Genomic DNA, 72,089 nt, shown 5'->3' on the forward strand with positions numbered 1-72,089 from the left:
GGGGGGGGGGGGGGGGGGGGGGGGGGGTAGTATTAATATCATTATTTCTTCAATGGGGAATTTGGCAATTTGGATAAATAGAATGTACTGTGGAAGCTTGTGCTGTGTTAAGTATTTGTTATAATTTTGTTAACTCAATGATAAAATTTCTGTGTTGCACTGTGGATAAAATGCTTTTAAAATGTTTTTCTTTAAAGTCATCTTTTTATCAGCAAACATGTCAACAATTTCTATTTTAGAGATAATTGAATATTGATGTATTTTGTAACCCATGCTTAACACACTGACCACACAGTGATTATCAATACACATGTAACACATAATCCAACACACACATACCGCACACTAAGTCAACCCACCTTCAGCCAATAGAACTCTGTACAAACTTTAGCATACCATTTGATTTCAACATTCAACAGATTTATGACCGTTTCAAGCCCTAATGACATAGTAATTCATACATGTATGCTTCACAAAACCACACAGAGACATGGACAGTGTCCTCAAATTGGACAGTGGAAAAGAGGAAATCTGATTGGCCAGCAAAAATGGCCAATGAATGAATAAGATATCTGGAACTGGCTGGTTGGTTGTTCCATTGGAGTTTAATGTCAATGTCCACCAGGGGTGATCCAACTGACAGGAGCAACCACCCCAGAATGGTCACCTTCTTCTTCTGTGTTTGTGGGCTGAAACTCCCATGTTCACGTATAAATGGCCTCCAGGTGTAGGAGTATTTTCATCCCAACATACTCCATTGTTTGGGGTGGGCATGCTGGGTATTTGAGTGTTTTCCATAGCCCGCCAACGCTGACAAGAATTACATGGTCTTTAACATGTACACTGGATTTTCTGCATGGATATACACTTCAAGGGGGTTCAGGCATTCGAAGGTATGCATACCTGTTGACCTGTTGACCCATGACCCACCCGGCGACATCATTGGAATCTGAACACAGAACTCGCAGACTGTAAGTCCAACGCTTCATTCAGCTGTTGTGCCCGTCAAGACACTAGCCTGATGCTGCACTGATGTTACCTGAATGACATGTTAAGGTGGGCAGACAGACTGGTGCCTTGGAATCAAACTCACAACCCTCTGAATGGAAGCTTGGTGTTCAACAGACTGAACTTTCAAATTAAAGGCGCCAACAGAAAACAGATGTGCGTTTACTGAGTCAATTGGTTGAGCCAGATCAGAAAAGTAGTGTATCTTTGCATCACACTTCCTCACAAATTTTATCATTTGAAACAAACCAAGCATGGTCTGCTGCAGTCCATACCAACAGGTATGAACCTAAAAATTCAGAAAAAGAATGACAAAATGTCATGCACACAGCTGGCAAAAATAAATTGAATGTGCAAAGAAAACAGATTCTACTTCTATACTGAATATTTGAGGTGCGTTTTATGATTTTCAGCTATCAATAAACCGTGAAGTACCCGTTTGAACAGTGGTCTTTCTTTTGCATACAAAAACAAATAATTCCCTCAAATTATTTTGAGTGCAAACATGCATATATCTATGTGTGCACATGAAAATTATCTGCGGATATGATGTGAAATGAGTGCATGTGTGTGAATACTGGAGAGTGAGTGAGTGTGTGTGTGTGTGTGTGTGTGTGTGTGTGTGTGTGTGTGTGTGTCTGTGTGTGTGTTTGTGACTGAAATCAAGAGACAGCAACAGCATACAAAAAAAAGGCAGCAAGTGTTTTGTGCATAGTATGTGCAAGTGCCTGCCCCCCCCCAAACCCCCTCCCCAAAACACACACAAAATATTATCACCAATCTGAAAAAAGTAGGACATTTATACTGTTGGCCTACAAAACACTACCTTCAAGCACCACCCACACAACAGATAAAATCACATGACAAATCTAACCCATCACTAACAACCCTACACATCATGATCCACAAAACATTTCTGAACGCTAAGAAGACAACTTACTTCCTGAACAAAACACAACCGTTAGGGCACACAACTGTTAGGGCATCTGCTGAGGTGCTGCCGGTAAATCTTTATGACGATTATTTCTGTAGATTGTTTAAAGATCTAACAGAACACAAGATGGACATCTCAGAGTTTAAAAAAAAAAAAAAAGGATGCAAAAAAAAAAGGGGGGGGGGAGGGAAGGAACAAAAAGATCCCTACTGACCGTCACATCATTAATACAATAAAACAAAAACAAAACAAGAGGGATGGATGGGGGATAGGGTGGAGGTCAAACTGATGCTAACAGTGTGTGGAACCCAGATGTCCTGATCACATCGGTCCAAGTGTGGGGGGTCAGAGGGGGGCGGAGGTGTTCCTCTGAAAGTGTAAATGGCTGACAACCAACCTTGGTGGGGAAGAAAAAAAAACAACATAGATGGACAGACAACACTGCAGAATGAACAGAAAAACCCTTGGCAGAGACCCAGGCCTTGACACACATCCAACAGACATGGAGGAATCTGGTGAACTGTTCTCCTCTGCAGTGCCCCATGACTCTCCGCAGAGTTGTTGGAGAAGAAGAAGAAGCCTTCATGCCCAGTGCTTCAAAAATGTTACCAACCTGAGTGGAAAAGCTACTGGCCAAAGTAGCACTAATTACCAGCTGCATAACATTGTACTTGCAGAAAATGGTATGGTGAGGGAGTGGGTAAGAAAAACCAGTGCCTACTTTTACTGTTTTCAGCTGATGACATGAACATCTTAGTGTAACTTTTTTCACAGGCCACAAGACCTTAGTACACTGGGGAACTATTTAATCAAACCTATAATTGATCAAGAAAGTAAAAATACTTTTCCTGCATATGTTCAATCAGAACAGGAACTACTGAACATCACAATAGTGACTTCACAGCAGTGAAGGGTCTACTCTGGTGAGTGGCTCAATGGTGAACTAACACTGACATCCCGCTGTGGAACTGGCAGGATTAGGACAGCGACAGATGAGTCAGATTGTGGCTGTGTGTAGGAGATCTGCAGTGAAATACACAGCAACAGCACAACACAAACAAGGTGGATGATTGGGGCAACCTCCCCCCCTCGCCCCCCACAACACAAACAAGGTGGATGATTGGGGCAACCTCCCCCCCTCGCCCCCCACAACACAAACAAGGTGGATGATTGGGGCAACCTCCCCCCCTCGCCCCCCACAACACAAACAAGGTGGATGATTGGGTTAACCTCCAACCCTCGCCCCCCACAACACAAACAAGGTGGATGATTGGGGCAACCTCCCCCCCTTGCCTCCCAAAAGGTAAACTATCTTTAAATAAAACCACTGTTCAGTCTAATAACTGAGCCAATCTTGAATCAAAACACCAACACAAAGCACTGGTGTGATCAAGTGTACTCATAGGAACACACACACACACACACACACACACACACACACACAAATAAACATACACACACACACACATATGCATGCACACTCAAACTAATACCACAGATACGACCCTTATTAGCTGCAGTGTCCTTTAAAAACATGATTAAAAATGATGGCATTAAGGCATACAGACAAACAAACAAGAGACAGAGAGAAAAAGAAGAAAATAACAATGAAAAAAAGGCAAAAAAAAAACAAAAACAAAAAAACCCCAAACAAACAAACCACACACACACAACAACATCAAAGCTTCAAGAAAAGGAACAGATGGTGGAACTTGTGAGCGATGTGCAGTGTTTGGTGAAAAGCTTTTCCACTGGAGAAAAAAAACCCAACAACATCAATTTCACATATTTAAAACATGTAAAAATTCACTCTGACATTAAAAACATACCATGCTTTCTCTAGTCAATCACAATGAGGTTTCAAAGATAAAGTTTAGTCAGTTGTTTTGGGTTTTTTTAAACTTTTCTTTTCCCACCCCCAACCCCCTTTTTTTGTTTTGTGCATTCATCTTTTAGTTTCCCAATTTGCTTTTGTGTGACTTCCATTGATCACTGTTTTTTTTGTTTGTTTGTTTTGTTTTTTTTTTGGGGGGGGGGGAAGGGGGAGAGTGTTGGGGGTGGAGAGAAGGTGGGGGAGATGTGGGGGTGGGGTGTGGAAGAAGACAAAAGGGGAGCATAATATCTTTTTTCTTTTTTCTTTCCCTTTTAAGCTGCTGTCTAGCTAAACATGCACAGTACTGGTTCCTTCAGAATCAGAGAGGGGTAGGCAGGGGACAGAGACAGTCTGCCATTTCATTCAGTTCTGGTTTTTCTCCCTCCTTTTTTCTTTGATTTTATTTTTCTGCACTTCTTCTTATCATGTTGCTCCATCATGTTCTCTGTTGTCATATCATTCAGTTTTTCCGGTCTTTTTTTTTCTCCACATCTTATTTCTTTGTTTATTCATTTCTTTGTTGTTTTTCTTTACTTCTTCCTGTAGTGTGCTATAGCATGCTGTCGTTTCTCCCTTGTGTGTGTGTTTACCAGTCACTGTTTTACTGAACTACTGTTGTACTTCTCTCTTTTGCCTTCTGGCTGCCTTACTACTTACATGTTGCAAGCTCTGCATTTGAAATTTAAAAACTTGAAACGGCAACAACCGCACATAAAAAATATGATATGATGATAACTACCATCATCATCAAATGATGGTCGAAAACTATCATCGTCAAAAAAGTGATGACATTCAATGATCACAATATTCATGAAGATGTTGAAGATAAAAATCAGAAATGGTTTCAGTTCATGGCTTGCCCCAGTTATCAGTCTCAATGCTGAAGTCAAACCTCAACACAGCACAGCAACAGACAGACAGACAGACTGGCAGACAGACTGGCAGACGCCTCACCAGATATCCCTACCCAATGTGCTTGTATATTCAAAAGTAATCAACTGATACTGAATAAGCAAATTAAAATTATACAAAACAAAAAGAAAACAAAAAGACAAATAAATAACACCTTAATACAGAAACAAAAAAGAAAAAAAAAAGAAAGAACTATCATTAAAACAAGATTTGAAAGAATGGGTTGATACTGAATAAGCAACTAAACAGAAAAGAAGATGATCATTAAAAAAAAAAAAAACCCAAACAAAACAAACCAACAACAAAAAACAAAACAAAAAAAACCTTCTAAATAAACAAACAAAAAAGAAAAAGAGAAAATAATCAAAGAAAGGAAAAATCAGTCACACTACAACAGAGAACATCCACCAGAACGCTAACTCGCACCCTGAATCAGAACCTCACAGACAGTAGTAGCACACGTTCAAGCCCACTACCCATCAGATCAGTATATACGCTCGTAGAACAACAAGTAGGCCTGAGCACTGAGAACTCTGGACTCTGGCACTGCCGACACAGAGCTGTCCGACACATGGAACCAGCGACCCTCTGGGGGCATGGGTTGTGCTGCGGGGCTGTCGTTGTTGGCGTCGTCCTCCGAACTGGCTGTGCCGTTGGAGAGCTGTTCCACGTACCTGACACACACACAGAGTCCAACACTGCTTCATCGCACATCACATCATTCCCTAATGCTGTTTGGATACCACACACACACATGCGCACGCGCGCGCGCACACACACACACACACACACACACACACGCACACACAAACCAGAAGAAGTGTTTGATTTGCAGTTTGTTCTATCTAATCAGCAAATATTTTACTATTTCTACCCATAAATTGTAATTTTCTTCTTTTTTTCCTCATTATAAATATTTTGTGCTTTTTTCCCCCTAAAAATATTGGTTATCTGCCCAAGATTGGGAGCTATCTCATTCTGTCAGCATTTAACAGATTACTATATTCCCCATTCATTCTCCTTCAAATTAAAAAAAAAAAAAAAAAAAAAAAAAACACCACCAAAAAACAACTAATCTATCATATGAATTTGAGATTTATTTCAATTTTTATGGTTTTTTGTGAGGTTGGCCATTTTGTTGTTGTTAAAATCAAGAACAGTTCCAGGGTTACCAGACTTTCACACACACTTCTGGACAAAATCAGGCTTTGAAGGGGTCAACTGCAAGAAATGACTTTCTAACTTGTGCTCTTTCACACCGACTCACTTTGGATGAAATAATGACACTTTGAAAGATGTGACTTTCGAACACACTTACTCATGCTCAAGTTTTCACTTGTGGATAAGTCATGACACTTGACAGATGTGGTTTTTCAAACACACTTACCCATGCTCTTTGACACAGAACTCACTTGTAGATGAAGTTATTTCACTTCAACTGGTGTGACTTTATTAATAATAATTATAACTGATACTTGAAAACCACACTATCCAGAGATCTGCACTAGGTGCTTTACAAAACACTTTTGCGCTCAACACATACACATACATAAACACACACATGCACAAGCAGACACAGCCACACAGACGTGCATGCACGCACGCACGCACACACACACACACACACACACACACACACACATGCAAACACACACACACACACACATACAAACACACACAAATACACAATCATACACATGCATGTGTAAGTGTACACAAACACATGTATACACACAGTCAAACACACCACACGCAAAGAAGTGGACCTGCCACAACTAACTTATTGCTGAGGGAAGAGGTGAGTTTCAAGACCAGAAATGAAAGAGGCGAGGGAGTCAGAAGGACAGAGGTTATCAGGGAGCTTGTTCCATGTCTTTGGCGATTGAAAAAAGAAAAAGATCTATGTCCGTAGGTCTTACTTCATGAGGTATCCTGAGAAATTTAGTATCAGAGGAGGAATGGAGCTGGCGAGTATAGATATGGAGGAGTTCAGAAAGCTACTTTGGGCCAGTTCCGTTGATTGCAGTAAAAGTCAGAGTGGATAGCTTTTAGTCTATTCGATCAGAAACTCATGCTCTGTCACACAACAGACTCACTTGTGAATGAAAACAACTGACTCACTTGTGGGTGAAATCAGGAGGGAAAAAACGACTTTCTAACACACTAACTGATGCTCTGTCACACAACTGACTCACTTGTGGATGAAGTCATGAGGCTTGGAGGGCTGTGACTGCAGGAAGTGGTTGGTGGGCCCCACCCCCGGCCGCACCTTGACGAAGGCGGTGTAATGGCCGCCGTGCAGTCGGCCGCTGTGCTCCACCACGCCGTACAGCGAGTACAGCACCTGCCGCTGACCCCGCCGCAACCCCTGGCAGAGGGCGCTGCAGTAGGGGGCCAGGTCCAGCAGGAGGGGGAACTCCACGTGACGGTTCACCTTGCGACACCCAAAGCCCACCTGGAACCACATGTCAAACATCATGTTGTTTACAGCCAGTAGGGGGAAATACGCATAACGGTTCACCTTCCCACACCCAAAGCCCACCTGGAACTACACGTCACACATCAAATCATGCTGTTTACAGCCAGAAGCAGGTACATGTGACGGTTCACCTTCTGACACCCAAAACCCACCTGGAACCATACGTCACACATCAAATCATGTTGTTTACAGCCAGGAGCGGGAACTCCACACGACAGTTCACCTTGCGACACCCAAAGCCCACCTGGAACCACACATCACACATCAAATCATGCTGTTTACAGCCAGGAGCGGGAACACGTGGCGGTTCACCTTCTGACACCCAAAACCCACCTGGAACCATACGTCACACATCAAATCATGCTGTTTACAGCCAGGAGCGGGAACTCCACACGACAGTTCACCTTGCGACACCCAAAGCCCACCTGGAACTACACGTCACACACCAAGCCACATTGTTTACAGCCCAGCTGTTCCCATTTCACAGCTGACTACCCATCAGTTTTTTTTCAAACCAGTCCAAGAGAACACAAAGTAAAGTTAAATCAATAAAAGGCCAGTTAAAACAACATTACAAAGGCCAATTCATCCATGTCTCACTCAGTCCAGGTAAAATTTAAATTCTTTTATCAATTCTTCTTCTTCTTCTTCTGCGCTCGTGGGCTGCAATTCCCATGTTCACTCGTATGTACACGAGTGGGCTTTTACGTGTATGACCGTTTTTAACCGCCATGTAGGCAGCCATACTCCGTTTTCGGGGGTGTGCATGCTGGGTATGTTCTTGTTTCCATAACCCACCAAATGCTGATATGGATTACAGGATCTTTAACGTGTGTATTTGATCTTCTGCTTGCGTATACACACGAAGGGGGTTCAGGCACCAGCAGGTCTGCACATATGTTGATCAGAAAAATCTCCACCCTTTACCCACCAGACGCCGTCATCGTGATTCGAACCCGGGACTCTCAGATTGAAAGTCCATCACTTTAACCATTCAGCTATTGCATCTGTCTTTTATCAATTTAAAAAAAAAATATATTTAATATTGATTTTCCTCAGGAAATGAAAAAGAATGTCCATGGGGGGACATCCCAGAAAAAGAGCTTCATGGAGCAAGCAGATGTCAGGCATACACAGATAACAGTTCTTTGCAGATACTTCTTGTGTGTTTATGGACGCACACACATGACCAAACAAAAACAAAACAACAAAAAAACAAGCAAACAAAATGACAGCATATATAACTAAATAATGAATTTCACATAAGCATTCACAAGCAGAACTTTATATCATTCTGATTTGATTACTGGAAAAATGAGTCAGTCCCAGTTTGGGAATTTCACGGAGTACTTGCATTCACCTTGCTGCCTTCCCAAAATCATTTCCAAGAAAATATCATCTCTGAAATTAGTTACCCCCCTCCCCCTCCACACCACTGGAGACCCTGCACTGCTGTTACAAACACTTTCTCAAACGTCAACAGAAATGATGCGTCATTTCATAAACCACATGGCAGTTTGTCAGTACGTTTTCTCACCTGCTCGAATCGTTTGAGGTGCAAAGTGAGAGCAGCGGGAGGAATAAGAATCAGATACTGCTTGGAAGCATTGCAGTAAACTGGTTCTTTCTCTTTCTCTGAAACAGAAAAAATTACCATGACACACACACAGACCTCTCTCTAAAGTTATCATCCATCGCACACATGCACATTTACACACATACAGCAACACAAGCGTCTGAAACTTGACACAGTTTGATCTCATCCTGCTACTTTCCCAACAGTGTTGAATTGTCATGAATACTTGCTGCCAACACGTGCTCCACACCCAACCCTATGCAGGCACTGTTACCTATATTAGTATATGTATATAAACTGTATCATATGTTCTGCCTTCAAATCTTTACCAGTGCTGCCTACCCCCCTTTTCAAGTTCCAGGGACACACATCTTAAAAACCAGGGACAAAGCCTGATTTCCAGGGACACCTCTTATGACGTCAGATTTTACCACCTCAAAGAAAATTTTGGTGTGTTTTTTATGCTTCTCGGTCGACACATGGCGAGTGATTTCGTCCCGTCCTCCTGAACCGATGGAAAACTCGCAGGCACAAATTTCACAACAAGCGTAAGTGTCTGTCTTGCCGCGCTTAATAAATGGCCATGTCTCGGTGTACTTCGCAATGAAAGTTTGATGCCGTTTTGCTATCTTCTTCGATGTAGATTCGCACTCCTTGCTGCTTCGCTTCGACGCCATTATTTCAATCTCTCTCGAAAGTTCCACATCGGCCTATACGCATGCGCGCTGGTCACACTTTTGGCGGTGTGGCCATAGTCAGTCGATGTGTATTCGCCTAAAGACTTTTTCCCGGGACACAAAACCGAAAAGTGGATTCCCGGGACGGACTGTCCGTTTTCACTGTTTTCCGGGACAAATACCCGTACCCCGGGACGGTAGGCAGCCCTGCTTTACACTTTCTCTGACTTGTAGCTGCTATTGTAATGTGTACAATGCCAACGAACACTTCTATGTTTAGAGCACAGCACAAACCCATTCATTGAGCTCAGTCTTGGCTCTTACTTCCCTTCCTCCCAATTCAATTCAATTCATGTTGTTTAGAGCCCAGCCGACCGTTTTGGCCATCTCAGGGCTGTTACCACGTTTCAACAAAAAAATCTTCTCAAAACTGTAAATAAAATATCTTATTTAAAATTTTTATGTTTACAGCCCAGCCAGCCACTTAGGCCATCTCAGGGCTGTGACCACAACAAATCTTTACAGTATGCCAAAATATTTCCAGCGTCACATGCGCTCATCAAAATGTATGACCTATTTAAAATGTATAAGCAGCATTTAATAAACCCATTTTGATTTACAGCATTACTATTGACTGTTGTAATGTGTTTACATGAAAGTTTAAGATTTGAGAAATAAAGTACTTACAGGAAAGGGATCAATGTTAGCATGTGTTATGACAGAATAGTGTCAAACATGTCCTAATGCACACAAACTGTCTTTGATATATACCATTATGTCTGTGTTCATTACCTTGTTCATTTGCTGTAAAGCCCCTTGGGCAGGATCATCATAATCATTAAAATTTTGTGAGGTTTCTATGACACCACCTTCACCTATCCCCTAACCCAGTGGAGGGTCGTCAGGGCACTGCAGATGATTCCCAGACCAGTTCTCTCCATCAGTTCTTGTCTCTCCCAGCTCTCTGTTAATCTGGGAAATTCAGGTCTGTCCATTCTTTGGTGTCCTGCCACATCTTCCTGCTGCCTGGTGCAGTGCCCTGCAGAGGAGTCTTTGAAAGCCTGTCAGATCTTGTGATGTGTCCATACCATTTGAGCTCCCTCCTCATGATGATGGTTAGGAGGTGATCATGGGGTCCAATGGCTTGGTGATCTGTCAGACCTCAGTGTTTGTGATGTGCTCAGTGTAGGAGATGCCTAGTAGCTTTCAGAAGCATCTCATTTCCATGGCTTGGATCTTCTTCTGAAGGTCGGCCGTGAGAGTCCACTTTTCGCAGGCACAGAGAAGCATTGATTGAACCAGTGAGCACATAAGTTTCACTTTCGATCTCAATGTGATGTTTTTGTCTCTCCAAATGGGCTTCAGTCAAGTCAGCTGCTGTAGTCTGCGCTATTCTAGACATGACTTCTGGTTTGGAGCCTTCATCTGTGAGAATTACACCCTGGTACTTGAGCACAGATACAGATTCCGAAGACTGCCTGTTGGCTTTGACATCAGTGCTAATGCCCTTGGTGTTCATCGTCATAGTCATGGTCTTTGTTTTTATGAGAATACTTCTCAATTTTTTTTTCAACAGTGGATGAAGTTTCTTTTTGTGGTGATAAGGGACAATTTTCCCCTCTTGACTACACATAACTGGGAACCCTGAGACAGAACTTAGAAGATCCTGAAAATTCTGTGTCGGCTGAAATGATGCAATGACTACTGACATATCAATAAAACTCAGTCTGTCAATGGTTTGTACCTAATGCCAGATGTTGTCCAGTGTGTCATGACAGGTGGTACAACTGTCTCTGTGTGCATGACTGAGACAAGTGCTTGTATCACACCACACACACACACACACACTCTTTGAATTTCAAAAATATTCTCATCAATATCAAATCTCAGATTCCCAATATCCAGCAAAAGAACAGAGAGGTAGATCTGAGCACAAAATACAGTGATGTTCAAGAAATTTTATCATATTCTCAGCAATCTGGAACATACAGCTGAAGTCAGACTATTCTGTAAAAGGCAGCTACTTGTAAACATAATCCATTGTATTGGTAATATGACGATGACTCCTCCACCCAACACCCCACTGTTGGTTTCCTTTGTTGTTTTTCCTCAGTTCCCCCTGCACACATCCCACCCACTCTGCACAGGAGAAAGAGTGAGAGAGAGAGTGCATGTGTGTGTGTGTGTGTGTGTGTGTGCGCACACACACGCGTGCGCGCATGCTGAAATGAATGAATAAGCACATGTCCATGAGAAGAAGAACCCAATGTGAGAACAGGGAGAAAGAGGTGCCAGACATACCTGTGGAGGGAGCTGCCTTGCTGCAGGCTTTGCACTTCACCTTGTTGGGACCGGTCAGCAGCTCTGGTGACGTGAACTGGTTCAGACACGACAGCACTGAACACTCCTTCAATGATGCCTGATACCGCGCAGCCAGTGTGCTCTTCGATTTGTGTCTGGCCTCCTTGTAAAAATTGGTCCATGCATCTTCCAACTGGTTGTGTTCACTGATGGAGCTTTTACTGACCATGGGCGATGTGTGCACTGCCGAACTGTCATTGCCATTGATGTGCAGTCTTTGTAAATCATTCTCAAGACCAGTGGTGGCGTTCTCCGTCGTTAAAACATGATCTACACACTCTCCACCTTGTGTTCTAACTGAATCTGATACACAGTTCTTAGAAGCGTGGTCCATGTCTCTTGTCACAGACTGAGAGTCAGGGCTGCTCAAACTGGCTTCCCCACTGTCACCCACGTTGCCCTGATCCTGGGCTGATGGCTCCTCTGACACTGCCTCTGTCCTGCTCAGACCCCTGTCACTCAGCGCCAGGCTGCTGACATCACTGGCCAGCTTTTCCACCCCACATAACTTCCCTTCTTTGATGCCGTCAGCCTCCGGGACGGAGGAGACAGGGTGGGGGTGGGAGGAGTGGCGGTAGGCGTTGGGGAGGATGTGGGTTTCTTTCTGTGTGCCTGACTTGATGTCTAGGTCCACAGCGGGCAGCTCCCCCTCGCTGTCTGCAAGGTTGCTGTCCTGGGTCAGGTTGCTGCCCTGGGTCAGGTTGCTGCTCTGGGTCAGGTTGCTGCTCTGGTCACCCTCTGTGTCCCCCGCCGCCATCTGCAGTGTGGATACCTGTCTGCCTCCTCTGTCTGCATGGTCCTTAGTGTCCGCATCTGTCAACCAACAGATCATCGCATCACTAAACATCACTGCACTGCTTCAGCATGCCCACAGATCCCTACATCCCTTCAGCAGGCCCACAGATCCCTACATCCCTTCAGCAGGCCCACAGATCCCTATATCACTGCACTGCTTCAGCAGGCCCACAGATCCCTATATCACTGCACTGCTTCAGCAGGCCCACAGATCCCTACATCGCTTCAGCAGGCCCACAGATCCCTATATCACTGCACTGCTTCAACAGGCCAACAGATCCCTACATCACTTCAGCAGGCCCACAGATCCCTACATCTCTGCACTATTTCAGCAGGCCAACAAATCCCTACATCACTTCAGCAGGCCAACAAATCCCTACATCACTTCAGCAGGCCAATAGATCCCTACATCACTTCAGAAAGCCAAAAGATCCCTACATCACTGCTTCAGCAGGCCAACAGATCCCTACATCACTACTTCAGCAGGCCAACAGATCCCTACATCACTGCTTCAGCAGGCCAACAGATCCCTACATCACTGCTTCAGCAGGCCAACAGATCCCTACATCACTACTTCAGCAGGCCAACAGATCCATACATCACTTCAGAAAGCCAAAAGATCCCTACATCACTGCTTCAGCAGGCCAACAGATCCCTACATCACTGCTTCAGCAGGCCAACAGATCCCTACATCACTACTTCAGCAGGCCAACAGATCCATACATCACTTCAGAAGGCCAACAGATCCATACATCACTACTTCAGCAGGCCAACAGATCCATACATCACTTCAGAAGGCCAACAAATCCCTAAATCACTTCACTGCTTCCCAGCCCTGGACACAGTGGATAGGAATTCACAGCCCCAATGGCCGGGAAAGGCTGTGGGACCTTTAGATCTTTTTATATATACACAGAGAGGCACTTTGCTCTAAAATGGAAACCGAGGCAAAAAATATCACTTCACTCATAGTGAAAGTGAGAGTGTGTGTGTGTGTGTGTGTGTGTGTGTGTGTGTGTGTGTGTGTGTGTGTGTGTGTGTGTGTGTGTGTGTGTGTGTGTGTGTGTGTGTGTGTGTGTGTGTGTTTGTGCATGTGTGTGTGAGAGAGAGAAAGAAAGAAATATGTCAGGAAACAAAGGTACAAGAAGAAACTCTGTTACTGATACTTATATGGTGCCTATCTTTGGTCAGAGACCACACTCGAAGCATTTTTCACAGTCATTTGCACAACAGGCTGCCTTCCTGGACAGAGCCACTTGACGGCTGCATGTTCGGTGCTCATCATTTGTTTCTGAAATCATTCAGTCAGGCTTCACTTCAGTCACCGTCCACATATATGTTTTAAGAGTGTTATCTGAAGGTTGGCCCTGAGGATGCTCAATTATCAAAGTGTTTACCTGAAGGCAGTCCCTGAGGACACATATGTATAAGTGTGTTTACGTGAAGGCAGTCCATGAGGACACACAGGTATCAGTGTTTACCTGAAGGCAGTCCATGAGGACACACAGGTATCAGTGTTTACCTGAAGGCAGTCCATGAGGACACACAGGTATCAGTGTTTACCTGAAGGCAGTCCACGAGGACACACAGGTATCAGTGTTTACCTGAAGGCAGTCCATGAGGACACACAGGTATCAGTGTTTACCTGAAGGCAGTCCACGAGGACACACAGGTATCAGTGTTTACCTGAAGGCAGTCCATGAGGACACACAGATATCAGTGTTTACCTGAAGGTAGTCCCTGAGGACACACAGGTATCAGTGTTTATCTGAAGGCAGTCCATGAGGACACACAGGTATCAGTGTTTACCTGAAGGCAGTCCATGAGGACACACAGGTATCAGTGTTTTCCTGAAGGAAGTCTCTAATCAGTGTTTACCTGAAGGCAGTCCCTAGGGATACAAAGGTATCAGTGTATACCTGAAGGCAGTCCCTGAAGACACACAGGTGTCAGTATCTACCTGAAGGCAGTCCCTGAAGGCACACAGGTATCAGTGTTTACCTGGAGGCAGTCCATGAGGACACACAGGTATCAGCATCTACCTGAAGGCAATCCCTGAAGACACACAGGTATCAGTGTCTACCTGAAGGCAGTCCCTAGGGATACACAGGTATCAGTGTTTATCTGAAGGTAGTCCATTAGGACACACAGGTATCAGTGTCTACCTGAAGGCAGTCCATGAGGACACACAGGTATCAGTGTCTACCTGAAGGCAGTCCCTGAAGACAGGTATCAGTGTTTACCTGAAGGCAGTCCATGAGGACACACAGGTATCAGTGTTTACCTGAAGGCATTCCCTGAAGGCACACACAGGTATCAGTGTTTACCTGAAGGCAGTCCACGAGGACACACAGGTATCAGTGTTTACCTGAAGGCAGTCCATGAGGACACACAGGTATCAGTGTTTACCTGAAGGCAGTCCATGAGGACACACAGGTATCAGTGTCTACCTGAAGGCAGTCCATGAGGACACACAGGTATCAGTGTTTACCTGAAGGCAGTCCATGAGGACACACAGGTATCAGTGTCTACCTGAAGGCAGTCCATGAGGACACACAGGTATCAGTGTTTACCTGAAGGCAGTCCATGAGGACACACAGGTATCAGTGTCTACCTAAAGGCAGTCCCTGAGGACACACAGGTATCAGTGTTTACCTGAAGGCAGTCCATGAGGACACACAGGTATCAGTGTTTACCTGAAGGCAGTCCCTGCGGGTCCGTTGCACCGTCCTGCCTGGCCTGTTGGGGTGATGGTTCAGACTCCGTACAGCTGTCAGTCACCCCCCCATCACCCGCTCCCACCTCCCCCTCTCTGCCTTCTCCTTCCCCATCGTCTGCCACTTCTGCTTCCTCTCTTGTCGTGCTGTTTGTCTGACTCGCTGTTTGGTTCTTCATGTTCTGCATACGTCCCTTTTTCTGCAACAAGACATGTCAGGTCTTGATACAGACCTCTTGAAGGACTACACACTTCGTATAAGCAGGTGTATTTTTGATTAAATGTTTAAAAAAAACAACTGAGAGATGAATTTAATTACTCAGGTTGCATACGGTCAATTAATGGCCTCTCACTGAGCACACAAATGACTGTTCCAGGTACATGTGTGCCATGAACAGCTTGTGTTTGAAGGAACTGATGTTTCAGCAAAAAAACTGACTGTTATCAAGTGGTTTGTAAATGATAACTGTGGTTTTTCATTGTTTGAAAAAAAAAAAAAAAAAAAAGCCTATGTGCAAAAAAAGCCCATCTGGTTATGAGTGGTTCTGTGTTCATGACACTGGCTACACACACCGCTCTTTGCCATGAATACAGCATCATTTCATTACAATGGTTGCACACACCGCTCTTTGCCATGAATACAGCATCATTTCATTACAATGGTTGCACACACCGCTCTTTGCCATGAATACAGCATCATTTCATTACAATGGTTGCACACACCGCTCTTTGCCATGAATACAGCATCATTTCATTACACTGGCTGCACACACCGCTCTTTGCCATGAATACAGCATCATTTCATTACAATGGCTGCAAAGACTCTGGCTCTTGATCTGCTAACTAGAATAGAATAGAATAGAATATGTCTTTATTACCAAGTGTACCGGGGTCACAAAGAATATTGGGGGGGGATAGTACATAACAAGATGCAAACATAAATTGAAAATCATACACAAACACAGATACAGTAGAAATTAGGATACATACAAGTGCATATCAATATAAAAACTTGTGCATACTCACACATGCATGCACTACACACACACACACACACACACACACACACACACGTTTGAACAAAAGCTGCATATTACATGTGGATGGGGCTGATGACTAGATCTTTCGGTAGATGGTTGTTGGTTGCACAATTCTATTTATCACACTGGATTTGGTCAAGAGACAGGGCATTGACTGCTTTGGGGAAAAAGCTATTGGCTATTGACATTTTTGTAAAAGACTGTATTCATGCAAGAGGAAGAGGGCACCCCTCTTCCTCCCCCTCCAAGTATGTGTTCATGTGTCTGAAAATTTTGAAAACACTTTTTTTTCTTCATTTTTATAACACAGCTTCAAGAAATATATACCCCCTCCCCCCCCCCCACACACACACACACGCATACACATACACACATGCTCACCCTAATGCATGCACACACATACACTCAAGCACATACACACACACGTCCTCTTGCACTCACAAAGACATAGACACATGCACACACACAAACTGTTGATGAACATAGAAACATGTCCAGTCACATACACACATACAAAGTCTCTCTCTCTCTCTTTCTAACACACACACACACTCTCTCTCTCTCTCTCTCTTCACAAACACTCACAAAGTATGCCCCTACCTCTCTCTCTTACACATACACAACCACATACACACTCTCTCTCTCTCTCTCTCTCACAAACACTCACAAAGTATGCCCCTACCTCCCTTTCTCTTACATGCACACACACACACACACATGCACACACACACATACACAGAGTCAGTCTCTCTCTCTCTCTCTTTCACACAGTCACACACACACACACACGCACACACACACACACACACAATCTCTCTCTTTTCACAAACACACACACAGTCTGCCCCTATCTCTCTCTCACATACATAACCCCCCACCCTCACACATACACACACACACACTCACACACTCCCTCTCACCTTGGCGTCTTTCTTGGCCTGTTTGCGGTTCTTCCTCTCCTGGTACTTGCTGGGTTTGCTGCTGTGCTCGGCGAATCCGTCCACCCCCTTCAGGGGGGCACCCCTATCTTCCTCCACCACCTTCTCCACCCCCACACTCTCCTTGTGGCGTCCCCCCAGCATCTGGTTCGGTCTCTGAGGCTGTGGACAGCATGGCTGCTGGTTAACCCCTTCACCACTGACTAAATTTTAAAATGGAGGCAGTGGACTGCATGGCTGCTGGTTAACCCCTTCACCACTGACTAAATTTTAAAATGGAGGCAGTGGACTGCATGGCTGCTGGTTAACCCCTTCACCACTGACTAAATTTTAAAATGGAGGCAGTGGACTGCATGGCTGCTGGTTAACCCTTTCACCACTGACAATATCTTAAAATGGAGATTGTGAACAGCATGGCCGCTGATTAACCCATTCACCACTGACATTTTGAAACGGAGTTTGATCACTCTTTCATTGCTTACACTATGCTTTTACTATACTGTACTGACCATAGCTACTGATTAACCTGTTTAATCCTGACATTTTACTACACTGTATGCTGTGAATATCATAGCTGTGGGTTAATCCTTTTACAATTGAGAACATTTCATAATGTTGTATGCTGAGGCTGTGAATAGCTGAACTATCACTGCTGCAAGTCCACACTGTCGATGAAAATGAATTACAGTCAACAGATAACTACTTGGTGTTTTGAGTGATGGTGATTGCATACTACCTACAAGGTGCCACAGATTATACAACTCCCATTCACGTCATATTATAAAACACTTCATTCACACAAACCCTAAATCATGTGCACACCAACAAACATAGATGCACACAGATCTGTGCAGTAACTTCCATACGCTCTCTCACCCAGAATACAAACAGTCAGCAAATGCTCCTGATCATCCACAGGCAAGTCCTGAACACAGTTCTACAAATGCTAAGGTAGGCTCACAAGGTCTGACCAGTGTGATGGGTTCATGCAATGGACAGGCAACTGCTCCTGTGATGTAGTGTGTGTATATATATATATATATATCTCCATCTATATATACATCTGACTATAGATCAGTCCACACTTCGACACCAAACCTCCTTGAAATGGAAACTGAAACTAGGAAACAATACCTCTCTGCAACATACATATTTCCAAGTACTCTCAGGCAGAAGTCCATAATATAGTTATACTGTATTTCAAGCACACACAAAAGTAAACAAAACAAACAAAAACTGACACCAGCACTGACATTCAAAGATGAAGTTAGCAGGGGAAGGACTGTTACCAGCCCAAATCAAATCAAACCAAATCATTTTGTTTCTGGCCCAGCCACTTCAGTGCTTTTTACCTTTCAGTTCCCATTACCAGTTGAAGTTGAAAATAATGTCAGAAGGTCAATCAAGACAATGTTAGAAAGACCAGTTCACCCATGTCTGACTCAGTCCACATAGAAAACTGAGATCAAATTAAAAATATTTAAATAACAACCACATATTTTTCAGTCCACATAAAATTCTAACCAAGTTATAATATTGAATTCCACAAAAATATCTAAATAACACCCACATATTTTTCAGTCCACATAAAATTCTAACCAACTTATAATACTGAATTCCACAGTATAAAAAAAAAAAAGAAAAAAAAAAGATAGATAAAGGCTTGTACCTTTTCTTCAGTGACAGACAGTGACAGGTCCAGAAAGGATTCCACGATCTGTGACACCTGTGAAGAAAACAGCCAAGTCTGGTGACGTATGCAAATCACTATCATAACAGGCAACTAAAATATTTTAAATATTACATATGAGAGGCTGACTGCATTATTCATTTTTAAATAATGTGTTTTTGTGTTCTTCATTCATAATCACCTTCATCTTGTTTGAGAAAATTATCACAAATTTTGCGTTGTTTAAACTTTGCTGTTTACAATACTCTATAGACACCTCTTAAAGAATTCAGAGATAAATGGAACTGCTGAGGGGAGAAAGGTGATTATCATGTTTCATGTGATTATGCACATATATATGTTTGTTGTGTATGACTGTGAGTTCAGGACTGAGTGTGTGTCGTATGTGTGTCTGTGTGGATTGTAAAGCGCTTTGTGCAATGAGGAAAGTGCTAATAAATGTCCAGTTATTATTCATTATCATCTTTTAAACCTAAGAAACATCACTAGTGTAAACAAACATATGCAAGAAGCCGCTGTCAAGAGGGCAGTAAGATGAAGGACCAAAAAGAACTAACAGGTCAACCATCAGTCATAAGGCCTACAACACACCCAGCCATGAAGACCACATATGCCAACCCCATCGCCCGACTTTCAGTACATCAGCCTCAAAAAACCCAGAACAAACCAAAATGAACAGTAACACCACATTTATTCAATGTCATAGAATAACACACACATATATATAGACACAAAAAGCTTGTCTCCCAAATGTAGACAACACTTGTGCTGGTTCTGCCTCTGGCTGTCTTCTGCACTCATCCTCTTCAACACTGCTGAAAGTCTTGAAGTTTTTTCTGTGTAGTTCTCACTCACGTTCCTTTTCAACACCATGTTGGTTTGCTTTTTCGCTTTGCAGCCTTTCTAAATTTCCCATTCCAACAGATCTAGTGCATGGGTGTTTAAGATGCCACTGCAGCCATCTGAAGATATCAACCACACACAACTTTTTTTTTCCGGAAAGGACACATATTTTTCATTCTTTTGTAATGTGGTGACATTTCTGTTAGTTTTTCGGAACAAATATGGACAAATCCAGACAGCAGGGTTGTCTGCAAAACCATACCTGGACCCTGACAACCAGATAGTATAGAGCACGACAGGGTGTAAAAAGAGAACAGTATACTGTGTGCATGTTCATCAGAAGGCTAACACAGAACAGATGTATACACTACAGTGGTTGTGTGATCATCAGAAAGTTGCTGCATAGGTAAATACAGGCGTCAACTGACTTACATGACTGCACTGCTCACAGGTGATGGTGCTGACCAGTTGACCACCAAACAAACTGTCCATAAACGTGAATTTCACCTGCCGACCATAGTCTGAAAACACACACACCACAAAGATACACAAACATATCATATGTCCACACACACACACACACACACACCATAAGACATGTGCATGCACACACACACACACACACACACACACACACACACACACACAAGCATACCATAAGACATGTGCATGTGCATGCACACACACACACACACACACAGATACATAAACACAAAATAAGGAATGTGCATGTACAGACACACACATACAAATACATAAACATACCATAAGGCATGTGCATGTATGCATGCACACACAACGCGCACACACACACACACACAAACATACAATAACGCATGTGCATGCATACACACACACACACACACACACACACACAAATATACAAACATTCAATGAGGCATGTTCATGCACACATAAACATGTGCACACATAAAAATATATGAGCACACTCCCTCCTTCCGTAATTTCATCTTCTTTTGCCAAAGTTTGTGATGCAGAAGCTAAATGGAAATCAGAACTGAGTCACAGTTACTCTTTTTTTTTTCTTTCTTTTTGTCTCTCCTGCGATTCAAACCTGCCGAAAGCTACCCCAATCATGCCTGACAAATGAAGTCATTCTCTTTCCTACACTACATATTTTCCAAGATACCAGACATCTGGTTAAAACAACAGAAATGATCACGGGCTCCTTTCTACACTACATGCTTTTGATGATACCTGACATCAGGTTCAAAAGACAGCCCCCTCTCCCACTCCCCCCAGCCACGTTCCTGCACCCAAACTATACTACCACCCTCTCCCCATGTTCAGTAGACAAACATGTACCTCTGTCTGACGTCCACCCACACTATACTGATTGGTTGGTTGACTGATTGATTGATTGATATGGACACTTATGCAGTGCCTATCCTCGGTCAAAGACCAAACTCTAAGCACTTTACAAAAACGGGGTCATTTGTACAACTGGCTGCCTACCTGGGTAGAGCTGACTGATGGCTGCCACTAGGTGCTCATCATTCGTTTCCTGTGTCATTCAATCAGATTTCAGGCACGCAAACATTCACACTCAGACAGACATGTAACATTAATGATTATACGCGTATGACCATTTTGTTTTATTTAACCCCACCATGTAGGCAGCCATACTCTGTTTTCAGGGGTGTGCATGCTGGATATGTTCTTGTTTCCATAACCCACCAACAGATGCCCTCTCCCCATGTCCCCTAGACACATGTATGTTCTTGTTTCCATAACCCACCAACAGATGCCCTCTCCCCATGTCCCCTAGACACATGTATGTTCTTGTTTCCATAACCCACCAACAGATGCCCACTCCCCATGTCCCCTAGACACATGTATGTTCTTGTTTCCATAACCCACCAACAGATGCCCTCTCCCCATGTCCCCTAGACACATGTATGTTCTTGTTTCCATAACCAACCAACAGATGCCCTCTCCCCATGTCCCCTAGACACATGTATGTTCTTGTTTCCATAACCCACCAACAGATGCCCTCTCCCTATGTCCCCTAGACACATGCACCTCTGTCCGACGTCCACCCACACTGCAATGACACTCACTCCCTGTGTACACAATACACACAGGTACCTTTCACTTTCATCTTGCCATCATCATCCACGTCCTTTGGGTTCACTTTGAAATGCTTGAGGATTCCTCCCTTCGCTCTCTGGAACACACACACACACACACACACACAAACTGAGACCTTGTGGATTACACAGACTCATAAACCACTACATATTTTTGTTCTTAATCGCAATTAGTAACAAGTTTCTTCTTCATTGAATCATGTTTCATGTTGTGCATGTATTCGACTTCTTTTTCTCATAACACATTTTCAATTTCTATTTCTTTCTTCTTTTTGTTTTTCTCAGCATTTGGTAGACCTTCAAGGCCTGACCACCATGTTGGTGGGTCTTTGTGTGGGCCAGGAATTTGCTACTCACTGCCACCTCCACCATTTTTTATCTATATTTCCTTCAGCAGATGTGGTGAAGTTTATAAGGATCAGTCCTCACACTTTGACACACCCTTGAAACTGAAATGATAAAGTTGCACTGTTTTGACTGACTGATACATTTCTTTCTCACAAAAAAAAAATTGAAAGAAGCATCTGCTCAAGCTATGCTTCACAGCATGTAATCTCAGCCGACATATGCCCAACCACCAGGAGTGTAAGATACCTGGACACTCACCTTCATCTCCTCATAGGATACCTGGACACTCACCTTTATCTTCTCATAGGATACCTAGCCACTCACCTATATATCCTCATAGGATACCTGGCTACTCACCTTTATCTCCTCATGGGATACCTGGACACTCGCCTTTATCTCCTCATAGGATACCTGGCCACTCACCTATATATCCTCATAGGATACCTGGCCACTCACCTTTATCTCCTCATAGGATACCTGGACACTTACCTTTATCTCCTCATAGGATACCTGGCCACTCTATAAGGATACCTGGCCACTCACCTTTATCTCCTCATAGGATACCTGGACACTTACCTTTATCTCCTCATAGGATACCTGGCCACTCTATAAGGATACCTGGCCACTCACCTTTATCTCCTCATAGGATACCTGGCCACTCACCTTTATCTCCTCATAGGATACCTGGCCACTCACCTTTATCTCCTCATAGGATACCTGGACACTTACCTTTATCTCCTCATAGGATACCTGGCCACTCACCTTTATCTCCTCATAGGATACCTGGACACTCACCTTTATCTCCTCATAGGATACCTGGCCACTCTATAAGGATACCTGGCCTCTCACCTATATGTCCTCATAGGATACCTGGCCACTCACCTTTATCTCCTCATAGGATACCTGGACACTTACCTTTATCTCCTCTCCTCACAGAATACCTGGCCACTCACTTTTATCTCCTCATTGGATACCTGGACACTCACCTATTTATCCTCATAGGATACCTGGCCACTCACCTTTATCTCCTCATATGATACCTGGCCACTCACCTTTATCTCCTCATAGGATACCTGGACACTCACCTTTATCTCCTCGGTACGCACCACATCCATAAGGTATCGAAGCAGCTCATGACTGTCCTGCTGCTGATAGCCTCTGAAGCGTTGGGCCCTGCAACACAAGAAATGTATACTCAAAACTATGAACTGATTGGCCCTGCAACACAAGAAATGTATACTCAAATTCTGAACTAGTATGCTTTGCAAAAGAAGAAATGCGTACTGAAAATTCTGAAGTAAGGGGCCCTTCAGCATAAGAAATGTATAATATAGATTCTGAACTGAAGAGCCCTGAAACACAATAGAAGAAATATGAACTGAAATTTCCACAGTAAGAGCCCTGCAAAAAGAAGAAAGGCATGTTCAAAATTCTTAACGGAAAGACCCTGCAACATAAGATATATACGTACAAAATTCTAAAGTACAGAGCCCTGCAAAACAAAAAAATCTAAATGAAAAAATTTCTGAATTAAAGGGCTCTGTGAAAGAAGAAATGCATTTCCAAAATTCTGAACTGAAAGGTCCTGCAACAGAAGAAATGAATGTTCAAAATTCTCAAGTACTGAGCCCTGCAAAACAAGAAATCTTCTGAATTAAGGGGTCCTGCACTAGGAGAAATGTATATTCAAAATTCTGAATTGAAGAGCCCTGCAATGGAACAAAATGTATACACAAAAATCTGAAGTGAGGGGCCCTGAAACAAGAATCGCAGAATCAAAATTCTGAAGCAAGAGGGAAACTGTACATTCAAATGTCTTCAGAGAGGGGCCAAACAAACAGAAAGTATGTGTATTTCAAATTCTGAATCAGGGCATCCCACCAAGTAAGAAATGTTTATTCAAAATTCTGAAGTGACGGGGGGGGCCTTCGATTTTTGTTCAAAATTCTCAAGTACGGGACTCTGCAACAGAAGAAACACATCACCACTGAAAATTCTGAAGAACAGGGCCCTGCAAAAGGAGAAACATAAATTTAAAATTCTGAAACAAGGGGCCCTGCAATAAACAGAATGTAAATCAAAATTTCCAAACTGAGTTGGCGTGCAACAGAAGAAACATATATTTATACATTTGTATACATAAAGTCACACATCCACATCACATCCACACACACACATCACACACATACACAGCACACATGTGCATGACACAGTACATTTATCAGGGTTTTTTCCCCACTTCTTCATGCTCTTACTTTTTACAGATGTTGCCAAAGAGACTGTTGGGGGAGAGGGTGTTCTTGCCATTGTTGGTGTTCATCTCTCGCACAAAGTTGGTGAGCGAGACGCTCAGAGGGCCCACCTCCCCCATCTCAATGTTTATTGGACACTGGAACAATGCAACAGCCCCGAATGAAAACAGCAGCAAAGAAACATTCAACCATGACAGAAAAAAAATCCATCATGTCACAAAGTCTAATTATCCAAAATGTAAGTCACAGTAAAGTCTCCATCTGATTCCATTCGTAAAATACCCAGAATCATAAAATACAGAGGAAAAAATATACCCAACTTAGCTTTCTTTTTTTGATTCAATGTATTTCACTTTTAATGATTTGAGCTGAACAATAAAATCAGTATTCCTCATTTTCTTTTCCCTTGCATGCACACACGCACGCACACACACACATACACAAACACACACACCAAGTACACAATGCATGCGAACACACACTCTACATGCACATTCATACATGTTCAAATAGACAAACAGAATAACACACACCCTCAAACTGCACACGCTCTCTCTCTCTATGCCTGCACCACTCCCAGCACTAACCCACCACCACCCCTCCCCTCCAATGTAACACCTACAAACATTTCCATCCTTTAATCTCTTTTCTGCTATTGACAGGTGTACTCATCAGTGAAAAGCTTTCATCTCACTGAGACAAGAGAAACCTGATCAGTGCACTGGATTTATGTGAAGGTCAGGCATCTACTGCTGTCTTTTTATCTTAAATAAATTAATAATCTATTTTCTATTTTCTTATTTTTTAAAGCAAACGTGGAGAAGCATATATGGATCTGTCTGCAAGCTTGGATACTTTGAAACTGAAACTGAGACAAGACAGGAGCTTACAGGTCAGGATCTTGGGTCACCATTCTGTGTCTGAATTTCTTTCTCTTGGGACAGCCTTCCTTTTGCTCAGCAAAGCGATGAATTAACCATGGACAAGTACACAGAAATGAATGACTGCCTTTCAAACTCAAGCCACACTGATCACATTTCCCCCAGGATCAGCAGTCAAGGGGTTACACAAGTACCAAGGGTTCAAATCTGCTGTCATCCTCATCGTCAGACTCTCTGTTGCTGTCAGAGTCTCTGTGTCTGTCTGTCCACCCCCCGACCGTCAGGGTGAAATCCTTGCTGCACCGCTCCACCAGCAGTGCCTCCAAGCCCGGCGTCTGGCACATGTTCTGTGGGGGGACACAGCCTCACGTGTTCAGTTAGCATCAAAAATAATAACAATTAGTAATAATAATAATCATCATCATCATCATAATGATGATAATCAACAAGAACGTCTGTGTTGTTGGCACACATTTTGTGGGTGACACAGCGACAAGTGTTCAGTATCAATTCATAGGTATCTTCTTCTTCTTCTTCGTTGGAGGGGTGCAACTCCCACATTCACTTGTATGCACTCAAGTGGGCTTTATGTATATGACCGTTTTTACCCTGCCATGTAGGCAGCCATACTCTATTTCTGCATATGTATCAATAACAATAATCAGTAATAATAATCATCATCATCACAATCGAAATGATGATAATTAACAAGTATATCTGCTCTGTCATCTATATGCCTGTGCCAATGTGCCTGGTCTGTATATGGGCATAACACATCATCAACCATCAACTGTGATCTTTCAAGTCTGACCTTAAAACCTACCTCTTTCCAAAACAGACCCCCACCCCCATCCCCACTTCTCCAATCATCCCCCCCCTCCCCCCCGGCTTCCCCGCCCCTCCACGTCCCCCATCACACCCCTCTTTCTGGTCTACAGTTTTTTCTAGCTTTCTATTTACATCTGTTTGTCAGTTTTATTTCTCATCTTTCAGTATCAAGACAGCAAGATTTATGCATAAGTGTGAATAACTGCTGTGAAAATGCTTTGATTTGTCTCCGCAAAAGAATCAGTACAATATTATCATCGTTATTATCATTATAATTATCATCATTATTACTATTATCATTATAATCATTATTACTATTATCGTAAGTATCTCTGCTTTGTGTCTGTCATCTGAATGCATGTGTCAATGTACTTAATCTGTCTCTATGCATATATACATAATGCAAATCTCAATAGTTGAGAAAGAATGCGTGAATGCATTTCAGCATGCGTGCCTGTGCGTGAGCGTGTATGTGAAACATGCCTGTATGAGTGAGAGAAGAAAAACATGGAAGAAAATCAAGAGAAAAACAGGTGGATCAGGACACACACACACACACACACACAGAAAGAGACAGACAGACAGACAGAAAGAGGATGGGCAGAGAATGGGTGAACAAATACCTGCATAACAGCATTGAAGAAGCAAGTGTTCCCCAGGTTATTCAGCCCCTGAAAAGAACACAAAATCTGATCATTAACAGAAATAAGGGCTACCAGAGCTGAAAACATAAAATACAGACCACAATATCCTACATCTTTACTATCCACACTAATAACCTGTCAATATCCTCGATAGCACCAACAGCAGGGTTTGTTTTTTTGTTTTTGCTGTTGTTATTTTTTCTGATCTTCGTGTGATCTGGTTTTGGGTGCATGTTTCGTTGTGGAGAGGCTGTTTGCCATATGTGTGTGGCGGGGTGCTGGTGATTGTCCGTGCATTTGTGTGTGTGTGCGTGCCTGAGTGCGTGTTGCAGGGATGTGTTTTCTGGAGGGCGAAATGGGTGGGTGGGTGGTTTCCAGTGTTCAGCTGCATGACTGTTTTCTGGCACGTGCTTCCATGTGTGGTGGTGGGGGAGGTGCAGATGGGGAGGAGTACTGGTGGGGAGGCAGGGAGTGAGGAACAAAATGTAAAGTGCTTTGAGCAGTATTTCTGGAGAAACGCCCTATATAAATGTACATTATTATTATTATAGCATAATATGTAATGAAATAACATTTGAAAAAAACAACCAAAAAAGACCCCAAAGATTCTGAAATTCAGGATCATATAACTAAAGATCGAAACACTGCTCAAGTAATGAAGAAAGATCAACTCATTCTATTCCAGGTACACATTAACTTGTACCATGATTACTTCCCCTGTGGACGAGGTACAAGTGTTCTTGTACTAACACACTATTGTAGTTTACAGGGATCACCTACGATTATTCTTGTACCAACACACTATTCTAATTTAGAATATTTTTGCTTGGTAGAATTGGCATTCTCAGCTGAACCATTTATGGATTCTGTATACGGTAGAACAAAACTTTGACCAGTCAAATAAACAATTCTCCATCAATTTTCTGTGAGTTTTTATCTCTCATCATCACTGACCAAGACAGGAAGAGACTGGCTACAGAAGAGGTGGCCAAGCTGTTTACCAGTTATAACAGCAATGATAAAGAAAACTGGCAGTTTCACTGATTAGTGACCTTTATTTTCATGCCATTCCTGAAAGTTTGGTGACACTGTGTTCTTAACTCACTCGGGACGGCAAGTTTTCTCCCTTGCTTTTCCCCACAGACAGCCCATTTGTAAGGGTTTGGGAAAAAAAATTACAAAAAATACAAAATACAGAATAAGAAAATGAAACTTTCAGAACTGGTTTATTATGTACTGGGCTATTACATATAAAAAAAAAAACAAATTTCTCATCTTATTTTTACAGTTTTGCCATTATGCAGAAAATAATGCCAATTTTTCACCCCGAATCACCGTACCCATGCTCACTTTCTGCGCTTAATTCACTTTCTTCTTCGTCATCATCCACCTCTTCGATATCCGACCCTTCAGTTTGTAGCATGCAGCATTTCAAGTACTTCGTCAACACTAAAACGTTGCCGTCGCTGCCTTGTTCGCTTGCAACATTTTGAGAACCGCCCTGTTTCAGGCGCCTCTTTGCTAACAGGCTGGCACGCGAGCACGTGAGCGGTCAGTGACTTTGTCAGCGTGTGTGTGAGACAGGCCACACATGACAGGCTGGCCAATCATACCATTCGGATATGGAGTGTCCCAGAATAGCGCACTCTGCTTGGCTAATCACAAAATCACATGTACAGCGCCTGATGGATTTTTATTTTTGGAAAATGCTATTCCATTCCGTCGTCCAAATCCAAATACATTTTATGTAGGAATGCTCATGCATTCCACCGTCCAGAGAGAGTTAAACAAGTTACAGCTGTTTTAGTGAAGCACCCTATGTTGTTATTTTGTTACTGCAGTGGTCCCATATAGTGCTGGAACAGGGGAGCTCTAGCTGACATATAGCTGTGTGGTAGAACGAATTACATATCTTTATATTTTCACCCTTACCTGCACACATTCACAATCACACCCTCACATATGCATGCACAGAAGCATACACACAAAGGCATACACACACACACATATAAGTGTACATGGATACACAAATTCACATTGTGTTGATAGTGAACAACATGTGCACTGATCATAAAATAATCAATCCTTTACATGTACCTGTAAATCCCTATTTTATCCACAAATATTTATCAATTTTAATTCAATGAAAGAAAAACATTTCAATGGAATTACACCCACAAAGTACACATCAAATGAGAGGCAGTGAGAACATTAATCAAAGAAACACATGCACACACACACACACACACACACACACACACACACACACACACATGAACAGAAACACAGACACACACACACACAATCACAAAACGCAGTCAATCACAGACCTTGACCCTCTGACAGACGATGTCAGCAGATTTACCGCCGGCCTGTGGGGTGACCACCACAGACTGACTGGACGTGGATGTGGAGTTGTTGACAGCGCCCCCTGGCTGACTGCCCAGCTGGCAGTTCTGACCTGTCACAGTTCAACACTTCATTGGTCACAACCTTGTTCGTTCCCACTGCCCAATCATCTGCACACTTTCTTTCAGTGACATTTCTCCCACACCATTCCAATCCTTCATATACGCCCACACCCATGTATGTCTGCTGTAGTCTCTGCATCAGCAGTTCACTGGGAACTATCGATGTTAGGTCACCACAGGGATAAACACCAGAGGAGACCCTGCATTGCTGCAAAGTCACTTGGCTGGTTTTCAGTAGTGCCTGTTCAGATTTAATGTACTTACAACACTGCTTACTAAGCCAGCAACTGACAACAATAATTGCCTTTGTCACGCAGCCTAACTGAGTTAGCATGCCCCCGAGAGTGGAGACTACAACCATATCCCTCCCATGACAATCCCCAACAAACATGCAGACATCAAACACCTTGACTAGAGTTTCTGTTTCAGTTTCAACGTGGTGTCAAAGCCTGCAGACTGATCCATGTAAGCTGAGACACATCTGCTTGTAAAAAATAAATAAATAAAAATTTTAATAATTAAAAAAAGGCAGATGCCTGACCTATGCATGCACCCAGCGCACTATTCAGGCCTTGAGGGCCTTGTATAAAACATTAACATGAAACAAAATACATAAAATAAACAAAGAAGCAAATGCATTAAAATGTAATTTAAAAAAAATGAAAGATACATTGACAGCAAATGTTTGGTTTAAATAATATTCAACTGTTCAACAGTTCACATACACAAAAAATACAAGCAAACACAAAAGAGCAAGAACAAGCTTAAAGATAATGTGCTCACAACATTGCACTTGAACAAAGAAGTAAATGCATTAAAACATAATAAAAATGAAAGATACATTGAAAGCACATGTTTGGTATAAATAATATTCAATTTTTCAACAGTTCACATCCATAACAAATACATGCAAACACAAAACAGCAGCACCAAACTTTAAGATTATAATGTGCTCGCAACACATTGCACTTTCAAATTCAACATGATCGCTCATAAAAGGAAGTTTTCTTCCTAAAATTACGTTTAAGTAACATACTTACCGTGACCCACTAGTGCAGACTCCGGCAGGGGTCTGACATTCCTGTCCTGTGCAAACTACTATCCGCCTATGCGGAGAAAAAGAGAGCAACTACGGTCGATAACCTCCCGAAAGTAGGTAACCTCCCCTTTGTCCCACTAGCTAAAGATTATAATGTGCTCGCAACACATTGCACTTTCAAATTCAACATGATCGCTCATAAAAGGAAGTTTTCTTCCTAAAATTACGTTTAAGTAACATACTTACCGTGACCCACTAGTGCAGACTCTGGCAGGGGTCTAATTCCTGTCCTGTGCAAACTAATATCCGCCTGTGCGGAGAAAACGAAAGTAGCTACAGCCGATAACCTCTCGTAGTAGGTTACCTCCCCTTTGCATCCCTGACTAGCGCCCTCTTTTGATGTACACAAATGAATAAATAAATGAATAAGATAATGCTACTATCAATATCAACATGAAATTAAATTCACTCTCACCACACATATAAAGAAAATAGATTTTAAGAAAGTAAAAATAAAATTGTGAGAGAAAAGATGAAAAAAGCAAATGATAAATAAAATAAGAATAACAAGAGAGGCAAGGCCTTCAAGACTCACTTGTGATACACTTTAAAAAAAAATCTAATCATTAAAATGTGTTCTGTATTTGTTATTATAAAGCTTCAGGTTAAAAGAAAAAAAACGGATGATTCAAACCCCGCATGTTCGGGTGAGAAGAAACTGTCTTACCCATTACACTATCGTGGCTCCTTAACTGATGTCCAAAAATATAACATTTAAACATGCTTTTATAAAGGGCGATAAATCGATTGCGGTATTCGCAGTGAGAACACTGTTTAAATCATATTATTCTGGTGTATCTTGGGCATTCAAAAAATCTTTTTTTTTTAAAGTCTGTGGTAAAGGAGACGTGGCTATCACCGCAATCACACCGTAACATTTAGCTGTTTTCTCTGGATCTAGATAGATGTACAAGTTCAGTTACACCCGGTTGACACGGTCGATTCAATTTCTCTTTTATGTTCATTCTAGTTTTATAGTTTTAAAGTTGATTTGAAAATTGAGTATTTTGTTAAACTAATAACATGTAGAGCCAAGTACAAGTACTTCTAAACGTCGTATGAAGTGAAAAGGACTTCATTTTGAGAAAAGTCAAGACTGGAAATTTTTGTTTCATCAATTCAAGGGTATTAACTCTCATGGTTTATTATTTTTTTACTGTGAATTCCGACTGATTCTGTGGATATTTTTATGGCAGTTTGGGGCATAATCCAGTAAGTGATGAGGCGTTCACAAATCTTTCTCTGAATAAATATTTAACGGTCTCCTTCTCCAACTTTCCATCACATGTTATCGTGTATTGTCCATTGAATATAGGATCAAACGGGCAGGTCAACAACTTGAAACAAAATGGCGTTGTTCGCGTTCACGAAGAATATGAACACGTGCTTTGAATATGTATAAATATGTGTACGCAACTGATTTTGCCCATGACCTTCTGGGCCAATAGATCTATAAAGTCCACTCGTCGTATTGATTTTAGTATTTTCCGAAAAAGACCACTTGGGGGAATGAACATAGTGAGAGCCCTGTACACTGAGAGTAAAACACACAAGCTTTTTATGTATTGAGTATAATTTCAAAATGTAATGTTTAAGATGAGAAAGATCAGTTTAAAGCAATCAAGTCCCCTAGCATTAATTACAGATTAATTTCCCTTCTTTACTATCTGTAGCAAAGACATGCAAAATAAATATAACTTCCATGCTTAGCAAAAGAAGTTCCTATTTGAACAAAAAATTATAACAATGACTGCTCTTGTTGTTGTGTCGAATATCAGATCAAAGTGCCAAGTTTAGAGAATAAAAAAAAAAAATATATATATATATATAAAACAGTAAATTCAGTCTGCATATAATCTGGCTTCTTTTTCTATTTTTTTGTGCCCATCCCAGAGGTGCAATATTATTTTAAACAAGATGACTGGAAAGAACTGAATTTTTCCAATTTTTATGCCAAATTTGGTGTCAACTGACAAAGTATTTGCAGAGAAAATGGCAATGTTAAAGTTTACCACGGACACACAGACACACACACACACACACAGACAACCGAACACCAGGTTAAAACATAGACTCACTTTGTTTACACAAGTGAGTCAAAAATGGGCCTTGTGCAGTGGAACATAGATTTTTTTCTCTTATCTTATCTAAATCATCTGTCGTCAATGTATCATTCAGTTTTATACAAAAACAAAAAATGTTTTATGGACCAACTGCAGTGGCAAAACAATCAGCATCACAGACTGATGACAAGGTTCCAGCCCCATCAGGTGTTGTTTTTTCTGCCTTTGGCCAGCTCCTATTCAGAGGAGAGTGTGCTAAGGACTCTAATGGGAAGACAGGAACCACACAGTCAAGGGTCATCTACTTCACGGATATGTCTTTGGGAGAGTTGCTCAAATATCCTGACCAACACTACAGGCATGTGTATCTCACAGCCTGTCTGATATATTACCTCTTCGTTCATGGGCTGCAACTCCCACGTTCACTCGTATGTACATGAGTGGGCTTTTATGTGTATGACTCTTTTTACCCTGCCATGTAGGCAGCCAAACTCCATTGTCGGGGGGATATATTACAAGCCAGGATATGTCACAGGAGCACAGCCTTGCCAAGCATTACTAAGCCAAAATGGACCCCTCACAGCAGCATCGTCATCACACCTATCGTGATTCGTCATCATCAAAATACTGAAAACAAATAAAATATCCCAAATTCTGGGACACACACACGCACACACACACAAAAGAAAAAAACGAGAAAAAAATTCTCACTTGAGTTTTCGTTTGCAGACTGAGAGGACACCGACGGAGAAACATGTGACTGCTTGCGCAGGAATTCCATGCAGTCCTGGATCCTCTTGTTTTGCAGTGGAACCTCATCATCACAGACATAGCACCTGTGTCACAGCATTCATGTACTGATCATGCAATGTTGGAAATTTTCACTTTCTGCAGGATCCTCTAACAAATCAGAATTTTTACTCCCCACTTTACATACCCGTCTTATGACTGTTCAAATCAGAATGTCCCTTCAGAGTGGGAGAACACATATACTCAAACAGTACACACACACACACAAACACACAGACACACACACACACAAACACACACACAGCAACCAGTACACAGAGTACTCTCAGGTGGCATGGTTGATGACCAAACACACACCCACACACACACACACACACACACACAAATATTCGCACACACACAAACACACACATACACTATTCACACACACACAAACATGCACATACACACACACTGTACTCAGTATACACAGGGCCTATACCATCTCACCAAGTGGCCCAAGTGGTAAAGTTGATAACCACTCACACTAAAATACACACACACACACACACACACACACACACACACACACACACACACACTGTACTCAGTACACACAGGGTCTCTACACGGCCTCACCAAGTGGCCCACGTGGTCAGGTTGATGACCAGACAGTGGATGCCCGAGTGCCCCGCCCCATAGTGCTTCAAAGCATGCTTCTCCTGGGAATTTCTGTCACAGCCCTGCAAGCACACACAACACAGTGAAATATCTGTTGCTGCCTATTGCCCTGCTGACCACACAGAGCCAATTCAGGGCTGGTCCAGCAGAACAACAACAACAAAGACACCTGTAGTATAGTGTAAAAGAGAATAAGGCATAAGTACAGTCACATTCATGCACATAAACCCAGGACATGCCTTTAATGTCGACAATTCTGTCATTTTTTCATCAGAGGATGAAAGTAATACAGAACATGAACATGATGACATAAATACAAAATTATATATCAACAAGCATACAAAACCAAAACTTGCCAACAGGCACCCATGTCCTGGGCACAAAAAAGAGAACACCATAATAAGAGTGGCAATTACCAGTCCCAAGAAAAAATTAAAGGCTTCCTAGAAAGAAACAGACATAGCTGTATGCCCAGCAAGGCAGAAAATAGGAAAGGAAGAGACAACAGAAAAAAATGGAAAAGGCCAGAAAGAAAGAAAGTGAAAGGGGAAATTTCTAGCACAGAATTTCCAGAAGGTGGGAGGACCATTTACACTGAAAGAGGCCCCATCATTTTTCCACAGGGGATTAAGGTGGTGCTGAAAGCTTTTGTGTAGCTGACACAATGGGCACCACAGCCAAGCGGTCAGAGTACTGAATGGTCAATCTGAGGATGCTGGGATCAAATCCAGGCTGCGTCTGATTGGTTGAGAGTGATGATTTTTCCGATATCTCAGTCAGCATATGTGCAGAACTACTAATATCTGTTTGTTTGTTTACACATGCGGAACAACAATTATGCATGTTAAAGATAAAAAATAATATTTATGTATTATTGATGAATTGTGTTATTTTACTGACACTGTCGATAAAATAATAATCAAGAGACCTTTATCAACAATCAGATGAGTAAATAAACCAACACAAATAAGACAAGAAAAGTTTGGTTTCATCAGGTACTGACTGACCTGGTGACCGCACTGAAGGCAAACCCAGATGGTGGTCTCTGGTTTCTGGTCCTCCTCCCGTTCCTCCTCTGCCCTCCTGTCCTCCGCCTTCCCCCTGCTCTTGTTCGCTCCCAGTCTACAGCTCTGTGTGGACACAAACAATGTCAAGACCGGTTCTTCACTCATGCTTTCTCTCAGCCCAATGCTTTCTGATCGCTTTTCTGTTTTCATTTTGTGAGGAATCATAGGACTGTAAGAAAACGTTAGTGTTCCTCTGTCATGCTTTCTCACAATATGTGAGAAAGTGTGAGAACTCCCCATTGTTTTTATTTTAAATTATTTTCTTTGTCATCGGGGGTGGTTTCTTGTCTTTTCATAACACAGATCTGAAAGAAAAATGAGAAAGAAAATGAAGAGACCTGGGGGAGGGGCGGGGATGCTGTCAGCTGAGTAATTAAAAGCATTGAACTTTCAATCTGAGGCTCCCAGGTTCCAATCCTAGCCACACCCTATAGTAAGTGAAGGGTGGAGATTTTTTTCTGATCTCCCACTCAGGTCAATAGATGGTACACACCTGCTAGTGCTAGATGATCAAATGCATGTGTCAATGGTTCCATAATCTATGTCAGCATTCGGTGAATTATGAAAACATGAACATAACCAGCATGTACAGTCCTGAAATCTGAATATATTTTTTTTCCATACAACAAATCAAACTGCAGAGATGGTTCACTAATACATGAAGCACTGTATCAGACAAGCCATTACTGACATTGTTTAACTATTATACCAGACCAGTTTTATACACAATGTAGTATGAAATACTGACTAACATAACAAACACATCAAAATCAACACAATGCCAGCCACAACAAACACACGAAATCAACACACTGACATCCACAACAAACACACCAAAATCAACACACTGACATCCACAACAAACACACCAAAATCAACACAATGACATCCACAACAAACACACCAAAATCAACACAATGATATCCACAACAAACACACCAAAATCAACACAATGACATCCACAACAAACACACCAAAATCAACACAATGACATCCACAACAAACACACCAAAATCAACACACTGACATCCACAACAAACACACCAAAATCAACACACTGACATCCACAACAAACACACCAAAATCAACACAATGACAGTCACAACAGACACACCAAAATCAAACCACTGACAGTTTCAGTTTATATAGGCATCACTGCATTCCCACAAATCCATATAGCTTCATCACATCTGCTGGCAGATGCCTGACCAGCAGCATAACTCAACGTGCTTAGTCAGACCTTGAGTGCATGCATACATATTTGTGTGCCTATCAGTATAGATTTCTTCTACAGAATTATGCCAGAGGACAACACTTGTGTTGCCATGGGTTCTTTTCAATGGGCTAAGTATGTGCTGCACACAGGACCTCAGTTTATTGTCTCATCCAAATGATTAGACACTCAGTTTGATTTTCCAATCCAACTTGTGAGACAGGACAAGATGGAGATTCCACCCCAGACCCTGACAGACACTTTATCGGCAGATAAGTGTCCTAACCATTCAGCCACCTTCCTCCATTGTCACAACAAACACAACCAAATCAAAACACAACAAATACACCAAAATCAAAACACTGACAGTCAGAACAAACACACCAAATTCAATACATCACAATACAAAAGGTATCAAAGACTGCCTGAGTAAGTAAAGCTCTGCAAACAAACTAAACATGTTAAAAACAAGTGTTGAGAATGTAACATAATGAATGGAATAAGACTTTTTTTTCTTCTTGCTTACAGATCATCCAGTCACCCTGGGTCATACAAATAAGATTTCCATATCACTTGATATTCTAATAGTACTGTTCTGTCAATACTTAACCTATGTCTTTTTCTTTCTTTCTTTTTTCCCCCAAGCATCCATGGTTATATTTTCATTTGAACACCATCACCACAATAATAATGGTTTCATTGTACATACCACAAACCACATCACTATAGCAGAATAACATACCATCACCACAATAATGGTTTCATTCTACATGCCTCAGACTGTATCATGATTGCAAAATGACAAGTCAAGAGACATTTGGTAACTGCAATACTATACGGCAACATTTTGCAAAGGTAGTCTTTTCTGTTCTGTTTATGATTAATTCAGCAACAATTTCTTTCCACAATTCCCATCATCAAATGGAAAATTCACAATACTTTCACACAGATATAGATAATACTTACTGTGCATTCACCAACTGTGGAAGCTGGCTTCAGCAGAGCCTTTCTCATAGCAGCAAAGTTGACTGCTTTGGCAATATGTTGGCAAGCTAAACAGATGAAGAACAGTGTGTGTTTGGCTTCAGCTTACATCTGCTTACGTCCTAACTTTTAAAAGATATATTAGTTTTTTCTCCTTTTCTTTCTCTTTCTTTTTAGTTAGTTGTGGATTAGCTGGCAACCAAGTATAACTGACTGGTCAACTGGATCAACAGTTAATTAACGAGTTAGTTTTGTTTAGCTTTGTAATTGGCTTTTAATTTTACATGCAACTTCACAACACTGAGATCAAGCACATACATAAAAGCAAACCATTTACTCATTAATAATCAATGGTCACATGTATCGTGCCATTGTCCAATCAATGTCTGGCAGAGTGGGTCTGCCATTCTGTGTCTGTGTGTTGGAAATGCAATCAAGAATGAAATCCACTGTGTATTACAGAGAAAGGTGGCAGAATGTTTAAGATGCTTATCTGCCAAAACAGTGTCCATGGGGGTCTGGGTCTGAATCCCAGTCCCACCCTTTTTCCCAACTTTTCCATTTAGTCATTTGGATGCAATGATTAACCAAGTTCCCATGTACAGCATGCACTTGGCACACTGAATAAGAACCTATGGCAACACAAGTATTATCCAGTGTGATAGGTATACAAATATGTAAGCAAGCATTAAAGGCCTGACTAAGCACACTGGGTAATGCTGCTAGTCTGGCATCTGCCTAGCAGATGTTATGTAACATATACATATGGATTTGTATAAATACAACGACGCCTCATTGAGAAACTGAGACTGAAACTATGCATTATGTTGCCCTATCTGCATGATAAAAGATTAAAATTTAAACCAAACATGAATCATAATAGGCAATACATGCTCTTGATACAAATGCTCTTAACATAAAAAAAAAAAAACCCTGAAAATATAGCAACTCAATTTTCTGTATGTATGTATATATACAAAGCTTTGAAGCGATGGTAGAATGCAGTTGCAAAGTATGACATCAGAGAAAAGGGCAATGACGTTTTTCTTCTTTCCTTTTTGATTTCCTCAAATTATTCATTTGTTTGCACAATACATCTATGTTTGTATATTTTGTATGTGAACAATATTGATAGAAGTAAGGTACAGATCTTGTTTACTTTTGTTTCCATCCCTTCATTTGGGGCAATGGCCTAACATTACCAAAATCTGTTGTTTGTTTGAGACATGGTTGTGTGATCAATGCCAACCAAGAATAGGCTGACTGTATACATTTGATCTATACATACATGTACATTTTTCATAAGCATGAAAATAAAAATTCAAAATTACCACCACTGTGCTATAGCAAAAAAAAACAACCCAAAAAGCAAAAGCAAAAACAAAACAAAACAAAACAAAAAACCCCACAAAGATTACAAATACAATACAAATACAAAATTAAATACAATAAGAAACTAGAAAGAAAAAGTCATGATACAAATCAAATTTTCTACTATTTTACATATATCCATGAAAAAATTATGAAAACTGTAAAGTCTGTAAGTATAACGCAAGAGTCTGCAAACATACATACATGAGAACCTGGAAGAGTTCTGAGCAATGTGTCATTATCAGTGTCAATAACTGAAAACCTCACCGATTACTGACTGATGTATTGATACTTACTGGGAATGCCATCATCACTGGACTCTTCACCTTCATTCTCCTTGTTCCTTTTGGCCTTGTGCTTCTTGCTTTTGCCCATTTTTCTTTCAGTGACTGCTGACACAGCTTCTGTGGGATTAGTGAAAAGGTAAAATAAACACAGTGAGTGGGGACAGCACGATCATGACACACCACACAGTCATGCAGACACATGTAGCACCTTTTCCTCTAGAAAAAACTATTAACTGGCTAATTAAAACCAAATCATTGTTAGCCTTACTGAACATATGTTCTTTACCCTGGTAGAAAGTCTTCCATGGTGGATGGACAGAAGAGTCTGTGTGTGTGTGTGTGTGTGTGTGTGTGTGTGTCTGTGTCTGTGTATGTGTGTGTGTGTGTGTCTGTGTGTGTGTGTGTGTGTCTGAGTGAGTGAGAGAGAGAGGACAAGAGAGTATGTTCATGTGTGTGTGTATGTGTGTGTGTATGTGTGTGTGTGTAAGAGGGGGTGGGGGGTGGGTCTCCATCAAGACGTCTGTGGCCATGAAAAAGGTTTAACAGTTGCACAGCATTACAATTCAGATACTCTTCACCATTCTCTTAATCTGTGGAAGGATTTCATGCCACAAGTATCTGTAATATGTTACCATCTCTCTGAAACACCACATACCTAAACAAAAGCATGCGCTCTCTCTCAACTTCTTGGTACTTCTTAGTTTCTACTTAAATGAGTTCAAATGTTCAGATTAAATTTTGTTTCTTTGTTTAGTGTTTTCTTGGAGAATAAATGTCTGAAATGCCTAAAAGGATACAAAACATGCACAATTTTGGAAAAGCTGCCCATGTCAAGCAAGCAAAAACCACACTAAAATCAACACATAACAATTTCAAAATAAGTTTGGAACTATTGATCTATTCTGGCTTCAAGAAATCAGAATGCATTACTTCAGATCATTGTTGGGTTAGATTTAAAGTTGTATGTATAACAGGCCTTTTTTTTTTCTTTTCTTTTTTCATAGCCACTAAAAGTATCAAGTTGGTAATTTTGTTAAAGCCTTCCTTTGTTCACTTGACAAAGGCACTTCTCCTGTGTAGTTTATGAAGTTTGTGTTCAAAGCACCTCTGTTCTGATCGAACAATAATATCATCAATCTGCAATCTCAGGATACAAAGGAAAAAATTCAAAAGCTGCCCTTGTAACACAAATAAAGCCAGTGGTTAACCCTTTCAGTGCCAAGCCAATTTCATGCTCAGTGACAACTACTTGCCAAGTAATGTTTGATCACAGTTGCTGAGTTGGTAATAAAAAAAAAGAAAAAATAAAGAAAAGATAATTTAAAAAATCTACTTGTCCAGCATGCAAACTACAAAAAGAAAGCAAAAAGCGCATACTTCTTTGAAAGGATAATAAACAAACAATCCAATTACAACAATTTCATCTGAATTTAATGACTTTGCAATAGGAAAATTCCTACAATGACACGGACACTGGACAAAAATTTCCGTCCTGGGGCACTTTTTTGCACACTGGAAGAGGGAGGAAAATTCCATCATGGTGCATTCAAGCGGTTAATAATATCTAAACTGTAGTGCTAGTGCTGTACAACTGTCATATATTGATATCTGACAGTGACAGATATATGTCAACAAACTATCAATAATTTTAATGAAATTTCATTGTTTTACATGTAATAGTAATATGGAATCAATTTAATTTTTATTCATTATTGTAACCATGTTTTCTTGGATTAAGAATCAGATCAAGAATCCATTCATGAGGAAAATACTTTTTTTTTTTCATGATGTTATCAAAACAATTCATTAACTGCTGATAATCTGAGTGACTTTTTTGCCTATTTTTATTATCATTATTTAAACCTACCTTGGGCATTTTTGTAAATACTTCTACATCCCGACACCTTAGAATATGTTAAATGTTTTCGATGCGTATTTTCATGCTTTTTACATGCGCATAAGTTTGAAAATTCCATACATTTTTTTTTCTGGAAAAAATGGACAATGACTGGATCATCAGAATCAGTTTTGTCTTTTGAGAATCTCATCTCGGAAAGGGAATCCAACATTGAGTAGATCTTGTGCGTCTGTAGGCAAGAGCATCAAAACGACATGAAACTTCTTTCTTTTCCCGTTGTATGACCCCGATTTACTACTCGCTCTGCTCTCACTTTTTCATGACTGTTCATTACCATTGTGTGTGTGTGTGCGCGCGCGCGCGCGTGTGTGTATGTGTGTGTGAGTGTGTGTGCGTGATTCATTATTTAATCTGCAATGCTATCTCATGGCAGCAAACGTTTTGGCGTAAAGTCATCCAAATTGTCGGCGGACGTCTTATACAATCCAAACAAAAACGCAAACTAAATTTCTAAACTATAAACATGTCCCTCACATGCAGTTAAACACAGGAAAACGTGTTTCTCCCCCGTCTAATCGCTCACAGTTCCATTTACACCTTCGTCACATGGCCATCTTTTTTGGGCAACGATTTGCGGTAGTGCAATGTCGTAAATATCTGGACAGGTCAATGCACCCAGCTCTTCTTTCTAACCTTTTCATTATTCATAGTAAGAATTCTTTGCAAAGCAATATTATGAATATTATAGTTTTAGTATGAAATACTGCACGTGTGATGTTGTTGAGAAGATGCTCACACGTACTTCCACGACTTGTTCATGTCGATGTCATTCCAGATGTCTGCTATTGCTATTTATAGTTTGGGGAATTTGACCATGAGGGGATTGCGCTGGACGACCGCAACTCTTTTGACTTGCATCATTAATGTTGTCCGGCGATCACTTTTTTCTTCTTTTAATTCAAACGTTGCATCCATAAAGTAACTTGTTGCTATCAGTTATTTTGCACGCTCTGACGTGGCAGACATACACGCCCATGCAACCACTCCCGCGACTCTACTCACCCCACGCCCCCCTTCCTTTCCCAGAAACACGCACGATGATGATGGTGATGATGATGTGTGTGTGTGCGCGCGCGCGGGTGGGTAATCGAGTCTGGATTTGTGCATGCACGCATGTCTAAGTTGTTAGCTTTCGGTGGAAAAAACAAAACATGCAGCATATGTTCTTTCACCGAAACAGTTATATATGTATGTATGTATGTATGTATGTATATATATATATATATATATATGTGTGTGTGTGTGTGTGTGTGTGTGTGTGTGCATACATTTTCATCTTATTTCAGCTCAGCTGCAGTGGTAACAAATTACAAGTCAAAACTAAATAGATATTACATTATTCCATGTGAATTGCGTATTTGCTCTAATTAGGATATGGGTGCAATTGGAGATGATATTTGTTTTATAAGGGAATGATCTGAATTAGACAAACTAAATCTGTTCATTCAAAACAAGTATTTAATCCATGTTGTAATTTCTGGTGTGTGTGTGTGTGCTGGGTAATTGTCTACTTTTGTTTTGCCACACCTGATGCAATTCCCCTTCATGAGAAAATAATGTATTCTTATCGTGAAGCAGAGGTGGCCATATTTGAAAGTTGCTAAATTCATTAAAAAAAATTTTTTAATGGTTATGGTTACAAAAATGTTATGTATTCCATGACCACTAATTTCATTAATGTTAATTGCTGAGTTTCATTTAAAATGTGAAAATACTATAATGTTGTTATGCTATTTATTTCTTCTTTACTCTCAAAAAGATAAAAGGAATCTTCTCTCTTTTTTTCATGTTGTAAATGTGGGAGTGTGTAAGAATGTATTGTTTGTGTGTTGTGATGCATGCATGCGCTTGAGTGTGTATGTGGGCAAGCAACCATGCACTGTGATAAAGTACAACTGAAAGTGGGAACCATCTTCTGGCCTGCATATCCAGCTACAACATGCTTTTTTTTTTGCATTTCCTTCTTATCTCAGTAAAAAGTGTTTGCTGGCTCAACTAACTGCAAGCATCACTCCTCTTCTGCAGGTTGTCAAGAATAAAATGAGATTTTTTCTTTCTTTCTTTTTCTTTTTTTTTTTTTTTTTTTGTCTTTGTCTCTGTGTTGTTCAGTAAAAGATTTTAGTCGTGCTGTAAAAGGAACAACTGAAGGCTGTTATATGGCCAAGGATGGGGAATTTGAAATAAACAACATAAGATAAGATAAGATAAGAATAACTTTATTATCTCCAACTGGAGAAATTTGGTCAGGTGCATTATCACAACATAGACAAGTAAACAACATGGGGACCATAACTGTAAAAGCCAACAACAGTCCCAACAAATATTACGAAGATACAAATGTAAAAAATATCACATACATCGTTTCATACATACATCCACACACTGCAGGTAATAACTAGTATTCTTAATGTAAAAACAGAAAGAATTAAGAAACATTATTTGAATATAATTATAAACATAGCCTACTATACTGCATATTGATTATAATAGACAGATAAGATAAGAATAAAGATGAACTGCGGAAAACCACAACCAGATAATCAGCACACACCCGCACCGCAACCCCCCCACCCCCCCCACCCCAACCCCACCCCACACACGCAGATAACTTGATCAAACAAGAGTAATAAACATATGTTCTCAAATAAAAGCATTTCACATATTCGCTTTTAAAAACATTGCAATGGGGATATAATACCGCAGAAACAATGCAGTAGAAGGGACAGCAAATAATAAAAAAACAAAAAAACCAACAAACAAGTATGACAAAATAGATAACATCTGAATGTAGATGGGACAGAAAACACACACACACACACACACACACACACACACACACAGAAGTATGAATAAATATCTAAGAGTGAAGTTCGCAGGAATGCATTTAGTTGATCAAGAGTCAGGATGCATCTGTTTGAAATTAAGCCAAAAGAGCAACAAGGTAAATATCTTTTGAAATTAAACTGAAATTAAGCCAAAAGAGCAACGAGGTAAGTAACTTTCACTTTTAAATGAAACAGATTTAGACACACGTCATCAAGGCAATTGATATACATGCACTGTATCCCATCAGCTTACACACACACACACACACACACACACACACATACAATTTAAGTTATTTATATCAAAGAGTGTGTGTAGACAAACAAGACGGTCTTTGCTGGCATTAAATTAATCTGTGTACAACCTGATGAGACATGACAATCAAGCAGCATCAATGGCTTTAAGGTCAATCTGTGTGCCTTTTCTTATTCAAAAGCACAAGTTTACTTAGCTGTTGTACTCAGTAATGGCCATTTAAAATCAATCTTGACTTCATCTAATCATCAGTAAGTAAACTAATCATGCACATGTGTGCATGACAGCTCTTTACAGCTTACCTAATTAAAAGAAATTCAACATAAAAGAAACTCAACATACAAAAAAACACAATGTTAGAAGTAGTGATGGTTCAGATCATCCATGGATATTGAGGAAAATTGCCCATGTGTATATCAGTATCTGTGAAGTCTGCCGATGTGTATACCAGTATCTGTGAAGTCTGCCCATGTGTATACCAGTATCTGTGAAGTCTGCCCGTGTGTATACCAGGATCTGTGAAGTCTGCCCGTGTGTATACCAGGATCTGTGAAGTCTGCCCATGTGTATACCAGTATCTGTGAAGTCTGCCGATGTGTATACCAGTATCTGTGAAGTCTGCCAATGTGTATACCAGTATCTGTGTGAAGTCTGCTAATGTGTATGCCAGTATCTGTGTGAAGTCTGCTAATGTGTATGCCAGTATCTGTGAAGTCTGCCGATGTGTATACCAGTATCTGTAGAAGTCTGCTGATGTGTATACCAGTTATCTGTGAAGTCTGCCGATGTGTATACCAGTATCTGTAGAAGTCTGCCAGTGTGTTTACCAGTTATCTGTGAAGTCTGCCGATGTGTATACCAGTATCTGTAGAAGTCTGCCAGTGTGTTTACCAGTTATCTGTGAAGTCTGCCGATGTGTATGCCAGTATCTGTGAAGTCTACCCATGTGTATACCAGTATCTGTGAAGTCTGCCAATGTGTTTACCAGTTATCTGTGAAGTCTACCGATGTGTATACCAGTATCTGTGAAGTCTGCCAGTGTGTTTACCAGTTATCTGTGAAGTCTACCGATGTGTATACCAGTATCTGTGAAGTCTGCCAATGTGTATACCAGTATCTGTGAAGTCTGCTAATGTGTTTACCAGTATCTGCGAAGTCTACCCATGTGTATACCAGTATCTGTGAAGTCTGCTAATGTGTTTACCAGTATCTGCGAAGTCTGCCAATGTGTATACCAGTTATCTGTGAAGTCTGCCCATATGTATACCAGTATCTTGCCAGAACCGATTGGAGGATTGTTGTTATCATCAATTCAACAAGGCTGCTCGGTTTTATTCTACCAACAAGGATTAATGTGCACCAGGCACCATGGCAAAGGGTCAGTACTGTGGACTGACTAGTGGGAGGAGGCAGGTTCACATTCCAGGCATAAGCTTGGGGGTGGGGGGCTGGGGGTGGGGGTGGGGGTGGGGGTTATTGGTGCTGTGGTCAAATGGTTACAACACTGGATTCTAGTCTGAGTAACCCCTGAGCTTGATCCCTGTTGCACCTGGTTAGTTAAGGATAGAGAACATTTGTACAAACCTGCTAGTGCCTGAAACCCACTTGTGTGTGTATATAACACGCAGAAGATCAAATATGCACATTATTAAAGGTCTGGTAAACAATGTAAACATTTGATGGGTTATGGAAAAAAGAACAAGAATATACCCAGCATGCGCACCCCCGAAAATGGTGTATGGCTGCCCACATGGTGGGGTAAATTAAGAAAATAATCATACACATAAAATGTTACACGTCTGTGTGAGAGTGTGTGTGTGTGCGCGAGACCGAAACCTGATTGAATGACACAGGAAACAAATGATAAACGCACAATGGCAGTTGTCAATCAGCTCTACCCAGGTTGGCAGCCTATTGTCAAAATGACTCCTTGTTTGTAAAGCACTTAGTTTGGTCTCTGAACGAAGATTGGCACTATATAAGTATCCCTATCATCATATCACCTCCTACCTTGAGGAGTATGATCTGTGTTTAAATGGTAAAATAAATCACACTATAAAAGGTCATCCACCTTATGAATACACCTTACTTAGTGTGTGCAGTCTGTTCTCTTGAGCCTGGTTAATGCTGGGATATAGAATGAAATGAAGTGTGGAATACAGCTTGTCATGTAGTCCTAACTTAAATAAACATGTCTCCTTTACAGCAAAGCCATCCTCACCTTCATCTATCATAGAAAATACAGAAAACTGAAAGGAAGAACAGAAAAAATAGTACATCCGGTCACACACAGTGGTGATTGTGACAGAAAAACTGTCCCAGACTGTGTTGTGGCTGTTCATGCTATGGTCTCATTGGAAGTGTGGAATACAGCTTGTCATGTAGTCCTAGCTTAAATACGTCTCCTTTACAGCAAAGCCATCCTCATCTTCATCCATCATAGAAAATACAGAAAACTGAAAGAACAGAAAAAACAAATGTAGTACATCCGGTCACACATTGTGGTGATTGTGACAGAAAAACTGTCCCAGACTGTGTTGTGGCTGTTCATGCTATGGTCTCATTGTGGCCTTCCATTTCCATGGCTGGGGTGCAGTTTGTGTCCAGAATCTGTCACCTGATTCAGGGCAGACTGTCATCGTTGGATGTGGTGCCGATCTCCACTCATGGGAAGATGTTCACTTTGACTTTGTGACCAAGTGATTGTCATCATCAGTATGGGGCTTAGCAGGTGGTGTCCTGCTTTTGCTGAATGAGAAGACGTACCACTGAGTACCACCAAAAAGACAATGTCTGATGGAGACCTGACAGTATGAGACCCTGTGGAATGTTGGTGCTGAAACTGTGTCAGAATGGGCCTGGATAGGGCCCAGTAAGGGACACTGGGAACTGACAACATGGGGATATAATGCCACTGAAACAATGCAGTAGATTCTAAAAGGTTAAATGTTCCATGGCCTTATATGGCTAACAGGGTAATGGTATTGAATTCATATCCACAGTATCAAGGGCTTGGCACAGAAAGGCGGGGCCCAGTTCTCTCCTTCCCCCATTTCAACCGTCCCTAACCAACGTTTGGTTCCTATTCTCCTGGATGGAGTGAGGAAAACTGGAGTGAAGTGCATTTCCCTTAGGACACAACACCATGCTGAAATGGGGCCTTGAACCCTGATCACTGGCGGTCACTGGAGCTAAAGTCCAACACTTAACCAATTTGGACATAGTGCCACAGTGCAGTAGACGAGACAACTAAAAAACAAACAAAAAAAAGAAAAAAAAGGGAGAAAAACTGCAGTAAGAATGGATGAGGGTCAAACCAAGTAGTGAAACTGAAAATGCCACAGCAAAAGGAAACCTGGTTCTGGTATTTATCAATATTTGTTTCTTTCTTTCCAACAGAAATCAAAGAAAAGAAAGAAAAGATGAGTAATTCTTAACAACAGACACCTTTTGTAATTTGCTGAAGATTTATTAGCTCTATGTACATACATATGTTACCTTTGAACATGTACATGACATCAAAGCAAACTATTTCACCTTTAAACAAACACATGATAACAAAAAGTTCCATCCAGCTGTTCTGCTCTCTCTAATTGTTATTCTGTGTTTTAACATATGCAGAATGGCTTCTTGGTCAATCACTGGCATACAACACATATAATGCTTAGTCTCCTTCCTACAAACACTTATTAATGATAAACACTGCTCAAATACTGAAACTAGAGTTTGGCTGTGTGTGTCTGCAAGCGTGTGCATGCGTGCATGTGCATGCATGCATGTGTGCGTGCATGTGTCTGTGTGTCTGCAAACAAGAACATGTACACTTGGGCAGATAGCTGAAGCACAGAGATAATTAAATTCTCAAAGGCAGTATCTAAAACACACGATGATTGTGTAGATAACTTACCAGTAAAAAAAAGGTGGGGGAAAACAGCAGGAACAGAGCACAAACATCACTAACAGGATAACTGTAAGATACGCACAACAAAATTTAAGCATGCACACACTCTGCTGACCAAAAGCTCATGTTCTGCATGGAAAAGTGAATCATAGAAAGCTTGTCAAATTGAAAGTCTAAGACTTGTCACTCTTTACTGCCAACACCTAACCAAAACTTTATCATTCATGTAAAAAATTATTAATTCATATACACTGGAGTCCCGTTCAATGGGTTTACAATTAATGAAATAACTAATGCAAATCATCTGAGGACAGAATACTTTGAAAAAATCAATAGTCAAGTGTTGTTAGTCATGTTTGAATTTCCTCTGCAAAAAAAGAAATATACTTTCAGGCAGAAAATAAACATACATATGGGTGGCGCTGCACTGTTACGATATGCTCTTTCTGGAGACAGCAGACTGAATTTCACATATGGAAATCTGTTGTGACTAAGAGTAATATAAAGCAATATGGCAGTTTCACTGAAAAAACAAAACTGAACAGCACCCCCCCCCCCCCCCCTACTGCCCAAACAAAATTCCAAATTCCAACTGCTCCCAAAGCAATCTGAATGACATTCATTCAGCATCAAACATTCATCTTTTTTCTAAAATTTAAAAAAAAAAAAACCTAATGAAAGATATAATGATCAAGAACAATAATACAGATAACCACCCCCTCTCTCCCGCACACATACATCATCCATACCACTCCCCTAATTCCTGTTTTTTTCTCTTTTTATTTAAAGAATGATATTCAATCAGCTAAAAGGCTTTTACAACAAAAAAGAAACCCATCCATACCTCATCAAATAAAAAAAACACAACACATGACAAAAAAAACATGACATTCAAAAGCATATACTCATACTTTCTATTTTCAATGCACAGTCCTGCCAACACCTCAGGCAAAGACAGGAACCCTGGGACACACAACCCAACACAAAACACACACACACACACATGCGCAGTGCGACGCTTCATCTGTAGCTGATGTCCCGTTTGTGCTGAAGCTCACTGTAACGTTTCTGCAGCTCCCTTTCTCGCTCCATCTGCCTCTGCACGTCCTCCTTCAATGACTGGAAAAAAAAACAAACAGAACAAATAAAGATGTAGAACATAAACTTCCTGCACAAAACAGACTGGCAAATATCCAGGTTTTAATGGGTTTTTTTGTTTTTTGTTGTTGTTGTTTTTTTATATCTTAAATGCATTAAACTCTGATAAAAGGAACTGGTCAAGGGTTCTATAAAAAAAAAAAAAATTAAAAAAAAAAATCCAAGAACTTTGCTGACCCTGTAGAACAAAACATATTTTTCAAGACATTTCCAACCCTGGGAATGGTTCCCTCATTTTACCAAGACTTCTACAGACTTCCATGATGCTCTACGAACCCTGAGCATGGACACAGAACTTCTACTTCTTAGACACGTACCGGTAGATTTTCAAATAAAAACCTCACAACATAAATACAGAATCTAAACATTAAACAGACAAAAACCTTGTAGGTTTATAAGTAACAAAACTGGTTCCCACAGACAAAAACTTGCAGGTCAGCAAAGAAGGGAAAGAAGCACTCTGTTTCAACCCCTTCCTATTAATCTGCTACAAAACATTGTTTTCCCTGCACCCAGATACATCAAACTGGTCACTGCTATGATTGTGAAAGTGTCCATGTGTGAGTGTGTGCACCAGCCCACTTGTGTTTCAGAGTGTGTATAAGAGTGTGTGGTGTGTGTGTGTGTGTGTGGTTACAGTGGTGACTGTGTGCATGTTAAAAAAGGCTTGCGACAGAGCCTCCTGCTCTCATAGAAGCTTAGCAAATTAAGCTCCCCACACCACCACTGTTAGCCTCACGGTGACTGACCTCCATGCGTTTGGGAATGGCTCCAATCTCATGCTGGCGCAGGTTGTCAAAGGTGTTCCTCTCCAGGTAGGTCTGCTCCAGCTGGTCTGACAGGTCCGTCATCTGCTTGATCAGTCCCTGGGCCCGCGACTGCACACCACCACAGTGAGGAATGAAAGCTTCACACGACACAATCATTCTCCACAAAGTACTAATGGTCGCTTGCTTTGAAGCCTGTTATTGGTATTGCATTTTATATTTGTACATGCTTTAGCCTCCAAGAACATCAGAAGTGAGATGACTGATTCCCACTCCCCAACCCCCCATGCAGTCTGTTCCTGGATGCTGAAGTGTTCGATATTTTCCCAGAATAAGTCATGGCTCTTTCATGTACTAAAGCCGAAGGAACATAGCAAAGAAAAAACACACAGAGAGAGACACACACAGACACAAACAACACTGAAAAAGACAAAAAAGCCCAGCTCCAAACCAAACAAACAAAAAGAAGACCACCACCATGATTAAAAACCTCATGAAAAAGAAAAGTAAAAAGAACAGTGAGGAGGAGTGATACAATAGACTTGTAGACATTACCTGGTAACCTCCCAGTAATATCTTCAATTTTTTCTCCAGTTTAGCCGCTTGTTTGGCATCTCTTGTCATGTGATTCCTGTTGTTCTGCACAAAATAAGGAGAAATGACATGTCACATTAAAAATGAAGAGTGTGAAATATCAATGCAAAGCAAGACAAACTGATATATTAGACATAATCAAAGAGTACTTGAGAAAAAGCAAAAGTTAACAGAGAGAAAAAAAAACCAATATAAAATCCACTACACTTATGTTCAGCAAAACTTAAACCGAAGAAAAGACAGACGATGATTCTAAAAAAATAGTCTAAAATATCTCGTAAAACTTCAGGCAGGGCTTCACCCATACATGCCTACCACAAAATAACATCAACAGGAACAGAAGATATAAAATCAGGCACAAACTGAAATTTTCAAGAATTTTTGGAACACATTACCCTCTTCATTTATGATACAGTGCAAAGACCATAATCATCTTGGCCATCATAACTGATGTACAATTCACACTAGCAGAGTGTGCACAAACTGCAGTTTCCCCTTTCCTATTCTTGGAAAATCTGTTCACTGTATTTGTTCCTGAAAATCTGGTGTTGATTTTGTAGAGGTTTTGGACTGGGGTTGTGTGTGTGTGTGTGTGTGTGTGTGTGTGTGTGTGTGAGACCATGAGGATTTCCCTTCCATTTCTGTCATCAGTCTAACAAATTTGCTTATGACAGTCAGCCATATTTTCAGCGGAGTGCAATTATGCATATTTGAATTACAACTTCCCATTTGCTGTTGTCCAATCATGGGAAGGGGTGCCAACATTTATTTCTTTGTTGCTATTACAGAAACACGAGATCTGTGGCTGTAACATCCACAATGGTCATCAATGTTTATATGTTTCTGTCACGAATACTGCTTTTCCTGAACATTAGATGCCCTACAAGAATCAAGCAGGTGTTCGACTCCAGATCCAGTGTTCACCAGTGGTCAGGGTTCAAGGCCCACATGATGTTAAGTGCTGGGAAAAGGCTGTCAGTTTCCACTTTCCTCTCCACCCAGGTGTGAATATGTACCTGAATTCCGTTGGGAAGGTCAAAGTGGCACAAGGAGAGGACTGAGCCCCAAGTCCTGGACTCAGTGGATATGAATCCCTTGCCCTATTGGCCCTAAAAGGCTATGGGACGTTTAACCTTCAAGGCACGTCTCCTCACCTCCAGGCGTTTGTCCAGGGACTGGATGCGGTCCTTCTTGCTGGCCAGGGAGGCACGGATGTAGCGGTTCTGGGAAGGCAGGAAGAGCACCTGGGCATAGCACTCCTCCCACACCTGGCTGAAGGCGTCCAGCGACAGGTCGCCATGACCCATGCCCTCCTTCACCTTCTGCATCTCCTGCTCCAGCATCTCATTCGCCTGGACACACACACACATACACAAATTCAAGATTTATTTCACCTCTGACACCCATTTGGGGCATGGAGGATTTCAGAAAACAACATAATCAAGAACAAAACTAGAATTATCTTAACATTTGCATCAAGCAAGGTAAAATAAGGGTTAACATTCCTTCTTCTGCATGAAAATATCCTATGCAACACTGCAATTCAGAATTTATCAAGTCTAAAAAGAACCCGTTTACTTGCAGAATAATTTGCAAAAAGAAAATACAGACCTTGGACATACATATCTATCAGGGAACAATCTTTTATATCATACTCCACAATAAAATGCAATTCATCACCAACAGTATTTATGTCACACACACACATGCACACACACGACACTCACACACACAAATATACCAGAGACAAATCCCCACACCATTCTTAATTGTCCTGGGCACAAGCAGAAGAAAAAAAAACTATACTGGTCCCCCAAAATTTCTGTTTCCTGTCCCTAAGAGACAGTTAATGAAATAACCTTCAATAGAGCAACCAAAAGTCAGTACACAAAATTCCCTGTATATGTAAACATGTCACAGAAAAAGAAGATGTAATTGTTTACTAACAGGAAAGAAGAAATAAGCAGTCCAGCATGGAACTTCAAGTGAGATCTATCATTTCTGCACCGACAAATTTTATTCACAGAACACACCTTGTCTCAGTGAAAAGGGGAGGAGGGAAGTGCTCTGAAGCTGACTGTTCAGTCACCCTTTCACCAACAGTCACAAACTGGTTGCCCAATGGACAAGTGGAGAGCATTTCAACCTATCTACAATTTCACACAGACTCATTCTGTTTAAGGAAGGAGACAGAAGACAGAAAAAACAATGGGTTGACAACTCTGTAGAATAGACATTAAAGATTAAAGCCATTTTCTTTTTCCGGCAGGAATGTCAGACCCCTGCTGGAGTCTGCACTAGTGGGTCACGGTTAAGTATGTGTAATTAAAAGCCATTTTCAGAGACTTAGGCTCTGACATACAATTGACAAGACCTAGGGGAATCTGGTGAACAGTTCTTCTGTGTAGTTCCCCAATGACTCTTCAGAGACCAGGGAGAAGAAAACTGTTCACACATACGCGAGTCAAAACCAGACCCGTGTGAGCAGCCTACCTGCTGAATGTCCTGGTCATCAAACTGGGCATAAGGGTGTTCCTCCAGGTAAGCCAGGTGCTGTGCCTGGTTGAGAGCCCCCTTCTGGCCTGGGGGTTTCTTGGCACCTGGCGCCATGCCCATCTGCTGGGGAGTAGGGCTGTAGAGGGCGTCGTAGTGCATCATCGTCAGCATTTCCTTCTTGATCAGCTCTTCTGCCTGAAACACATTGTCAAACATATAGGTATGCATGCAACCATGTTTGTGCATTTTATATACATACAGGTTGCTATATATATCTTGTACTAGGTATGTACTTTTTGATGCACTGTCTTGTCATACTTGTAATGTTTCTCACTTAGTTGGACTGCATTTCTGCTGGATGGTGTAATGTACTGTAGTGAAACATTTTTGCTGGAATTATTATAATGTAAAGCAAATGATATATTTATTTCAATACACACTATAAACTTATTATTATCACAGTTATCATCACACTCGTTGTAGCATTAAGTATATTTGGTTTAGTTGTGGCTTTCATAGAAAAAAAAGTTTATCATCTGGGAATGCGCAAGCTGATTCAGGACTATGCAGAAAACAGGCGTCCCTTGCAGAAGGCAGCTGAAAGGCTAAACAGACACACCTCAATCTTTTTTCAGTTGTTTATGAATTAACTTACTATCCCCACTCTGTGCATTTTTCTTCACATATCAAAGATGATTCAGAGTGGGAACAAATCAGTCAACAATTTCTGGGAGGCCACATCAGTTTAACATGTCTTGGCAGATTCCTTTGCTTATTCAAAACTCATACAAATGAAAACTGATTATGATATTATTGGTGTGATTTTTGTGAAAGCAAGAACACTGAGTGGACTTAAAACCTGCAGCTTGTTCTGCAGTTTATGTACAAGGAATGCAAAGTTCAAGGGGAAAAAAGAAGGAAAAAAAAAAAAACAAAGAAAGAAAAATGCTGAGCCAACATATCATACGATGTGGTACTGCATTGAAACATGAGCACTTTGGGTCTACAAATCTTCATCCTGTATTTCCCATGTGGGTCATGTCACTGTTTCTTGTATTGTTTTGTTAGAATATGTTCAATTATTTCAATTGTAAAATGAAAACAACAACAAAAGAACCTTTAAAAAAAAACTGCACAACTCACCTTGTGTAGGTCTGTGAGGAAAACAAACACTGCACAACTCACCTTCTGTAGGTCTGTGAGGGGAACAAACACTGCACAACCCACCTTCTGTAGGTCTGTGAGGGGAACAAACACTGCACAACCCACCTTGTGTAGGTCTGTGAGGGGAACAAACACTGCACAACCCACCTTCTGTAGGTCTGTGAGGAAAACAAACACTGCACAACTCACCTTCTGTAGGTCTGTGAGGGGAACAAACACTGCACAACTCACCTTCTGTAGGTCTGTGAGGGGAACAAACACTGCACAACCCACCTTCTGTTGGTCTGTGAGGGGAACAAACACTGCACAACCCACCTTCTGTAGGTCTGTGAGGGGAACAAACACTGCACAACTCACCTGTAGGTCTGTGAGGGGAACAAACACTGCACAACCCACCTTCTGTAGGTCTGTGAGGGGAACAAACACTGCACAACTCACCTGTAGGTCTGTGAGGGGAACAAACACTGCACAACCCACCTTCTGTAGGTCTGTGAGGGGAACAAACACTGCACAGCTCACCTGTAGGTCTGTGAGGGGAACAAACACTGCACAACCCACCTTCTGTAGGTCTGTGAGGGGAACAAACACTGCACAGCTCACCTTCTGTAGATCTGTGAGGGGAACAAACACTGCACAACCCACCTTCTGTAGGTCTGTGAGGGGAACAAACACTGCACAACCCACCTTCTGTAGGTCTGAGGGGAACAAACACTGCACAGCTCACCTTCTGTAGATCTGTGAGGGGAACAAACACTGCACAACCCACCTTCTGTAGGTCTGTGAGGGGAACAAACACCGCACAACCCACCTTCTGTAGATCTGTGAGGGGAACAAACACTGCACAACTCACCTTCTGTAGGTCTGTGAGGGGAACAAACACTGCACAGCTCACCTTCTGTAGATCTGTGAGGGGAACAAACACTGCACAACCCACCTTCTGTAGGTCTGAGGGGAACAAACACTGCACAACCCACCTTCTGTAGGTCTGTGAGGGGAACAAACACTGCACAACCCACCTTCTGTAGGTCTGTGAGGGGAACAAACACTGCTCAACTCACCTTCTGTAGGTCTGTGAGGGGAACAAACACTGCTCAACTCACCTTCTGTAGGTCTGTGAGGGGGGCGTCACTGGGCCCGATGGGCCGCATGATGGCTGAGTTGATGTCGCCAGGGCGAGGCAGGTCGCGCTGCACCGACTGTGATCGGCGCTTCAACTCCTCCAGCCGCCTCCGCTCTAGCTCTGCCTCCTTCCGTGCATCCAGGTCTGCCTGATCTTCCACCCGGCCCTCCTCCATCGCCTCCCCCCCTTCACCCCCTGCCTCATCCTCAGGTACCACAATCTCGTAGTCATTCTTTGGGGCTGGCAGTGCTGCCAGGCCCATCTTCAACTGGTCCCTCAACTCCCGCTGTAACAGACATGGTGATGATATTGAACCTGTAACACTGAACACTTAGAGCAACTCCTGCTGTGACAGACATGGTGATAATGATGAACAATGAACACTTAGAGCAACTCCTGCTGCGACAGACATGGTGATGATGATGAACAATGAACACTTAGAGCAACTCCTGCTGCGACAGACATGGTGATGATGATGAACAATGAACACTTAGAACAACTCCTGCTTTAACAGACATGGTGATGATGATGAACAATGAACACTTAGAGCAACTCCTGCTTTGACAGACATGGTGATGATGATGAACAATGAACACTTAGAGCAACTCCTGCTGCGACAGACATGGTGATGATGATGAACACTGAACACTTAGAACAACTCCTGCTGTGATAGACATGGTGATGATGATGATGAACAATGAACACTTAGAGCAACTCCTGCTTTAACAGACATGGTGATAATGATGAACACTGAACACTTAGAACAACTCCTGCTGTGACAGACATGGTGATGATGATGATGAACACTGAACGCTAACAGCAACTCCTGCTGTGACAGACATGGTGATAATGATGAACTTGTCACAATTAATAACGTTTTGTGTTACATTGTGTTGTGCTGTATTGTACTGAATTGTGTTATGTTTTATTGTACTATATCAATTTGTATTGCATTGCATTGCATTGCATTGCATTGCATTGTGTTGCATTGCATTGTGTTGCATTGTGTTTTGTTGTGTTGTGCTGTATTGTACTGTATTACGTTTTGTCACAACAGACTACTCTGTGTGAAATTTGGGCAGCTTCCAAAGGAAAGAGTGTCGCCACAGTGCAGTGAATTTTATTCAGCACTTTTTCTCAAAAAGAGCTTGAAGGTCGTTTCATGTAAAAATCTCATAAATACCATAGAATAATATAAACTGTAAATGTCAGAATAATAAAATAAATCTGTTCACATACTGACTGAAAAGAAGACATCATGACACCACTCATCTAACTTATTTGCACACACACTATTGAAACTATGGTTTAAATAACTGTTTTAATAGTTTAAAGGCATATAAGAATGTCCAAATAATACATAGTACAGTGCTAGCAACATACAGTGCACAGTCTCTTATTCTGGGACTGTTAAATTTTCATTTCTATGGGGCGACAAGGCATGCAAGACTGATCCATATAGCTGGTATGCACTGCACCACATCTGTTTTAAAACAAAAACAAAAAACAAAAATGAAGAGAGGCACCATCTTCAAAACTCACTTGTGATATGCATTCTATCAAACAAAGGAATCATGAGAAAAATAAAACTTAAAAAGCAAAAAAAAAACCCAACAAAAAAACAGAAAAAAAAACACATTAAAAATGCGTTCTAACTTTTTGAGAAAAATTCTTTTTTTTAAATGGTGCAAGAGCAGGACTGAACCCCATATGTTGAAAGCAAAACAACTTTTCACAGGACTAAATCATATCCTTCCACAGCACAATAACCTGAATACTCTATCTGAGGTGACAACGCAGTTTAATTCATATCCTTTTCATGTATTTCAATCATTTAACTAATTTTCTGCTGTAAAGATGGTGCCATAGTCTCAGGAACACTGCAACATGTTGCCACTTTCTCCAGATCTGCGTAGACTGATGTTTGCGATCAAAAGCAAGCTGGTACAGCGCCACCGAGTCCATTTTTGTTTTATGTTCATTCGAGTTAATTCAGTATCCACTTTAAAATATTCATACAATCATATGCAGTAAACAGGTTGATGTACTTAGTATGATTCTATGTGTTCTGTCTAGAATTTGTTTTTCTTTCCTTTAGACTGTGAATAAGAAATAAGATATCATACAGTCTCACTCTCCTTTAAATTGTGAATAAGAAATAAGGTATCATGCCATCTTTAAAACCAAACCAACATTCAGACAACTATGTGGGAACAATCAACAGTATGCCCTGGATCCAGAGTCTCTACGAAATAAACCATTTATGATCTGGAAACATGGATTAGAAGACTTACAACCTGTTGATCGTACGAGCATGAAGATTTCTTTTCTTTTTTCACTATGTCTAATTTTGTATTGGCAAAGTATTTCCTGAGAAAATGAATTTGTTCAAGCTTACACACACACACAGACAACTGACACACAGGGTTAATACACACAGACTCACTTTGTTTACCTAAGTGAGTCAATAAAAGAGAACAGATGCCTGACCTACACATAAACTCAACACGCTGGTCAGGCCTTGGGAGTCTACCCTTGGTCAATATAAAATATTAACCTAAAAAGAAATTAAAAAATAAATACATTAAACATAGTAAAATGATGGATACACAGAAGGCAACTGACTGACATAAAACAAGAATCTGGAACCAGTAAGCAGTACCTCCAACTTAGTGAAACAACGATACCAAGAAAATCTGGCAGACTTAAAAGAGAAAGAAAATATTGTGTGCATATCTGGAGACATGTACATACATTAAGGAACATTATATTGATAATGTTCTTTATTCTTTTCATTCTCTGTGGATTGTGGTGGGGTAGGGCTGTAGGGGAGACGTTTTTCATCATCTTGTTACACATAAATCCTTTTATAAGACTTCAGTCCACGTACGACTTTAATTAAAAGGAGGAGTTTGTATTGAACCTAATGAGGGCATATACTTTGCATGTATACATGTTTAATATCCGAATGCCATATTCTACTTTTTGGACTTACTGTACATAATTTTCTTTCTTGCATTTTTTCTTCTTCTGTGTATCATTTTTTACTCGGTCTTTTTAATATGAATAATGTAAATGTAAAAGTAAAAACTGACTGGAAAAAAAAAAGTGGAGGACGTACCTGGTAGTATTTTCCCTGCGTGCTGCCGTCCTCGTCCATCTGGTTGATGTTCAGCTTGTCCCTCAGCAAGGGTGTCTGGCCTGATGGGGTGGCGCCGCCCACACTGCTGGCATCCGTACCTGGCCGCCCCATCACAGGTGTTGCACTGCCACGTGGCGTCATACCTGAGTGATGTCAGCAGGCAAAAGTGAGTTTTAACATCACTCTCTGTGTCATCTTTCAAAGTATAATGTGTGCCTTAATGTATGTGTACAAGCGTGTGTGTGTTTTAGTGTGTGTGTGTGTGTGTTGTGAAATGGAGCTCATGGATGAGTGAATGAACACAACAGCAACTTCCTGCATTTTTCAACATTTCACCAACAAGATCTCTGTGTGTGTGATTGTGTGTGTGTGTGTGTACACGTGCGTGTCTTAGTGTTCCCAGTAAACAGCAAGAGAAGACAATATCCACAACTGACCTCCCCCTTCCCTGCCGGGTGTGCGGTATGGAGTGCCCAGCACGGTGTTGGGGGTCTGAATGGCATTGGGTCGTGGGGTCACACCGCTGAAGTCACTGTCGTGCAGTGGGGTGTTGAGCCCTCCCTTCAGGGGCGTGTCCACGTTGGTCAGCGCCATGATATTCTGCGCCTCCTGGTAGTGACACAGAGTGGTGCTTAACGTACAGTGCCTTTTTTTTTCCAGTCCTTGAACTCCCAAGTTTGAATAATGCAAGGAAAAAAATCATAAAGATACCAGAGACACACATAAATCAAATACATAAACCAAACTGACCATCCACATGCTATCCTTATTTTTAATTAAGAGAGAGAAAGGAGAAGGAAGAGAGATTGAGGAAACCTTGAAGGTGCCTTACTTTTCATTTAATTAAGAGAGAAAGAGGGGGGGGGGGGACCTTGAAGGTGCATTACTTTTCATTTAATTAAGAGAGAGAGAAAAAGAGAGAGAGAGGGGGGGGGGGCACCTCTGGTGCATTACTTTGCACAGGCGCACAATACTGTGCATACACATATGTCCACCCACATGCACTTCTGAACACTATTACCACATACCTGCAGGATGGCGTCATGAGTGGCAGGGGTGCGGGGCGTGCGGAGGGCAGCCATGGTGGGCGTGGCGCTGTAGTCCTGCAGCAGACCGCGGGATGACGAGTCATCTGGCCCCCCCTCCTCCACCTGCTGACGGGCCACCTCACTGGCCTGGCCCAGCTTCACCACCTGCACGCAGTCACCATGGCAACAACCAGCAATCAACACAGGCAGACGGGTTAGGGGGGTGGGGAATAATTCATTAAGCTTAATTTGAACAGGAGAGAAAAAAAATCCATGTCTGGCAGTACAGGTGATGTTGTCAGTTAATATCAAGGAACACTAACAATGTTTCATCTATCATAAAAAAAAAGGGCCAACATCGTATCATGTGATATAAATTTTGTATCTCTAACTCTACATAATATATCTCTATGCACACACACTTGTGTGTGTGTATGTGTGTGTGCATGCGTCCATATGCAAATGTATGCATACTGTGCTTTCTAGGTGCCTATTTAAATAAAGTGTCATGTGAACAGGCTGTGTTACCCAACCTTTCTCCTTCATTTTCTATACATGTTATGTTACTTTTGTCTATCATTGTATTATCTTACTGTGTATCCATGTTTCACCTGTAAAAAGACAAAGAAATTAAATCGTTTTTTTCTTTTTTTTTTTAAACACAAAAGAGAAAGCTGCTTTGTCTTGTACACCACCAAGCACTAAGCAAAGACAAAACACAGGATACAAGCTGATGGTGCATATACTGTGGACAAATCAAGTCAAATCAAATTTTGTGGGCAGATTCAAGGGTCACTGACCTCTTCCAGTTCAGCATCGGAAATCTGGGGTGTGGGCAGAACCAGCTTGCTGCGTTTCTTCACTGGCTCCTGGAAACTGTCAGAGTGGACAGAGAGAAAAACAGTCAGTGTGTGTTTTAACCCCTTCACTGTTGCTGACAAGTACATGTATGTGTGCGCGTGCATGTGCGCAAGTGTGCTGTGTGTTTGTGTTTGGGAAGGGAGAAGTGGGGGTTGCGGGCATGTGTCGGTATGTCTTCGTGCTTGTATCTTGTGTTTTTATGCGCATGCAAGGGAATTCTCCTTTTTCTACAATGACAAAATAAGGTCTGAAGTCTGACGCATTGCTGTCAGAAAAGGGTTGTCACTGAGATTACAAGTCAAGACATCAGTCACTGTTCTTTGTCTGGACTTCTTCCTCTTGGGATTGTACCACCTTTGCTGAACAAAATCACTGACATTGTTGGCATGTACACAAAAAGAAAAAAATGCTGTTACAATTGATGCCACACTATTTCACCAAGGTTCTCAGCAGTAAAGTCCATTCAATGATAACAAATATGCACCCCCACACTCCAAAAATCCAACTTCAAAACTTTTCAGAAAAATATTATTTTTCATCCTTTCTTATACATTGTCACCATTATTTTCATTATCACCATTAGCAAAGCTCTTTGTTTTTTCTTTTTTTTTTTTTTGCCAATTGTTTGAATTGTTTGAAGTGAAACAAAAACACTATATTTTAAGTAGATGAATTCAAATCATAAGAACATTACAAAAATCTTTTATAATTGTAAAATCCAAAAAGCATCAATAAAGGAAATTTTCTATCTAAAATTACGTTTAAATAACATACTTACCGTGACCCAACTAGTGCAGACTCCGGCAGGGGTCTGACATTCCTGTCCGTGCAAACTACTATCCGCCTATGCGGAGAAAATGAAACTACGGCCGATAACCTCCCGGAAGTAGGTAACCTCCCCTTTGTCCCGCTGGCTAACGCCCTCTTTTTCCGGCAGCCATTATGACTCCTGTCCTGTGCTCTCCATACGGCTAAGTTTTTGACAATTACAAGTGTATTCAGCTAAAACAATGAAATGAAAATAAAAAAACCCTGAAGACATTATATGAAACACACACACACACAAAGAAGCACACACACACAGAGTGACACCAACACAAACCAACCTTGCTGACAAAAACACACAGAGAAAAAGTTCCTTACTTTGTCTGACCGGCAATGACCCCTGGCAAATCGTTCTCCTTGCGTTTCTTCTGCTTCTGCTTGTCCTTACGACGCTCCCTCTGTGGGACACACCATGCATTTTTTTTGTTACATGATGAGAAAAACAATAAAATACTAGAAAAACAAAGAACAATTTATTGGAAAAGCCCCTGGTTATGTTTTTAGCATCAGAATGAAAGCTGACATCATTATATAATGTGACACCACATATGCCAACCCAGCAAAACACTTTTATGTTTAAAACAGTCCTCCTCAACAATACGCTTGAAAAGGCTTTAATATCAGTTTCTTGAGTGTTTGTGGCAACAATCTTATGGTAACAATCACCATGCTCTTTGAAACAATACTTAGATCTGGGAGTGAAATGTTGTTAGCGTGCAAGCTGGGAAAGAAACAAACACACAGTTAATATTCCAAAGTAGGAAAAATAATTAATCTTAATGTTTTCACATTTGTGACCTCTGTAAGTCACCCGACATGCATGAAATATTATGTTTTGGTCAAATGCGTATGCAACTCATTTGGACCAGTGCATGTCAAACTGTAAATAAAGAAAGTGCATGATGTCATGAAGATCACAATGAACAAGACTATCAATAAGGTGTGACAATAGTATCTGTCTTGACGCTCTAACAAACAGTACCACAGGTGCAGTCAACCATACATGCATAACCATTATTCAGAATAGCTTATAGATACACAACATCTGATACTACTGCAGACTAAGGTTGGACACTATAGTAGCCATCAGTGTTTGAAGAACTTACAATTATAAATTTCACTAACAGAATAGGATGACGCTCCCACCCTGCAGACTACACATCAGCCTTGAAGAAGTTTTAACAGAAGAGACGCTAACACTGAAGCCATCAATACACAACTTACATCTTCCTTGTCAGAGCGTCTCTCCCCATCCAAGTTCTGCTGTCTCAGACGTTTGTAGTTGGGGTCCAGGGGGTCGTAGGTTTCCTGGGAGGTGTCATAAAAACCTGAAATCCAAACATACCTTTGTGGTTAAGTGGGATAACTATATCAATTCCGGAGTATTCACAGGTGATTGTGAGCTTATGTTAATGTTACTTTGGACACAAGGACTTTGACAAATTATTTACATTTGAAAGTAGATTTAAAAAACAAATTTTGTGGAAGATTTAGATATAAAAACTTATCTTCATTACTTGACCGAGTGTTTAGCATTCTCATCAACTTCACAAAGTAGTCCTTTTTATTGTTTCTCCTTTCTCACTTTTTCTTTCAAATAAATTTGAATCCCAGTTTACCTGCAGCTGGTCTTTTTTCAAACGGAATTTCTGCATTGTAGTCCACCCCTCTCTTTTTCTTTCTCTTCTGACGCACCCTGCAATGAACAGTCACAATATGGTAAATACAGCAACCTGTCCCTGGAGGTTATGACTGAGACCAACACTGTCACAAAACATCATACAACCAAAAGAAAAAAAAAACATAATTGTACATCCACAACATCATTATAGACCATATGGCATGTGACGAAGAGTAGGAACAAACACACACACACATATATATATATATATATGTGTGTGTGTGTACTACAATGTAGTCTCTGAAACTGAAAGGAGGAAAAAAACAACCACAAATGACAAAAATGTATGTGTATGAGCTCAAATATATGCATGTGCAAACACACACACATCAGCCATACATCAGAGATGAGGAAAGAACCCACTTGCTAAAAATAAGCTAGCAACACTCACACATGTACACACACACAAACATGCATACATGCACACACAGATAAGCAAAACAGGGTTATTATATGACTCTGTTCACACTGGTTGTTTAATAAATACTTGTTCATGATTCAGGATTTTGTCATGGTAAAGGTGATCCACAGATCAATTACAATTTTTATATAACAATACATAAACAAATTAATCACAAAGACAGAAAATGTGTCACAATATTTTCACTCAATCACAAAACATATCTCTCTTTCTCTCTCTCTCACACACACACACACACACACACACACACTTACTCTATTCCAGCCGCCCTCAGTTCTCTCCTCTTCTGTAATGCAGCCAGGCGTCTGTAACAGAGAGAATACAAACGTAACAAAGTTTGCACCGCTGCTGTTTTGAGATCTCCCCCAGGCACCCTTGCCATCAACAGAAACTGCCAATGATTCAAAGCCTGGACATCGTAGTCAAACCCTCTGACAACTTGCACACATCAAATACATCAAGTGAAGAGGCGTTCACTCCATGCCAAGAGTTTTTGCTCTTGCGAATCCCTGAAAACCCAGGGTTTGTATAGGATGGGAAAAACATTCTCACAATAACAAATAAACACCCAGACAATTGAAATTTAGTATGTCTATGCATTGAATGTTGTTCCATATTTGTGCAAAAAACATTAACTAATTTACTCACCATCTTGTTGTTGATCGCGGTATCTACTTTTTGTGTATCTTTTTAGCATTTTTGCACCCATCAGAATGGTATACCAAGTGTCCTTTAACAGCTTACAAATGTTCCACATCACGTTCTAACACTATCTGAGGAACTGAAGACCTAGTACATGCAATGAAGTATGAACAGGTGGTAGAGAAAGTTGAAATTCACACAAACACAAAAATTATTGTTTCCACATAATGGAAAAAAAAAAAAAAGAGTTCACTGTAGTGTACACAGAAGCCTGATGTTGTATCACTGACAATAGTCTTGTCTTGAGTGGAAAAGCTCATGGCAGGTGATGTTGAGTCCTGGGCACAGCTTTACACGTAGTGGAACACCAGTTGGCTGTTTGGCGACTCAGTGCGTTGTGGCACTTGTTCCGGCTTTCACAGACCTTACACCTGCAGAAACCTTTTTTACCACTGGCTGTTCTGGGTAGAGGTACACTGGACCACTTCAGTCAGTCTATCAGCCTGGCTGGACATGGGTGCAAGAGCAAGAGGGGCAGCTGATGAAGATCCTGGAACAGCAGGGAGGGGAGGGGCAGCAGCACCACCAGCAGCACCGGCGTCTTGTACAGACCAACGTCGAACAGCAGCAGCACGGGCACGAGCAGCAACAACATTCACAGCATGGTATTTAGTGCTGAGTGCATTGCAGATACTGAGGAGGTACTTTTCCAGGGGCATCTACCTCAGGTCATGGGCTGCTAGGTGTTTATTGTAGAGGATGGACCCCTGAATTAGAGCGAGAGTCAGAAGATGGAAGAACAATTTCTCCCACCACTTCATCGTCTTCCTATTCAAGGGCATGTACTGATGTAGGCCATCAGCTGGTCACTCATGTCCACTCCAGCCATGTTGGTGATGTAATCCTGTATTGCAGCTGGCTTCTGTCTTTCAGGATGGTGCCGTGTTGTGACACTGACCATGGTGGTTGGCAGCATGACTGTCGTCAGCACGTGAACTGGCTTTTTGTCCTGCCACTTCAGCATAGCAACATGACCTGCAACCATACACACACACGAATGATCATGCAGGTCTAACTTAAGTTTCTTGTTGTTGTTGTTTGAATTATCTATTTGTTTGTTTATTCCCTTGTTTATACTAAATATTTGTGCGAATGGAAGCATAATGCGATCAGTTTTTACATAGTAAAAGAAAACCACCTTAGATTTTTTTTTAATGCAATATTACAAACAATAATAACAGTATCATCAGTATTACTGTCATTTCTACAGCACCTTGTTCTACAAATAAACTCCATGTTATTGTAAAATAGAAAATAAGTAAACATATGCATGCAATCACACACACACACACACATACACACACACACTGTTTTCTTTCTTACATACACACACCACACACACAAAAACATATACCGTAAAGTTCGGTCTTTTGAGCGCACTGGTATGTAAGCCGCACCCATTAAATTTTGGAAAAAATTGAACTTTATACATAAATAAGCCGCACCGGTTTATAAGCCGCACTTATTTCCGGTACAGGAACACATACTGATACTACAGAAAAGCTGTCGATACTGTTGGTTATGAAATAAACACAAGCGGGAACAACAAAAAGAAAAGCAAGCAAAATTATTGCTAGTGCACCAAAAAAATAATAAATAAACACAACGAAAATAAGATCCATAATTTAGGGACAGTCACATTTATTCAACGTCATCCTGCTCACTGAATCCACAAAAATCTTCGTCTTCAGTGTCCGAGTTGAAGAGAACCAGCACAGCTTCCTCCATCTTGTCACTGACTTAGCTCGCCTTCACTTCATGAACATGAAGGTGGAGGTCGCTGCTGGTTCGTCGCTTGCTCTGTCGTCTGCTAGGTCGATCGCCTTCAATTTGAAGGCTGCATCATAGGCATAACGTCACGTTTTCGACATGATGAGGGTGTACGCTTGAGCAGAGTAGAACTGAATGCTGATCTGAAGGCTTTAATGTGTGCGGATTTGATTTATAAAACGTAGCAAGTTAGCACACAATCCTGAAGCTCATCCAAAAATTCATGGACAGAAATCATGATTTTGGTGAGTTGAAGGGCAGCTAAGAATAGACGAGAACGGGACACTCCCGGGATCGTTAAAATCCGCAAATAAGCCGCATCATTGTATAAGCCGCAGAGGTTGAAGCTGGGGTAAAAAGTCGCGGCTTATAGACCGAACTTTACGGTATATAATATACACACACAGACACACATCATCCCTCCCCGCCTCCTGAGTGTACATATATATGAAATACAGAATGGATCACTGTGACAAGTACACACTCACACAGTCTAATATCATCATCTCAGATGAACAGACTATAAATAAATAAACGAACAAACACTCACACAGTATATAAAACATGTATGATACATGCACACCGGACAATTTATGTGGTAATGATTTTACTTTTCTCACCTTTTCTCAAAGCAAGGACTTCACTGGTGCAGAGAGCTCTTTCAGGGTTTCTGAACTGAGGTGGCATGCCTCTCCAGTTAGCTCTCACAGTGCCAACACATTTTGTGCCAACATGTGTCAACAAATCACTGAGCTCTGGACAGCAATAATAATTGTCCATATATACTGTGTAGCCAATGTTGTGCAGGGGCTCTGTCAGTCGCTGACGACATCAACTGGCCAGCTGCCGCTGTTTAGGTCACCTGAATAAAGTTAAAATCATACACATATCCAGATGAGGATTCGCACAGTTCATACAGTTTCAGTCCCCACTTGACTGGCTTGTCATTTATGTAAATGCACATGCGGGACTTGCCACACGGCTTCATCCTCACACAAGTTTTGAGCAGGGGTGTAGGCCTCTCTAAAAATCTCCCTCAGTGCAGAGCAGACTGGTCTTATTTTGTGGAGAGGATCATGCTGAGGTTGACCGCTTGGAATAAATGTGCTGTTGTCAGAAACATGCAGCATGGCCAGAATGTTCAGAAACCTATTTCTGGGCATTATTTTGGAGGCAAAACTGGTCTGCAGGGCAGGATTCATGGACCAGTAATCTTGTATTGTGGGCTTGTGCACAAGGCCCATGTGCACCAGGATTGTAATGAATCCCCTGATGTCATTCTCTGACAAAGGTTTCCAGCGCCTGAACGAACCGTGTAGTTTCAGCTCTCCGTGCTGTGCTAAGTTTTCTCTGGAGTACTTGTTTGTCTGATCGCGAATACTGCAAAGCATTGCGCCATCAAAAAACAAATAAAAAAACTGCACAGGCTGATGGGCCAGTCAGCTGACAAACCTGGTGTGCCAGAGACAGGATGTGCCAGAGGGAAAAAGACAAAATTGTCCGTCCAATCACTGGTAAAAACACCAACAAAATTGTCCATTTCCTCAGTAATTTCGCCATCAGTGTCAGACTCATCTGCTGGCACTCGCTCCTCTCTTTCCTCTCCACTGTCAACACCCTCTTTAGTGGCCGAATCTTTTTCCATTTCATCAGTATCTGGTTCAAAATCACTGTCCGATGAATCAACATCATCTTCTTCAACATGTGAGCCTTCAGTTTGGATCATTTCCAAAGCAGCTTCAACGCCGAGTAAACATTTCACCTCTCCTACCATGTTGAACACTTCGTCGCAACACCATCTTGTCAAACAACTTGCAGCGCTGACCGAAGGTTCGCTTTGTTATTGACTGCTAATGAGCATGTCACTACGTGTGTGAATGAAAAGTTGGCTGAAGATAAATAACCATTATACACCTAACTCGCCCAATAGCAGCTTGCACCTGCCATGCATTTTGCACTTTTCAGAATTTTGACAAAGCTGTGAGTTTTTAAAGTTGCAAGATGAGTTTCATGATTGCCGAGAGCTTTAGCGTAATCTGAACGCCGATTCTGAAGATGAATTTGAACCGTTTTAATGATTTCTGCATGAGAATCTTGTAAAAATTGATTGAACTGAGTGACCTAGATATCGACTGACCAAGTTTTGCTGACAATGAAAGTGAAGTTTGGTCACTTGAATGTGAATTGATGGCCGGACCTTCGAAATCAATACTGTGAGTGAGTTAGTCTTGATCTTTCTGATATTTATTGGCGTTCTGCACGATCTTCCTGATTGTGCTACTTCAATGGAATATACTACTGATTTGTAAAGTTTTGCCAAAGTTTTGAAGTTTCAAAGTTGCAAGATGAGTTCGATGACTGTCAATTGTAGTAGCGTAATCCGAACGGCTATTCTGAAGATGATTTCTGCGTGAGAATTTTGTAAAAGTCGATTGTACTGGGTGACCTGGACATCCACTGACTGAGTTTTACCAATATTGAGAGTGTAGTCAGTACTTGAGTGTGCATTGATCACCGCACTTCTGAAACTGTGAATCGATCGCCGGACCTCTGAAATCATGAATCGATCGCCGACACCAAAATCGATTGCCAGACCGTCGGAATCAATACTGTCAGTCGTTGATTGCACTGATACTTATTGGCATTCTGCACGATCTTCCTGATTTTGCTAGTTCAATTGATTATATTTTTCTTTTCATTATGGAGAAATTACATGTGAGGTAGGTTTGTTGTTTGTTTTTGTTTGTTTGCTGTTGTTTTTCTCCCAACCATCATAGGAAAACACACCATCCCTCAAAATGTAAAAAACATAAAAATCAGCATGTTCATTGTTGGAATTCAAGTTGAGTAAGAAAAAGAAAAAAAAGATGATGTGTTAGAAGTCATTGCAGACCAGATAAACTTATTTCAAAGAAAATCATACTGTAATTAAAAGAATATTTTTCAAAGTTGACCATCAAATTTGACACATTTATTTTTTGTGTGTAAATACAAAGCAACATGAGCCTGGAAACAAATTCTTTCGCAACTTTGTTATGTGTAGAATGCAGGAAAAATAAACATGTGCAACAAAAGAAGGTAATTATATTTTTAATCAATGTTTATAATTACCCACTATCGAAAATCGCAAGTTATTCGCCTTGGCATGGAATTTCATGGGTGATTACTGCCAAGTGGCCTGGGGGTAAGAGGGATAAGGATCATCTCTGCTTTTGAGTTTCATATCCGACAGGTCACTTGAACACCACAAATTTTCAAAATCCAAATGCGAATATGCAGATACTGTCATCTTTTACTTCGTCTGATGGCATCCGTACATGCAAACAACGCACTGAGTGAGTTAAAGCTCAGCTTCATTACAGAAGTTTCAGAAATGTGATTTTTTCTTCTTTTTTTTATATTGTGTATGCTGTGAGGCGCCATGGCAGAATCAGTTAGGCGGTGGGCTTCTGATCCAAAATTCACCAATGATCAGAGTTCAATGCCCCATTTCTGCATGGTATTGTGTCCTTGAGGAAGGCATTTTCCTCCAAATTTTCATCACTCTACCCAGGTACCTAATTTTGGAGCAGAAGGTTAATTAAAAGGGTGGAAGGAGAGGATTGGTCCCTGCATTTCATGTCATGCCATAGACGCAGTGAATACTAAACCACTGTCCCGATGACTGTAAAAGGCTGTGGGACCTATAACCTTGACCGCTATATAAGACTTGGCTACGAGTGAGAGAAGGGTGCTCACCTGGCCTCCTCCAGCTGTTTCTCTCTGGCCTTGCGTTTGGCCTTCTTGCCCTGGGTGTTGGCCAGACGGGCCCTGGCTTCACTCAACATCTCCAGCTCTGCACAAAACCATATTATGTCATGTCACTATTTTCCTGCAGCAGCATAGGGAATCCCTACCAAAATAGGCGGAGTGGTGCCATGATATAAGTGTGTTGTGCTGACAAATCATTCCCCATTGTTTTGTCTTACCACCACCACCCTCCCCCCAAAAAGTAAACACCTCATTAGATGTTTAATATTTTCGTTCATACGCTGTTAACTACAGGATTAATTAAAATGGTTATTGTTCTCTCAAAATACACTATGCTACAGCTGTAAAGTAACCATATTCAATCAACAAAGTGAAACAATGCATTCATGAGAAGGGAGACTTGTGATGAGGGAATAGCAAGTAATATTTACATTTAGCAATCTTTCAAAAGTAAATTACTCTTTGTTTTTCCCGTAACTTGCTACAACTTATTTATTTTGAAATATTTCATTGAATGTAAATCTTCCATTATCTGCACAGACATATTATACTTGATAGTTCTTGATTTAAATGTATTACAAGTCTAGAAGGCTAAATTCTTAATATAAATAATGCTTGATTTATATATCAGGGATTAGTTCATAAATAAAAGGACCTTTACAAACAGTCAACACCTCTTACAGTTGCACTACTGATAAAAAATGGCACAACCAACTACAGAAGCTTTTTGATTCCTACTTTTCCGTTATCAGTCTGATTCCAAAACTAAGTAGGGGAATAAGCAGGTGGCGTCCTCCATAGGCTGAATCAGAACAGGCACTACTGAACACATCTAAGTGACTCAGCAGCAGTGTGGTGTCTTCTCTGGTGTGTGGCCTCCTGGTGACCAAACCTAGCTCCCTGTAGCTGCCGGTGTTGGAACTGCAGCATTTAAACCTAAAAATGAACGATAAGGGGGTAATGCCACTGGGATAGTGCAAATGCTGAGGCAGCACCCCACTCCCCCGAAACAAAACAACATATTATATATATAAATAAAAAAAATCCAGCTATTTCAGCAAAAACAGGCAATAACCTGAGACATTACTTACAAATATGAAACAACAACTAAACATTCCACCTGGATCCTAAAACTGTCCACGCCAAACACAACAAATCTGAAGCAGAAAATAACTGATAGGTTACCATCTTCATCCATGTCCACAGGATCGGGTCTGGCAGGCTTTGTCTCAGGGTTGGGGTCAATCTCTCCTGGCTTCAGCTTTCGGGGATCATCGTCTGCGTCCGTCTCCTTGTTCTGGGCTTTGTCTCTGGAACAGTATCAATGCACAGCCATAATCTCTGTTAAAAAAGACAACACTTTTCATCTTAAAGACCCACATCACTGTAAATTTATGAACTGTTAAAAATAGGAAAAGATTTATTTTGTGATGTTGTCACATTACTGCAGTCTTTTACATTTACTGTAATAAACTTTATCATGATTATCATTTATTGAAAAAAAAAAAAAAAAAATCAAAATCAAATAGTGACTGTGAAAGAGAAAAAAATAGCATGGTCAATGTTCTTTCTATCTTGACCCAGTAGAAAGGAAAAAAACTGCCCACCTCAGTCTGTCACATGGAGTCCCTTATTCAGTTGTTTTTTTTTTTTTTTAATCTTTCAGTCAGAACTCACCACTTCCAATAATGAGTTCCATTCTGCCTACCATCTAAGTGACCACCATGTTTCTTTAATTGAAACACTGCTGTGTGTGTGTGTGTGTGTGTGTGTGTGTGTGCGCGCGCATATGTTTGTTTTATGGTATGTCATACCTGAATGCAAGAATAAAAATATATAATCTTTTTTTAATGTAAAAGCAAAAAGCTCCTGTATGTGAGGTGTGAGCATCAGTCTGCAGTATTACCATAATCATTATCATACATATAAACAAATGGAAGTTGAATCAAAGAGTTGAAGTGTGGACCTACAGCAGCAGTTCATAGCGCTCCAGACACTGTGCGGCAGTGCGGCCCACAATGGGGGCGATGGTTCTCCACTGTGTAGGCATCAGCTTGGCCAGGTGAAGCAGCTTCTCATCCTCTGCACGACTCCACTCTGTCTTCTTGATGCTGGGGTCCAGCCATTCAAACCTGCAATCATCAATCATATTCCACTTTGTATTGTGTGTCTTCCTTGTTATCATGCACAATCATCATTTTCCACTTTTTGTTGTGTGTCTTCTTTGTTATCATGCACAACTATCATGTTCCACTTTCCGTTTTGTGTCTTCCTTGTTATCGCATCAGTCATTGTGCAATCTATCCCAGCAATTAAAATCTGCAATCATTATTTTCCACATTCTATTTTATGATTTCAAAGTTTTTATACATTACATGAAGCTGAAATTTACAACTTTGCAAACATATTCAAGTTTATCACTTTGTGAGTTTGTCCCTTCTTTATTCAGGTTATTGTGCATGTGCAAACGACAGAAAGGTTTAATCTAAATTCCACTAATCCATATCCAGATTTAAATGTTATAATCTGGACAGTCAAGCCGACTCTAAAATTAGGGTCAACCAAGAAAATAAATCAGGTTTTTATTGTTCTGTTCACGAAAAAAAACTCGACCAGTTCAGCCTGTCAAGTCTCTGCAGCAAGACAACTATATGAATTCATGATTAAAATACAGTTCTGTTGCAATGATTGGTAAGACCAGGTAAGACAAAGACTAAGTGTAAGAGCCAACCTTTTTATAGAATTCTTATTTTCAAATTTAATAAGCAATTATTAATAACCTTCTTGTAATGAACAATTGTACTCCCCTCCTACTTGCAACCTTACACAGTATTTGTGG

The 72,089-nt window shown here is 41.1% G+C and overlaps 2 protein-coding genes across 2 annotated transcripts in view; both read right to left on the reverse strand.

Annotated features, from left to right (window-relative positions):
- Positions 1-3,972: 3,972 nt before the first annotated feature.
- LOC143283395 (ubiquitin carboxyl-terminal hydrolase 45-like) lies at positions 3,973-41,353 on the reverse strand. Its single transcript, XM_076589606.1, has 20 exons — positions 41,264-41,353; positions 38,881-38,988; positions 37,196-37,281; positions 34,957-35,079; positions 33,908-34,011; positions 33,251-33,375; positions 29,237-29,367; positions 26,886-26,933; positions 25,629-25,781; positions 24,557-24,690; positions 23,387-23,474; positions 21,952-22,030; positions 20,275-20,363; positions 18,979-19,035; positions 17,292-17,471; positions 15,312-15,531; positions 11,761-12,633; positions 8,744-8,841; positions 6,923-7,182; positions 3,973-5,401 (listed from the first exon to the last, which is right to left on the reverse strand). The coding sequence occupies exons 2-20, from the start codon at positions 38,957-38,959 to the stop codon at positions 5,212-5,214; spliced, it is 3,117 nt and encodes a 1,038-aa protein (XP_076445721.1). The 5' UTR covers positions 38,960-38,988; positions 41,264-41,353; the 3' UTR covers positions 3,973-5,211.
- Positions 41,354-48,435: 7,082 nt separating this feature from the next.
- Positions 48,436-72,089, reverse strand: part of LOC143282982 (cell division cycle 5-like protein) — a 25,040-nt gene continuing 1,386 nt past the window's right edge. The window contains exons 3-19 of the mRNA XM_076588925.1: positions 71,221-71,382; positions 70,436-70,560; positions 69,239-69,335; positions 63,283-63,333; positions 62,546-62,622; positions 62,151-62,254; positions 61,245-61,324; positions 60,041-60,116; positions 59,241-59,405; positions 58,650-58,821; positions 58,192-58,355; positions 55,051-55,356; positions 52,784-52,981; positions 51,445-51,642; positions 50,252-50,335; positions 49,679-49,807; positions 48,436-48,890 (exon numbers count right to left, since the gene is read on the reverse strand). Coding sequence (XP_076445040.1) covers positions 48,792-48,890; positions 49,679-49,807; positions 50,252-50,335; positions 51,445-51,642; positions 52,784-52,981; positions 55,051-55,356; positions 58,192-58,355; positions 58,650-58,821; positions 59,241-59,405; positions 60,041-60,116; positions 61,245-61,324; positions 62,151-62,254; positions 62,546-62,622; positions 63,283-63,333; positions 69,239-69,335; positions 70,436-70,560; positions 71,221-71,382 — 2,287 coding nt within the window. The 3' untranslated portion in view covers positions 48,436-48,791. The remainder of the gene's footprint in view (positions 48,891-49,678; positions 49,808-50,251; positions 50,336-51,444; positions 51,643-52,783; positions 52,982-55,050; positions 55,357-58,191; positions 58,356-58,649; positions 58,822-59,240; positions 59,406-60,040; positions 60,117-61,244; positions 61,325-62,150; positions 62,255-62,545; positions 62,623-63,282; positions 63,334-69,238; positions 69,336-70,435; positions 70,561-71,220; positions 71,383-72,089) is intronic.

The sequence above is a fragment of the Babylonia areolata genome, chromosome 6, assembly GCF_041734735.1.
Source record: "Babylonia areolata isolate BAREFJ2019XMU chromosome 6, ASM4173473v1, whole genome shotgun sequence".
Lineage (NCBI taxonomy): Eukaryota > Metazoa > Mollusca > Gastropoda > Neogastropoda > Buccinidae > Babylonia > Babylonia areolata.

Coding starts and splice junctions, on each gene's coding strand:
- LOC143283395 (XM_076589606.1), bottom strand. CDS start 38,959: ATGGGCAAAAGCAAGAAGCACAAGGCCAAAAGGAACAAGGAGAATGAA. Junction 15,532..17,291: donor AGGCCAAGAAAGACGCCAAG/GTGAGAGGGAGT, acceptor GTCTTGTTGCAG/AAAAAGGGACGTATGCAGAA. Junction 5,402..6,922: donor CCTCATGACTTCATCCACAA/GTGAGTCAGTTG, acceptor TGTGTGTGTCAG/GTACGTGGAACAGCTCTCCA.